The sequence below is a fragment of the Terrapene carolina genome, unplaced genomic scaffold (genome assembly GCF_002925995.2).
Source record: "Terrapene carolina triunguis isolate 2854851 unplaced genomic scaffold, T_m_triunguis-2.0 Scaffold67, whole genome shotgun sequence".
Classification (NCBI taxonomy): Eukaryota; Metazoa; Chordata; order Testudines; family Emydidae; genus Terrapene; species Terrapene triunguis.
The window spans coordinates 48,676,317-48,747,156 of record NW_020664418.1 but is presented as its reverse complement, the minus strand read 5'-3'; the positions used below and the strand labels follow the sequence as shown (position 1 = coordinate 48,747,156).

The 70,840-nt window shown below is 45.1% G+C and overlaps 4 protein-coding genes across 8 annotated transcripts in view; 2 read left to right on the top strand and 2 right to left on the bottom strand.

The window, feature by feature from the left end:
* The window catches only part of FEM1B (fem-1 homolog B), a 9,355-nt gene extending 1,010 nt beyond the window's left edge, over positions 1–8,345 (bottom strand). The window contains exons 1-2 of the mRNA XM_024199532.2: positions 7,423–8,345; positions 1–3,201 (exon numbers count right to left, since the gene is read on the bottom strand). The exon at positions 1–3,201 is cut by the window's left edge and continues 1,010 nt beyond it. Coding sequence (XP_024055300.1) covers positions 1,566–3,201; positions 7,423–7,670 — 1,884 coding nt within the window. The 5' untranslated portion in view covers positions 7,671–8,345 and the 3' untranslated portion in view covers positions 1–1,565. The remainder of the gene's footprint in view (positions 3,202–7,422) is intronic.
* Positions 8,346–17,731: 9,386 nt separating this feature from the next.
* On the top strand, positions 17,732–33,001 carry CLN6 (CLN6 transmembrane ER protein). The gene is made up of 7 exons (XM_024199533.2): positions 17,732–17,907; positions 20,939–21,053; positions 22,082–22,180; positions 25,203–25,391; positions 25,499–25,554; positions 27,655–27,777; positions 32,204–33,001. The coding sequence occupies exons 1-7, from the start codon at positions 17,825–17,827 to the stop codon at positions 32,490–32,492; spliced, it is 954 nt and encodes a 317-aa protein (XP_024055301.2). The 5' UTR covers positions 17,732–17,824; the 3' UTR covers positions 32,493–33,001.
* Positions 33,002–37,777: 4,776 nt separating this feature from the next.
* On the top strand, positions 37,778–52,755 carry CALML4 (calmodulin like 4). 5 transcript variants are annotated; one of them, XM_024199582.2, is made up of 5 exons: positions 38,007–38,119; positions 38,222–38,252; positions 45,353–45,493; positions 47,018–47,206; positions 52,369–52,755. In XM_024199582.2, exons 1-5 carry the CDS (start codon positions 38,117–38,119, stop codon positions 52,464–52,466), a joined length of 462 nt encoding a protein of 153 aa, XP_024055350.2. In that variant the 5' UTR covers positions 38,007–38,116; the 3' UTR covers positions 52,467–52,755. The 5 variants fall into 5 exon arrangements, with proteins under 5 accessions (XP_024055354.1, XP_024055352.1, XP_024055350.2 ...); XM_024199584.3 differs by lacking the exons at positions 38,007–38,119; positions 38,222–38,252 and adding an exon at positions 37,819–37,852; XM_024199585.2 differs by lacking the exon at positions 45,353–45,493.
* A 7,063-nt stretch (positions 52,756–59,818) lies between these two features.
* The window catches only part of PIAS1 (protein inhibitor of activated STAT 1), an 84,837-nt gene continuing 73,815 nt past the window's right edge, over positions 59,819–70,840 (bottom strand). The window contains exons 9-14 of the mRNA XM_024199530.2: positions 65,327–65,487; positions 63,788–63,918; positions 63,213–63,390; positions 61,624–61,766; positions 61,242–61,279; positions 59,819–60,227 (exon numbers count right to left, since the gene is read on the bottom strand). Of these exons, the coding sequence (XP_024055298.1) occupies positions 59,934–60,227; positions 61,242–61,279; positions 61,624–61,766; positions 63,213–63,390; positions 63,788–63,918; positions 65,327–65,487 (945 nt within the window). The 3' untranslated portion in view covers positions 59,819–59,933. The remainder of the gene's footprint in view (positions 60,228–61,241; positions 61,280–61,623; positions 61,767–63,212; positions 63,391–63,787; positions 63,919–65,326; positions 65,488–70,840) is intronic.

The following is a 70,840-nucleotide window of genomic DNA, read 5'->3' as shown; positions in this document are numbered from 1 at the left end:
TTGCAAGTTAAAGATGTAATGGTGCCAAAGATTTTTCCTTTGCAAGAGACACACAACAGTCTATATTTACAGCACTATACAATCTGAGCAGCATTGTTCTGGTTGGCACTAGCCAAAAATTAGAATTACAAACTAATTTCACATTCAGTGTTTATTTATTTGTAATACAAATGGAAATGTGTGCTCAGATCTTGCCTGAAGTTCTACTCAGATTGTTTAAAAAAATACAGAACATTATTTCATTGTCTGACAATTAAAAAGCCCTATTTAAAATAATAAACAGAATTTTCAGTAGCCCGTCAAAACAAGTGACATTTTACTGCTGCAACATCTGCCAAGGAGAAGTACCTTCTCAAGTAACAGCTATTATACAATCAGTTACTTCTCATCGTAAAAGAACATTTTAGTTATAGGATGATTTAAAAAAAAAAAAAAAACAATTTTACTGTAAGTTTTCATAATGAAAGGAATAAAAATCATGAAAAAATTTAAACTGAGTCAGGGAGACTAATTCCATGCTTATTGGAAGTTCTGATCATCATCACACTTAAAAGAAGACACTTGGGCAAAGGGGATCCTTCGATGAAAGACTGCTCCATTAGGAAGACACAGCATTAGGAATTCTGGAGTGCAGTTTTAAAAACTGAGTCAAAACGTTGCATGTTAAGCACTAAAATGACAAAAAATTTAAAAGCTATTTGAAATGTGAGGGGACATGAACATGCACACACACACACCCCCTATCCATTTTCTAGGTATCCAGGCAGGATATTTATAAATGAGTGGCTTGCTGCGTAAAAAGAAATTGATAGATTTAGATTCATTTGGACAGATGTGCTAGTATAAATGAAGAACAGGATTATTTAACTATTACTATATCAGCATATTCATACAGTTGAATTTAAACCTGTATTTCCTAATAGAGCGTCCCCATACTCCTACAGCTGTTGATAACTGCTGCTTACATTTCAAAAAAAAGAATAGGAATAGTTTAAAATGTTACTGATCGCTTCAGTGTTAACTGAATGGCATAAAAAGATGGTAAGAAATGAGAGCCCTGGATTGCTCTGTATATTGAGATTTATCACCAACTACAAGATACTTTCAAATTCTTTTTTTTCCTTCCTTGTCCCAAGAAGATTTTAAATCTACAAATTTGCTGCAGAGGTAATGTGGTGGCATGGGCTTTTTAACAGAAACATCTTTTTAAGTGGCTGTTTAAAGCATTCTCAGCTGTAACTCGTGAATGCACGTGCATATTTGAAACACTATTTTGTGCTTGTTACATTTGGTGTTTGTTTTCATTTTGTTTTTCTTTTTTTTAAAGATGAGAAAATGTATTTTTAATCAAAAAAGAGCGACCACCTTTTCAGACACCAGATTGTAGTTATATCCAAGCAACGTGGCTTTTTTTCCCCCAAGATCTGTTTGAGAACAGAGGCTGAAGACTGAATGCAAAGAAAAAAACCCCCCAAAGTGGAGAAAACTAATCTATGCACATGTTTTCTATCGGCTGTGATTTAAGTCTTCTCTGAGTAGCACCACCTTGAAAGATTTGATGTGGCCTAATGAAACTCCACAAATTCTTCCAGAGTTCTGGGGATCTGCTTTTGGTAGCTTATGTTATAGATCCGTACTGCACGGGCAGCCAGGCACTTGAGGCTCAGCTTCATTTGAGTTTTAAGGAGTATTTCAGACACCCCAGTTGTACTTTTGTCAAGCGGAGTCTTCTTCTGCTTATTCGTCATGTCTGTATGAGCACCAGCCTCCACCAGACTAATGATAATCGAATGCAAAGTCAAAAAATCACTGATAGGTCTGTTGTACTGGACAATGATGTGAAGTGCGCTGTTTCCTTCGTTGTCCACAGCATTCACTTCAGCACCACAGTCTAACAGGAGCTTGGTGACAAGTGCATTTGGAAAGCTGCAGACGTCATTTGTGTGGAAGTCATCTACTGGTGTACTGGAGTTGACAGCATGATGCAGCAAACTAGACCCATCCCGAGTTCTGGGATCAAGATTAATCAAGTTATAAATCTGCTTGTTGATTCGAGACTGCTCTTCTTCACCGCACTGAGTCTTGGTTGAGATGCACACCAAATACAAGAAGGTAAAAATATTGCATTCGTAGTTGTCCATGGCTGTGTGGATGTCAGTGTCTTGGTTGCTTTTAATCCTGGACATTCCTTGTTCTATTTCCAAGACACTACACCTCAAAACACTTTCTATGTCCTTGGCTTTAACAGGCTCATTCAAGTGTATCATCTGAGAGAAGACTTGAGCAAACCTCAAGAGATCCTTATGGGTATTCCTATTACCTTTCTGCCTCAAATGCAATGCATGAAGCCATAGTTTGATACACTGTTCAAACTCCATGTTATCTGCATAAACAGCCCCACGATAAATAATAGGATGCGAAACATCTATATTGTCCGAGCCCAAAATTCGTTCACGCACTATGAGGCCTTCCATGTGAAGGGCATCTCTGTCCTGCCTAATAGATTCTAATTCCTGAGGAGTTCTGCATTCAGTTCTGTTTCCATAAGCTTCGATTTGTGGAAGAACCTCTTTCTCAATGATGTTCTCACTGTCTCTATACCTCTCCAGCATTGCTAAATATAAATAGTGATAAGTCTTCATGATATCATAATTTTCTCTGTCATTTGCAAACGATGCACCCAGAAGTTCCAAAGCTTCAATTCTACTTTTTCTGTCGCAGTCCGCATGAGCAAGAAGAAGTTCAACTACATCTGCCTTACAGCTCTCAGCAGCTACTTTTAATGGAGTCATTCCATGGCCATTCACCATCATTGCAGATTTCCATTTGACCAGCTCTCTAACAATCTCTAAATGGCCAGCTTCAGCTGCGAAGTGTAACGCTGTAGCACCACAGTGTGCCTTGGCGTTGGGATCAGCATGTTGTTCTAAGAGATATCTCACCACATCTGTGTGCCCCTTGTAAGCTGCAATCATAAGGCAAGTGTTGTCATATTTGTTGGCAATACTGATGTTAGCATTATTTTCTACCAGGTATTTCACTATGTCCAGTCTGCCATCAAAGCATGCGGCCCGCAGCGGAGTTGAATTGGTCACAGTAGTGTGGTTCACATTGGCTCCATGACTAACTAGCAGTTTGACAACTTCAAAGTGTCCGGCTCCTGCTGCACACCAGAGAGCTGTGGCTCCATCAATGACATAACTACAAATGTAAAGACAAAAAACAGGCAGTTAAACTGCTGCACTTTGTAAGAGAGCGGAGTAGTCTGCAAGAAGCAGGTTACCAATATTCCAAGTTTATATTCAACACAGGCAGATATTTTATAGCCATCCCATTTTAGCCTTGAAGATATTTATCAGCAGAGCCAAGACAAAATAAGGCAATCAGCAAGTACACAGATGTCCAGAAGAAAAAAAAGTTAGAGATTGAGATTTTCAAAGCAGTGCCAGGGAGTTAGCCACATGACTCCATTAATATTAACAGAATCGCCTACAGACATTCAGTAAAGGAAGGTGAACCTACAGATCATAGAATTACATAAGGAGAATAAAATTCAGACTTAAAAAGATAAAGTCTGATGTTTTCTCCCGTTCACTAGGCCACTGGAATGTGGAAACAAGAGCGGTTTATATCGCAGCAATATGGATGAAAACAGTATCTCAGACTTCACTGGGAAACCAAACCATTGCAAAAGGACAAACCCATCTTTCAGGAAGACTCGATTTAATCATGGATTTCTACATAAAAGTGCATTCTTGTTGGTTGTTATAACCTTAATCATATTCTTCACAACTCAGAGATAGAGGAGACCCAAACCTGGGTTTCTTTGCAGCCTGCTGCCATTATAGGTTTTCCCTTCTAGTGAGAGAATGGTATGGTAGATCTCAAACCAATGAAGGCTACAGAAGGACCTCAAGACTTCTGGAATATGCTGCTCAAACAGTTTCACTTTTGTTTCTACTGCCTGACCCTCCCTTCTCACATTTATCTCTAGACTTCTCCTTGTCCAGATCTATTCCGCCCCCAGCAATCTTCTATTCATTGAACTTTTGAAACTTTGCACTTTTAGAGAGAGGTAAGGGATTGACTCTGTGTACACAAATTTGAAGAGGGACAATAGGGTTGAGGTCTGTTATTTCTCACCTCTCCATATTATTTGTTTATTTAAAAACATTTTTGCTGTTAACAAGCATGTTATCTTTGGAGACACAAATCCACAGTTTGAGAACTGCAAAACTAAGCATCTCTGATGGTATCTTCTAGACTGAGCACTGAGTCCCATTGGGTAGATAGAAAGATTAACCTAAATGATCTATACAGAAGTCCTGGAACCACATAAGACTGGGTCCCTAATCCATGAACTATTGGAACTCTTTTACAAAACTTTTCTTAAACATTACATGAATACATTGTCTCCTACTATAGAATTAGAATTTATAATCCCTCTTCCATGATGAGATAACTTTAGGCTATAATGTATCTTAATTAAAACTATCTTTAGATAAGTTTTTTTTTCCTCAAGAAGCATTTTATCGAAAACAACATTGATTTGTATCCACCCTTGGAAGGGCTCTTATCACCACTCTGCTGTTGGATGCTCTTCTTCTCTACATCACTGTGTGTTTATGGGATGGCTGGGCCCTTTCACTTCTTCCTGGCACAGATTCAGGGCTACGTCATTTTGATGCACCGCCTGTTTAAACTTCCTCTCATGCCCCCTGCATGAGGATATTCAGACTAGGGCGTGGGGGGTGTGCTGTGCATTCACTGTTTGTGCTCCTTGTATCTCCCATCATTCTTGTGAGCCTGATTGCCACAGTTGTGCTAGGGAGTCTGTGATGGTGCCTCTAGTCTCTGCCAAGGTGCAAACTAAGGAAGACTGGCTCATAACACCCAATTGTTTACTCCCCAAATTCTTGTTTTGTGTATGTGTATTGCCTCAGGCAATAGCTCTGTCCACACTACACAAAACAAATCCATTTACAAATATGATTTAACACACAGCTAAAACTGCAGAAACATGTTTAAATAATCCACTTTAACAAGGTATCAGAGCAACCACAATGCTCTTCTGATGAGCTTTGAAACCCATAGACTCTTGGGTCAGGTAAGGTAGTTTTCTACAAACCAGGCAGTTTAGCAGCCAAGAATTTTAGCTTACTTTTGAGAAAAGTTTCTTCTGTACCTTCAGTCTGTATGCACTTAGCTTGCTGGTGTGCTGATGTAAAGTCCACAACTATCCCAGTCTAAGGGCTGGTCCACACTACCCGCCTAATTCGGCGGGTAGAGATCGATCTTCTGGGATCGATTTATCGCGTCTCATCTGGACGCGATAGATCGATCCCAGAAGCGCTCCCCCGTCGACTGCGGAACTCCTGCTCGCCGAGAGGAGGAAGCGCTGTCGACGGGGGAGCCTGCCTGCGCCGCGTGGACCCGAAGTAGGTACTTTTAGTTCGATATAGGAAACGTTGACTTCAGCTACGCTATTCTCGTAGCTGAAGTTGCGTTTCCTATATCGATCCCCCGCCCCAGTGTGGACCAGCCCTAAGTCATAAGATTACTCTGTATTCCCAACTAAGGAAGAGTAAAATGGCTGACAAGATGCAGGAACTATAGCTCCTTATACAACCTTGTCCAGAATGCTCCATAGCTCAAGACTAAACTCTTGTGGCCCCAGCAATCAGAGCTAAAGTAACGTTTAAAAAAATAATTACCATTAAGTAAAATCTGAATGTCCAAATTAGAAATAAAACTTCATTAAAATGTAGATATCAATGAGGCCATAAAAACCATCTCCCATGCCTTTAAACAGCTAGAGTAAGCAAGGTAGAGGGGAATTTGTGCTCTCACTGGAGGTTTTCAAAGCACTTTAAAAACATTTAAGCCTCACAAAATCCCTGTATGCTACGTATACAACCAAAAGGGTCCTTTTTCTGATAACTAATTACTGTACATTTGGGCTGAGAAGGGACCTATAGCATATTACAAATGCAGCTGTAGCATCTCATGCTGTGATCCTGTCACATCTCAAAAGCTAAGCACCAATCGGTAGCTGACTGTGAGATCCAGCTGCTGCAGGAAGTGATGGTGGTGATTCAATATAGGCAGTTCTCTTTCCCATGACTCTGAATTGAACTGGTACCACAGCTTTTGTCAGAGGGTGCTGAGCTGCTGGGGACAGGTCTTGCAAGAGAAGGAAAACTGATCCTTTGTGACCAGAATGATCCCATAGCACATCTTCCAAGAACAAAATTATTACCCGCAGTGTCCTGGCTAAATCCCAGCTCAGGTGATTATGTTCTCTCTCCCAAAACTCCCCATGCAGTTTCAGTTGAATAGTGTACTTTTCTCCCCTTCCAGTCCTAAACTGTTATGTGCTGTTGAGCACCTCCTTCAAAGAATACTGCATTTAGTGTTGGAGGAAGTGATGTCTCCTGTATGGTTTATATAATACAGTAGTTTGTAAAAGGTTTTGGGATAACATGTACTATACAAAAGAGTAATACCATTTTGTGGAGTAATTTAGAGAGGAATCCCTGTCTACCTTATCTAGAACCAGAGGCATTATAAATTATATCTAGAGCAGCTGAAAAGGAGGGTGGCTACATACAAACACGGCATCCATGTGGCTCACACCTTCCCTCTCTGAGGACATGTCCTAAAGCTCCATGCGACCCATGGTAGCAGTGATGTCATAGAATAATACATTCTGGTACAGCCTGAAAAAAGGCCACTTGCCCAAGCCAAAGGCGAAGCTTTCCCTGGGGAGCTGAGGTGTGGGAGTTGTGGCTAGCCCCATTAGATTCTGTATAAGGTAAGATTTTTTTTAAACAAAAACAAAAAAAAATATATGTTTTGCCCATGTCGTTGGGAACTGAGGGAGTTATGACTCCCTGAGTCGACACAACTTCCGTAGCACTGCTACTGCTCATAGCTTTCCCAGCAGAGTGCGGGTGGGGGGAACCCTAGTTCATTTCACAGCTACTATTCCGACTCTGGTAGGAAAGTGCTGTGTGTTCCCCATAATCACACAGAGAGGGTATGTCTACACTGGGAACATTACAGTGGTACAGCTGCATCACTTGCAGCGTAGATGCTTACTACAATAATGGAAAGGGTTCTTCCGTTGCTGCAGTAACTCCATCTGTCTGGGAGGCAGTAGCTAGATCGACAGAATTCTTCTGTCGACCAGTGTCTGCAATGGGCATTAGAGCAACTTAATTACAGTGCACAGGACGTGAACATTTTCCCAGGACTCAGTGATGTAGGTAAGACAATCTAACTTTGTAGCGTACACCAGCCCAGGGTCTGGTTAGCAAGATCTTTCAGCATCTGTTTCTGAGATAGCTCAATTTTCATCCTGGCTTTGCAATTCCCCTTTGAAAGAGGTAGGGGTAAGAGACAGCAGCATTGTGTACGTACCCATCGAAGCGGACCGTGCCAGTCTGATGGGTCTGCACCCGGTAATGTTCTAGCAGCAAGCGCACCACCTTGGCGTGACCGTTACGGGCTGCGATGATAAGGGGCGTGGAGCGCTGACCACCTTGCTGGCTGATGTAGCTCAGCAAGTACCTGATGTCATTCTCGGAGCGGTTGAGCAGCAGGGCAGCCAGGGTCAGCACTCTCCCTTCACTGGCCGCCTTGTACACGTAGCCGGCCAGGCCTTCCATGGCCTTCTCCTCCTCCCAACTTCTCCTCCTGCTGCCACCGCCACCTTCAGGCCTGCCAGCTGCAGCTGGTGCCAAGGCCAGGGTAGTCTCTTCCTCCTCCGTCCTGAATCGGTCCACGGCGGGGGGCACATGCGGGCAGGCCCTGACCAGAGCCCAGCTGGCCCCCTCAGGGTCAGCAACAGCGCAGGGTGACCCGCGTCTCCACCACTACCCACAGCCCCCAGGATGCCCTGTCAGGGCCACATGCTCCAGCCCCTCGGAGGGCCACGTGCCATGGCGGGTGGGCAGCCGAGGGCAGCCACCACTCTGGGGCTCAGTGCCCACTACCCTACCCCCACCCCCCCCGACAGGGCCACAGGGCTGGGGGGCAGGGAGCCCCCCCAGGAAAGCTCCCAGGGGGGGCTGGTGGGGGAGGGACCCAAGAGGGGGACCAGAGGGCGGGAACCCCCCGTTCGCTACAGGCCCCCAGAGGAGGACTGGGGGAGGCAGGGACCCAGGAAGGGCGGGGGGGGTCTTGCACGCCCCTTTGCTACGGGTGCCCGGAGGGGCCTTGGTGGGGGGCAGGGACCAAGGAGACAGCAGAGGCGCGGACACCCCTACCTCCCTACGGGTGCCCGGAGGAACCGTGCATGGGGGACAGGGACTCTGAGAGCGCGAGTTCCCAGGAGTGACAGGGTCGAGCCCCGCCCCCCCAGCTAAGGGTCCCCGCAGGGGCCGGGCAGCCGCAGCTCCCTCAGGATGTCCTGGGCCGCTCCCCTCCCCCGCCCGCGCTCCTGCTAGGCCGCTGAGATTCCGGAAGCAAAAGCGGAAGTGTCCGAGTCCCCCGTGGAATCCTTCCCGGCCCGGAAACCGCGACCCGAGCAGAACCGTTCCGGGGTTGGCGGGGCCGCGGCAGGACCTGGGGGTGGCGGACGGTGCCAGGGACTGGCCCTGCTCGGAAGGAACCGGGCTGGGTCCCCCATTCGGCCCCTTCCAGCAGCCCTGCCCCTCCCCAGGACAGGGCCATGGCCGGGCTGGGCCATGGCTGCGGGGGCTTCCCCAAAGGTGGTTCGTGGGTCTCCAGCCGCCCCAGGTCTCACCGCACTTGACAACCCTCAGCCCCTCCTGCTGGGGCACTTGCCTGGCCCCCCCACCCCTCCACACGCACCCAGGCCCGATCTGGCTGCAGCCATCGAGGACCTTTCGGTGCCCCCCCCCCCCTTGCAGGCTGCTGAGGGCAACCAGCCAAACAGGGAATCAAAATTAATTCCCCCCACACACACACACACACCCACACACAAATCTCATCTGAGTCAGGGGTCCCTTCTCCTGCCTTATAATTCCACCGGCACCATTGCCAAGCCCTCCAAAATCATGAGTCCGGGCTCCAGGAACCATGAGCTTGGCTTTAAAAGGATGATTTCCATCATCCATTTGGGGTTGTTTTTAGTTACTTTCCGTTCTGGTGCCGTTCAGGGTGCAGCTCGGGTCGCATTTTCACAAGTTTTTTGTTTTAAATGAAAACTAAGATTTCCGGGTAATCCCCTGACTCCAGGAGGTGGGGCTTTCAGAGGGACACCAACCATCGCAGAAAATGGCAACACTGCTAGCGCTAGGGTTACCATATGTTGTGCCTCCAAATGGAGGACACTCCATGGGGCCCCGGCCACGCCCCCAGCCCCGCAGGCCCAGGCTCCCGGCTCCCCGCCCGGCCCCGCGCCCAGCCCGGCACTGCGACCCCGGCCGAGCCCTCCCTCCCGATTTTCCCGGACATGCCCGGCTTTTGGGGATTTCCCCCCGGACGGGGATTTGAGCTCCCAAAAGCCGGACATGTCCGGGAAAATCCGGACGTATGGTAACCCTAGCTAGCGCCCCAGTCATCCAGAGAGTCTTCCAAAAAAACCCAGAGTAGATTAGACCTACGTTTCGAATGAAAAAGTAATTGGGGAACAACTTTGTTTTGGTGAGGGGAAAGTTTTAGGCTGCTTAATAAATCATAAAAGGGCACAAGCTTAATTTTTAATTCTTGTGCGAGTCACTTTAAGGAGCTGTTAGGGATAAGGAATGCAACAATGCCCACCAGCATTATGAGGTCCCTGCTTCTTGGTTACCATCTGTTGTGGAGTTTTCTTTCTTTTGTTGTATGCTGCTTGCCATGTGTCACTGCCTGGACCATGTGGTGCATGAAAGGGGCTTCTCGGGTGAGTGAAATGCAGAACTAAACAATCAGCATTAATAATAAAAGGAGAATTACGTTTTTGAAAAAACTGTCACCTATACTAATTTTACATATACACTAATGTTACCAATAATGAAAGCAGATAATTATTAACCTGATAGCTCCACAAAGCAAACCCTAGTAAGTAAAGGTCCAAACAAAGGAGATTGTGTGGGGTGATGTTCTATAACAAGGCTGAACAGCAAGTACAATATTCCTGAGATACAGAACCACACTGGCTATGTTTGGGTGTGGTTTATTATTAATTATCTATATTGCAGTAGTATGTAGAGGTTCCAACCAAGATGGGGGCCCAGTGTGGTGGGCACACTGGAAACACAATAGGGCCCAATCTTGCAAACTCTTATGAACATGCTTAATTTTACTACCATGAGTAGTCCCACTGAAATCAATGGGCTACACATAGTAGTAAAGTAAAGCCCATGCATGTGTGCAGGACCAGGGCAAAATGACTTGCTAAGAGGGGGAGTAACAGGTAGAACTAGCACCCAGTCCAGCATCCACTCCACTCGACCAGAATGGCTTGTGTAGGCTTGCCTTGATTCTCTTCAACAAAAGCTGTAGGCGTCCAAATACAGAAATGGAATGATAAACTGGAGCTCCTTTTGAAACAAAAAAGTGTGCCGAGCAATGGTAACAGGGCAACCAAGGCCCCAGTCCTGTAGCCAGCGAGAGCCCCATTGACTTTAATAGGGATCTGCCCACACTCAGAACTCAGTAAGGGGTCTGGGCCATAATGTGTAAGCACGCTGGGATCTTGTGGGATGACAGACACTATATAGATTTAAGTTGTTATCAAGAACAGAGACGCGATGCCTCTTGATTTGGAAAGTCCCCCTAAGCCTCCTCTCTCATTTTCCAGGTGAGGAGGGCCCATCCCTCTGGTGTCAGGCCATCACTTTCCGTCTTTGCTCTAGTTCACCTCTATTCTCCCAGCTTCTCGTCATCTGCAGTCTGGCATCTTTGACTTTGCATTCCAAAGGCAAGCTCCTCCAGACAACTTCTACCTCCTCAAACAGCCTACTCTTGCAAACTCCCTTTTAAGTAGCTTGACTATGCCACAAACACAGGTGATAGCACTATTCAGTCATACAACTTCCACTGCTGAAAGTGTCACAATGGCTTATCCTCGGTAAGTATAACTGTTTGAAAGTGTACAGGAATCAGGATGTTTTCTCCTTCCCAACCTTTCACTGATAGTTGTGTGGGAACATGTTGTGTCTCTCCCTTTCTGTGCTACATGTGTTTGTAACTATGTGTCCATTTGTGTTATCCATGTCCTATAAGGCAAGGACTAGAACTCACTCTTCCTGCTTGTTGTGTAAAAAACAGAATTTTCCAATGATCTTTATGAAATTCTGCCCAGATGAGCCTTGGATTTTCCCAGCCTCAACTTGTACCTCTGTTCAAGGGCATAATTCAACTCCCATTAGTATCAGTGGGAATTTTGTCATTGACTTCAATAGGAGTGGGACTGAGACCTAAGTGTCTATAGGTGTATTTCTGCTCTCCATCACTCCTGATCCACCATTAGCAGCTTCACTAAGATTGCATCAGTTCAACTGGGGGGAAAATGTAGCCCCATCTGTTTACTTGTTTCTCCCTTTCATCTACCGTATTCCCCGTCTCCGGAAGCTTCTAAGGGATATGTCTTGTTGTGACCAGTTATTTGTTATAACTAGCTGACACTGTAAGTAAAGTGATCTACTAATTGTACTGAGGTCTGCTACGTGCCATTGTTTTAAGGTGGATACAGTAACAGCAAAATTAATAGTTAATTTAAAATCATGCAACTAGACCCGCTGCTTTCTGTGGAAACTTCGCTACAAGCTAGTCCATCCATTATGTATGGGAGCAATGGCCTAATTCTGCCAAAGGCAATTGCCAAAATAGGTACTGAAGATACAACAGCAAAGTGACACAGTACATAGTGTTAAGTTGTTGGGTCACCAAGGATCAGCTTTAACAGGCACATAAACACATAAGCTACAATACAATAATGCTGGCTTATGTTACTGTTGTAAATTGAAACCTGTCGTCTCCACTATCTCAAGAATTCCCCTCGTTTTGGATCTCTGGACTTTTTAGAGTTATACGTCCAAGGAGAAGGAAATGCTAAGTCACAAGCATAATCAGTTCTAAAGATCCCAATTAAGAGGTGATCCTGCAAGATGCTGAGGCCTTGCTATTCATTGATTTTAATGCGTGCTGTGGGCGTTCAGCACCTGTGTTAGACAACAGAAGGGTGGCATCAGGTAATCAAAGGATACATTTCAGTGCATCAGACCACATGGGTCATTGTATAGGCATGTCCCCTAAATAACAATACTTTTATATTCCTCCAAAGGTCTCAAAGCACTTTACAAAGGAAAGTAAGTCTCATTACCCACATTTGACAGCTTCAGTTCTGAGGCAGAAGGTCCAATTCACCATTGGCCTGCTCCCTGTGTCATCGTTAACACCAGTGGAGAGTGAGTATAACACGCTACCGGTCTGATCTGGGAGCATTTTACACTGGTGTAAGTGACTCCACAAAGTGCAGGACAACAGTGAATTGGCCCAGAATGAATAAGGGCCAGATTTTTAAAACTATTTAGGTGCCTAAAGATGCAGATAGGCCCCTAATGGGGTTTTGAACAGCACCTAACTCCTCTCGTAGCCTAAGCACTTTTAAAAATGCCTCTGGATGCCTCGTTGTCTCTTTCACCACCTAGGTAGCGTTAAACATCTGGCCCTAAGTGACTTTGCCTTGGCTACAGCAGGTCAGTGGCTGAGCTAGGAATAGAATCCATCTCCCCTGACTTCTAGTCACATGCCCCCTCCACTGAACTACTCCATTGCCTTCTATGACTGATGAGAGAGTCTCCTCCCCCTTACCATAGACTGAATCACCAACAATGTGTGGGGGGAAATATGTGAAATGGGGACAGTGGAAAAAATTCAGCGTGAGGATTCGAAGACCTCGTATGTGCTCTCAGCCTTGTCCTTCTTTAATCTCTTGCATTTCCATAGAGTCTTACTCCAGAGGCTCTCAGAGTGCTTTATGTTTCACTGCTGTCTTGTGAGAGAGTGAAGTATTAATAACCTTGTTCCATATGTAACACCGGCAGATCCCGGTCATCGGTGGGTGGAATCAAACCTGAGACTTCTGGAGCTAAATGCATGAGCCTCTTCTGCATGAGCTAAAAGCCACAGGGCCCTTAGGGAAGGCAGTAGAGCAGACTCATTCATCTCTATGTGGTCTTGGTGCCACGAGAGGGGACAGAGCACCACACCCAAGAGATGTGTAGGTTACATGTAGATTATGAAAATGAAGCACACAGAACTTGCCCATGGTCACACTGAGTCTGTGTCAGGAAAAGATCCCAGATCTCCTGACTCCCAATCCGGCGACTTATTTTAATTAAGGGCTGTGTTTGAAATAATAATTAAAAATATGATAAGCTGCTCGTTTGTGAAAATCCCTATTTCTCATGCCATTTTCATAGCTGAAAATCATTTTCCATCTTTGGATCTGACATAAAAAGAGATGAGGGCATACTGCATGGACAATTAGTGGTTGGTCCAAAAGGCAATTAAAGGGTTAAAAGATTGTGTGTGGGGGAGGGGTCCTATTTTAAAAATAGCAAAGATTATCTGACTGTACTGTGAAGAGGGTATGTGAATGAAATAAGCTGCCCAGATTTGCTGCCTGGAATACGGGGACAGCGCACTGAGTGGGCAGGACATGAACTCAGAGGATTTGCAATGATTTACCTTCTGCTCCGATAAGCCGAGATCACAGCTTCTCGCCTAAAACATTATTGTGGATCCTGAGTCAGTCTGTTCCTCTAAGGCCCCAGTCCTGCCATGAGCTCCATGTGGATGTGTCTGTGTGGCGCTCATTACAGGCCCAAGGACCTAGTGAGCATGGCCAGTTACTGAGATCCCAGACCTCAAGAGGTGCTGATAATAAGAGATTACACGAAGCTAGCTGATATACACAGCAAATTCATAGCACACGTGTTGTGGTTTGCTCCTTGGAAGGCCCAGTGTTTCTCACCCCTCCCCTCCTCATGTTCCAGTCTCAGCCTCAATCTTGGTATCAGGCTCCCCCGATGTGAGGGACAGGGTTAATTCCCTCTGGAGCCTTCGCACCCCCCTTGAATCAGCTATTCGAGGCACTACTGCTGCCAGATCAGCGCGAGAATTCCTGCTGAGCTGATTTCTCAGCACTCACCCTCCCGCCTGACCTGGGGGCTTTAGCCAACGTATAAGGTAAATATCTCCATGCATGCCAACTGCTGGTAAAGCAATTACAACCACAGAAGTAACACATTGTTTATTTTCAGACAGAGTTTTTTTAAGGCCTTTGTATTTGGCTGGTGAATTGCTTTTGGAATAAGCTCCTTTACGCCACAGCATTCACTCACTCTTACAATTCCCAGTGGCCATAATCCTGATTGACTCCCACTACAGTGTGTTCTCAGTTGACTTTGTCCTCTGGCCTTATGTTATTTCTTCCTGAAAATCTCCTCTCCGCAGCTTTGTTGGCATCTGCAAAGGCCTCTGTGGCACAAGCAATAAAGCAAACAGAGTGAACGCTTCACTTCCTAGCCAGCCATACTCCACTCCCACGGGGCCACCTCTCCTCTCCCCATTCACGTACAGCGCTCATTAATGGCCATGCGATACGCACACCCTAGCAGTCCAATGACCTGATGATGACTACAGCTGATTCAAGTTTAAGGCTGGAGTTGTGTTGCTGCCTTTTATGGAGCAGGTCCCACCAAGGCCCCATCAGGTATACGCAGGGACTACTCAGCAGTAGTGCTCATATTATGAAGCAAAGCAAGCTTGAAAAATTTAGCTCCATCTTAAGACCATAAGAACAGCCCCACTGGGTCAGACCAATGGGCCACTTAGTCAAGTATCCAGTCTCTGACAGTGGCCAATGCCAGATGCTTCTGACAGTTGGAGGTTTAGATTCAGAGATTCTAGGACTGGAAGGGACCTCAAGAGGTCATCGAGTCCAGTCCCCTGCCCTCATGGCAGGACCAAATACTGTCTAGAGACAAATACTGTCTAGGTGTTAGAGACACCTGGAGCATGGGGCTGCATCCCTGACCATCTTGGCTAATAGCCATTGATGGACCTATCCTCCAGGAACTTATCTAATTCTGTTTTGAACCCTGTTATAGTCTTGGCCTTCACAACATCCCCTGGCAATGAGTTTCACAAGTTGCGTTGTGTGAAGTATTTCCTTTTGTTTGTTTTAAACCCGCTGCCTATTAATTTCATCGGGTGACCCCTGGTTCTTGTGTTATGTGAAAGGATAAATAACACGTCCCTATTCACTTTCTCCACACCATGCATGATTTTATAGACCCGCCCGTCTCCCGGGGCGCACGGCCGGCTCCACCCGCCCGGACCACATGCCCCCTCCACTGAACTACTCCATTGCCTGCGTCTTTTCTAAACTGAGAAGTCCTAGTCTTTTTAATCTCTCCTCACATGGAAGCTGTTCTACCCCCTAATCATTTTTGTTGCCCTTCTCTGCACCTTTTTCAGTTCTAAGCTTGTTCAAGCAATCTACATGGACTGTTCATTAGAGGCCACCCTTCAGTGGTTTAGAAGCTAATATTAGCTAGTTTCAAAGCACTTTACAAACATTAAGTAAACCTTATGACTTCCCTTAGGGATAGTTAGGTATAATTCCCATTTTATCGGCACACAGGCTGGGGCTACACTAGCGCTTTAATCTCTAAAATTGTCCAGTTGTCAACACTGGTATAGCTACATCCCAATAGCAACAGTGGGAGCTGTAGCATAGACAGGGCTATATGGCTTATGCACTGCTATCATCTAACTCAGCTCGCAGAAGCACTATACAACTTGGCAGGAGAAACAGTGGGAAATTGTCGGGAAAAGGCCTAGTGTAGACAGAACCATAGAGAGATTACTGGATGTGCTCAAGCCCAATGCTGGGATCAGAACACAAGAAGTTCCTTGTTCCCAGACCACATTACTTAGCCCTGCATTCTGCATGTGCCTCTACCTTTGTGTTTCTAATTGAGCTTGTTTGTTCGTTTTCCTCTGATGTGTTATTATCTAACAGCCCACTGCTGAAAGCGGTTGACCAGACTAGATGGATCAATGACGTGTTGTGACATGGGAACACTTCTGTTTATTTACTACATGACAATTTCTTTTGTTCGTTTAAAAATATAAGCAAAAATAACTTCCCGCTTTCTCAATCTTTGTATTCCTAATCTTGAATTTCTGAATGAACGGAGCTTAATTTATGCAGCGTTGTTGTAGCCGCGTCAGTCCCAGGACATTCAAGAGACAAGGTGGGTGAGGGATCTTTTATTGAACCAACTATGTAGCTCGAAAGCATGTCTCTCTCACCAACAGAAGCTGGTCCAATAAAACAGTGTGACTTGTAGTTTTAATCTGAAAAGTGATTAAAATGACATCGTGGGGTTCCCTGTTTATTGGCTCTCAAAGACTCAGATCTGCTCGATTTACAGTTGAAAAAAAATCTCCTAATTGCCAGGCCTGTAAATTCCACGTGGGGTCTGAATTTCACGTTGCGCTCTAGCCGATGACATGAGTCAGAACAGGAGCCAGCTCGTTCCCCCACAGCTGTATTGTAGAGCTAATATTTCCGGGCTAACGGGAGTAAGTAGTCGTGAAAACAAAATGTTAGTCAGTACCACAAGCAGATACGACTGAAATGACACAAAGAGCAAATATAGTGAGCAGGAAGCTACCATTTTTACATAGACCCTCTTCAAACCAGACCTGGATTTCAAGATGAACATTTCAGCAGATTTCTGTACACCATAAAGGCAGAAAATATTACAGCCTTACTCTGCCCTTTTACAAATGTAGATTAATTAGTGAAGGTTTGTAAAGCCCTATGAGCATGAAAAGCACAGCGCTAGGTAAGTGTTAAGTATTATTATCTCACTCTGCACATCTGGATAGGGGCATGGCAGGCAGACCTACAACTGAGAAACACACAGCAGTGCTAAGCAGCCAGCCAACTCTGTATATGCTGGGGTGATGACAGATGATCATTTTAGTTAATTCAAGTTTTGTTTGTTTGTTTGGAACATCAAAGTAGCAGACTATAAACTCTCTAGAGCAGGGGCTGTCTTATTGTGGGTATTTACCTGCTAGGTTAGTGACAATGTAAAAGGCTCCCTACCATAGGGTGACCAGATGTCCCCATTTTATGGGGCAGTCCCGATATTTGTTTTTTTTTTTTCTTATATAGGCTCCTATTACCCCCCTCCCTCTGTCCCGATTTTTCACACTTGCTGTCTGGTCACCCTAGCAGTTTTCTTCTTTGGAAATATATTTCTGACCCACCCGAGCATGAAATGTCATTTTCAAACCAGAGTTACATTGGTGCTAGAAACCCGGGTCCCAAAGACTAGGCCAGAGTCACAGTTTTGCACTTTGTAAAACAGCCTCACAAAACCTGGGCCAGACGCACGTGCGGGAAAGGAGAAGTCAGCACCAGGGAACATTTACCCTGGGCTCCTTCCACCCCCAGGCTGCAAGGCGCTGTACCAAGCCAGGGCAGGACTGTCCCCCCACTTGACAGGGGAAGCAATAGGGCGCAGGAGAAGCCGACCCAAGCTCAGCCTGGCTCTGTGGTAGTGGTAGAGCCAGAGACAGGAGCCAGGAGTCCCGAGGGCCAATCCTAGAGCAGGCAGCTGCTGCATTTCACCCAGCAGCTCCCCCCTCCCAGCTTCCCGGCCAGCCAGCGTCATCCCCCCGCCTCTCTTTGTCCTTCCCCAGCGCCAGCCCTGCTCCCGCCCCGTCACCCGGCCTCTGGGGCGGGGCGCGGGGAGGCGGCTCCCGGGCGCACAGAGCCCCTGGCTGCCGCCGAGGCCGATGCGCGGGGAAGCGGAGCGGCCAGCGAGCCGGGCCGGACGGGCACATGCAGGGCTCGGCGCGGAGGCGGCAGTTCCCGCCGGCGGCCCCGGGCTCCCAGCAGCCGGGCGGGTCCTTCTACCAGGGCAGGTGAGCGCGTCCCCCGGGCGCCCCGAGTCCGGGCGGGTGGAGCCGGCCGTGCGCCCCGGGAGATGGGCGGGTGGAGCCGGCCGGGCGCCCCGGGAGATGGGCGAGTGGAGCCGGTCGTGCGCCCCGAGACCAGCCGGGTGGAGCCGGCCGTGCGCCCCGGGAGACGGGCGGGTGGAGCCGGTCGTGCGCCCCGGGAGACGGGCGGGTGGAGCCGGCCGGGCGCCCCGGGTAGGGCTGGGGCAGCCGCCGCCAGCGCTGCTACCTTCGCTGGTAGCCCCACGGCCGAGAAGTCGGTGCCGTTTTTGGAAATGGCTCTCTAGCCACCTCCTCCTCAATGCTTCACAGTAGCAATTTTTGCCCCATTACACGGCCCCCGTCCTCCCTGCAGGCGGTGTGACGAACCGGGAGGGTTCATGGGGCAATGGTCTAATAAAGCAGGGTCTTGTTCACTCTTGCTCTGGTTTGCAGAAGTGCAGGCCCTGCCTGCACTTTATTAGCGGTTATTGAATCAGAGGCACTCTCTTTAGTCCCCAAGGTCTGACTGATTCCTCCAGTTCTGCATGTCTCCCATCTTGCCTCATCCACCAGGAAAATACTCTCCTCCTGGGGGAGGAAACACCACTCCCTTCCTCACAAAGAACCCTAAATAATCTTTCCGGCATTGCCCCAACACACACTCAGACGCCATCACCCAGAGCAGCCTCGGTGTAGCCAGCCTGGGATTATACATGAAGCTAGACCAACCTTCCCCTAGCTTCTGCTATTAAAGTATCAAAAGTAAATCTAAAAGGGCCTTTTGCTTTCCCCTCCTCTGGTTCTGTCACCCTACTGACCTGTCCCCTCTTGCCTTTTTCTTCCCAAATAATAGCCACCGCTACTTGTCTGTATACATTAAATCCTACGTTCCTTGCACTAGAGATCTTAGCTAAAAGTTTGAAAAGCACCTATGTGAATTAGGAGCCTAAGTAGGCACTTGTGCTAATAAGATTTAAGTTCCTAAACTGCTCACTTGCTTTTGAAAATTTCACTCCTTGGCTCACTTTTTTACCTTCGAAGTGCCATGGAGGCCTCTGGTACTATGTGAATAATAAATCTCTTATACAGATACCTCCAGTCCGGGGAATGCTCTTGGCAGATAAATTTTGCAACAAAGAAAAGAATCAAGCCCAAGGATCCATACTCCTTCTGTACCCCAGATCTAGTGTCACAAAGGCAGTGTACATATTAATCTCAGCTAAGCACCTCCTATCCGGGCTGGAGAATGGGTCATTTTATGAACAAAGACCTGATCTACACTAGGAAATTAGATCAGGATAATTGTTTAAAAAAAGCCACACACCCCTGAGCAACACAGTCAAATTGACCAACCCCCTGGTATAGACAGCTCTAGGTCGACAAGAGAATTTGCCTCTCGGGGAGGTAGAGTACCTATGCCAATGGGATAACCCCTCCTGTCAGCATAGGTGGTGTCTTCACCGCAGCACCACTGCAGCCTTTTACATGTAGACAAGCCCAAAGTCTCACAAGACCATGGCTACCTTAGAGAAGAAAAAGCTATCTCCATTGTGAGCTGGACTGTTAAGAACTAAGCTTCAACATTAGATAATATTTTAACATTTGATCTCTCAAAACAGTCTCAAGGGCAATAGGTTTCACAACCGTGACATTAATGTAAAGCTGCTATTTACCTCTAGGGGTGCACAAAGGCCTGATCCCGCTGTCACATTCAAGGGGGAGACTCCCATGACTTCAGTGGGAGTTGGATCACAAGGCATGCGAACGGGAGTTTGCACAGGCAGACGGAGAGAACAATAACCCCTACATTAGAAAATTAAGGTGGACACATTTCCAGCGTCGCACCATTTCTTTTGCCATTCGAGTGTCATTGGGCTGCAAAGCTGCGTGAGCACCTCTGCAGGAGAGAAATTGCTGGGGTACATGCAAAGTTTAAAAATAGTTGTATTTAGTTCGACACTTAAAAGAAACATGTTCCCAAAAAATACTGCAGACATGCTTATTTTTAGCCAGTAACATATTTTTTTTACAAGGGTTTGTTGCTTTTGATGAATAATGCTTTGCATTTCTGTACTGCCTGTAATCCAAGGAGTTTAACCTTTGCTTGTTCCTCAGAGCGCAGTTCAGCTGTGTCACACAACAAAGCGTAAGAGAAGCAGTAGGGTCCAGGGGATAGGGCACTGAACTGGGTGTCCGTACACCTGGATTCCAGTCCCAGCTTCTCCAGTGATCTGTTGTGTGACCTGGGGTTAGGTGCTTAAGTCAGACATTGAGCACCAGCTGAGCAGTGGTGCCTAAAAGTCCCCTAGGCACCTAGGCTTCTGCTGGCAGGCACTGCAAAGCCAGCAAAGTCCTGATGCTGCCCCCATCCAACAAGCTGCTTGGAGCTCTCACTCACTCTCACACACACACACACCCCCACACACACCCCTCATCCCCCGCAGGAGTCTCAAAGCAGGTGTTCCCCTGCAGTGCCTGTGGTGCACACCAACCAGAGCCATACACAATAAAGACAGCCAGGGAGCTAACAGGCTGGGAATTTTGGGGCGTGTCCAGAGTACACAATGGTTATGGCTCCCAGCGGGGATGTGGGAGACCCAGATTCAAAATCTTGTCCTGCTGCTGTGGAGCAGGGACTTGAAGCCAGGTCTCCTACCTCCTAAGGGACTGCCCTACCCACCAGGTTATGGGGCATTCTGGGGTAGGTCTCTCCATCTCCTAGTTCCCTTTCCCACACTTTGTCTGTCTTGGCTAGTTAGACCGGAAACTTTTTGAGGCAGGGACGGTCACTCTCCTTTGGAGCCACGTGGTCCTGCTGTAATATAAACAACATAGAGGACACAGTTACAGCACGGCAAGATTTTTTTGCCAGCTCTTCCACAACCCGTTTGTATCTTATTAAAATGGAGCCTTCTTAAAGTGCAGGACTAAAGGGTATTTTCTTCCCATTACTGTCAAGAAAGTGACCTTCCGGAAACACAAAGGGCTGAGGTTGTCTCTCCTATCTCGTTAATAGGCATGGGTCAGCCAAGAATGAAGATACGTTTAAGACTTCTCAGTTTCATTTTGACCTGTGGTTCTACTTCACTCTACAGAACTGGGTGTTGGACTTCGGCCGTCCAATAGCTATGGTGAGTAGGACAACTTAGCTGGCAGTGCCGGTCAGCTGAGGGCAACGCAAAGGGGGGGGGGATGTAGAAGGAAGAGATTTTGAGCAGTCCAAGGAGCGGTGGGTAAAATTAGTGGAACTATGTTAGCTAAGCACAGAGAATTATCCCTGCACACTGGAACCCTAAGGTCTAAATCCTACTTCTGCCAGAACAACTTAACCTGCATCTTCTCTGTTCTCAAGGGAGGTACGCGATGGTCTCTGATTGCGTATCATTGTCATCATGGTGCTATTGCCGCAGTTTCAATGACTGGTGCTAGCTCTACTGCTCACTTGGCAAAGCAGAAACCTCAGAAGTTTGGTCTTCTCTCACTACCAGCTTCCCTGCATCAAAATGAAATGGAGAGGCTGGCAGCATCCGTCACTAATACACAGTACATTGTGCTCACCTCCAGGAACTGCCATGTCAGAGAGGAAAAAATCCCAACTATCTATTACGGCTGAAGGGTTTTCACTTTCAAGCTGTAATTTTTTGGTTGGGCTACATGATGGAAGATGACCCAAGTGTCGGATGCAGGAAGCCTGCAGAGTGTACTAAATAAACAATGGATTCTGAATGGGCTTCTTAACAACCGGCCACGCAAATTAACAGCATTAGCTTTTGGCATTGTCGCAGGAGTAAGTGGATGAGGAGGAGAAAGAGCAGTGTGTTCTCATCTTATTTCAAAGCTCCAATTTTAGGGAGGCTTAATATAAATCAGAAAATGTCTCTGGAAAATTGACAGTCAACTGGCTTTACTTCATTAACAGCTAGGCAAAGCCAGGACAGCCCGCTGGCTAACAAATCAAGCCACAACTGGGATGTGACTGCAGACCAACACTCATTCTCTTTCTCGCAATCACTAACCAGTCAGCCAGTCACCGTGGGCTGCAGATGTTTTGATAAGTTTTAAATGTCATGCAACACTTGTATTTAAATCCGTTGCCTGCTCTACTTACAGGCGAGGTATTCGAAGGCTTACTGACATTTTGTTTTTCTTCTCTCCTCAGATTATTCTACCTTTAGAGTGGTTTCCATTAAACAAACCTAGTGCAGGAGATTATTTCCATATGGCTTACAATGTTATTACACCATTTCTTCTTCTAAAGGTAAACCTCAAAGCATGGACGTTACATTTTTGAAACAAACACTGGGTATGGGCAAAACTTGCAAAGACAAGAGGTTTTGCTGCAGGAATTCTTGAGGGAGGGTATGCAAATTCAGAAATCGCTTGCCAGGGGCCAGTTCCACCCAGGGTAGAACTACTCTGAAATGCTTATGGGGGGGGGGAAATGGTGGCTTTTAAAGAACAAGACATTAACCAGCCTGAGATAACTGTGAAGTTCATTTGTCTTCTGACCTGCTGAGGCTAGAAACGTTTTTAGCGGATGGGTAGAAATGGTTTCATTGTCAGTAACTTGTCCAAGTCCCGGGCCAATGATCAGGGACAGATTTGATCCTTTCATCACTGTGCGGGGGTAGCACTTCTCATTCTTACTCATTTCCCCGCCTATCATGAACTGTATCTCCAGGTTGGTTTCTTCTCTGCCTGTTCATAGGAACATACAAAGTGCCACACTATATCACATCCATGGTCCCATGAGTTTAGTAGCCTGTCTCTGACAGTGGGCAAAATCAGAAGTTTCAGTGGAAGGTTTCATAGATTTAAGGCCAGAATGGACCATTAGGATTAGCTCTAGTCTGACTTCCTGTAGAACACAAACCAGAGAGAGTCAGCCAGTAATGTCTGCATCAGGCCAATAACTTCTAGGTGAACTCAAGGCATCCCGTCTTGAGATGAGACTTCAGGTGTTGGAGAATCCACCATATCCAGAGGTTAATTGTTCCAGGGGTTAATTACCCAAATGGGAAAAAGTTTGCATCTTATCTCAAGCCTGAATTTTTCTAGCTTTAGCTTCCAGCCATTGGATCATATGTAGGGTTACCAGACAGCAACTGTGAAAAAACGGGACGGGGGTGGGGGGTAATAGGTGCCTATATAAGAAAAAGTCCCAAAAAACAGGACATCTGGTTACCCTAATCATATGTCTTTGTCAGCTACAGTAAAGAGCCCTCTACTCTCAGAAAGCTTCTCCTAGTCAGAACACGCAAGTAGGCAGCTATGAACATTTCTTGCTCACCCTTATTAGTTAGAAATTGAATTATGCCCTGGAGTGAAGGGTTTATCCCTTCCAAAAAATTTTTTTGTAAATCCTTTCCTTGGATATGTGTGTTATTCACACCAATGTCCAATCCCTTTCTGAATCCTGTTACGCTCTTGGCTGCAATGGTAGCTTGTGGCAGAGAGTACCACAGGGTCGCAAAGCATTCGGTGAGAAAGTATTTCTTTCCATCAGTTTTCACTTTCTGGCCTTTCCGTGTAATTGGATTTCCTCTTGGAATTTTATGAAAGGATGGATAGGAATGCCCAACCCAGAGTCTCTAGGTCATTCATTATTTAGTATACCTTTATCTCTCATTTGTCTTCTACATTACAGCCCCTATCTTTTCCATCTCTCTTTGGATGGAAGATTTTTGCTCGGCTCTTACTTGTGTTGCTCACCTCTGAACCCCTCTTTCTGATAGCCATAAAGTCATTATAAAAATCAATTGAAAGCTAAGCTTTGAAAATAGATTGTCTTGATTATTACTCTCAAAACACTTCTGCTAAGAAGCTTATTATTGGCAGCAGAGAAAAGGGCAGGCAGAAGACCATTGTAGCTGATTTTCCAAGCTAGGAAGGAGGACACAGCCAGAGCTATGGAGCTGATCAGCTGTGTTTCCATGTGAAGCACCTTTATCAAGACTAGTCTTGAGAACTGACCTGTGCTGGAGTTTAGCTCTTCAACCAGCACTCGAGAGAAGCCGAGAATGCTTTCAGTCAGGAAGAGAAATTGTTCCAAAAGTCAGTCGGATTTGCAGTCACACCAGTGTTTTCATTTAGACCCTTGACCTCAGTGTCCCAAAGCATTGCAGGTCAAATTAATACAGTCTGTCTAGAAGCCTCCCTGCTGTAGAAGCCACGGATAATCCAATTTGGGGTGTTCGTGCTGCTTTGAAGTCTCTGTTACTGAATTGTCCTTTCTGGGGTGAAATTCACCCTGGGCAGAGGACCTGCACAAGATGCTAGTGATTGCCCCACCCCAGGGATTGGGCCATAAGAGCTTGAGTAGAATACACACATGGTCGTGGACAGGTTCCCACACAGAGGAGAATTTCACCCATAAAGTTCAGCTTGGCTACTGGTGGCAAAGGGTTATTGAATTCACCAAGCAATTTGACATGGTGCTTTGATTTTACCCTTACATTAGTGCAGAGTAAAGGAAGCTTCGCTTTTAGAAACAACTAATAACCTGAAGTACAGAGAAAAATGAGTCAAACTCCTTAGAACACAGTCCAGCAGAGGGTATAGTCCAGCAGACGTCTGCATTAATTGAAGGAGGAGTTAGAGCATCATACAGTAACTTGGAGCATTGCTGGAGGTGCCACTCACCACTGGAGGGCACAAAGAGGCTTTCAGACAGAATCATTATGCTACTCGGAGCAGGAACGACAGAAAGCCACAGCCGTTTTTCTTCTAAGGAATCAGGCTTCTGCTCATGGCTGATGAATAAATCAATTGCGTTGAGTACTATTTTGGATCGTTGACTTTGGTCGCGGTGCTGGTGCAGTTAAGGACGGGCAGTCAGGTTTGAGGCTAAAAATAAGGTGATTTATTTACAATTTTTATAGGAAGCAAAAATCAGTAAAACCTGTTTCTTGGTCCCCTGAGCTATCTGCATCCCTGCTACGGCAATGGGGGAAGTTAGGAAACAGCTTCTCCTCTGGGTAGGGGATTCTATAATTGTCCAGTAGAAGATGCAAGGAATGTCTCAGGGGAGCATCTGACAGGATATGGGGCTGGATGGACCCTGGCTCGGATCTGCTCAGGCGACATACAGTTTGCAACGTTGTATAGAATGACTTGCTTGTTGGGGATGATTTTGGGGGGGGGGGGGGCGAGCAGGGGATGGGACAAAGACTTAAAGTTGGCATTTTACAGTGGCTAGAATCGATCATGTTTTATTTCCCCTCTGTTTCTACCTTCTGCTTCCTGGTTCAGACACCCTTAACCAGCCCCTTGAATTGCAGCTCATTGAAAGGTCCCCTAAGACCCTGCCCAGATCGGTGGTCTACGTCAGCATCATCGTGTTCGTCATGGGAGCGAGCATCCATTTGGTGGGCGACTCCGTCAACCACCGTTTGATTTTCAGCGGGTACCAGCACCATCTGTCCGTAAGAGAGAACCCAATCATCAAAAACCTCAAGCCGGAGACGCTGGTAAGGACGCTTGGGTGTGCAGCAGCACTTGTTTTAAACTACCTGGTTTTTGTATACTATGGTGCCGCCCCCACACGCCTTTCTAACCCGGCTTCGTTCCCTTGCAGATTGATTCTTTTGAGCTGCTGTACTACTACGATGAATACTTAGGGCATTCAATGTGGTAAGTGATTTACAGCCTGTCTGATAGCCGCAGAACGGAGCAGGAAGTAAACCTGGTCAATAAAGCGCACAGTCTAGGAGACCTGGTTAGAGTACATTCCTATAGCAGGTGCCAGTAGCACAAGTCATCCCCTTGGAAAACTGCCCCAGCCATTTTCGCTCTGTCCCTGTCACTTCCCCGTCCACAATTCCAGACCTCGGTGCTATTGACAGCAGGAGGACTCTGTTCAGAGCCAGGCTATTATCTATGTAGGATGAGCACTTGGAGCCCTTGAAATGGGCCACTGTGTAGGGCTCTCAGGACGAGGAACATCCTTGCAGGCACAAGTCAGCATTCTGCAGGCTCGCGGTCTCTCATCTTTTTCCCCTTTCAAGGTTCTTCCACTCAAGGAGTGTCCTACTGGGGCATGTCTACACTGAAGTTAGACTCCCGCGGCTGGCCTGTGCCAGCTGGCTCGGGCTTCCGGGGCTCGGGCTGCAGGGCTGTTTAATAGCAGTGTAGACATCCAGTGGAGTCCAGCCTCTAGGACCTGCGAGATGGGAGGGGTCCCAGAGCTCAGGCTGCAGCCTGAGCCTGGAAGTTTGCCCAGCAATGAAACTGTCCCACAGCCTGAGGCGGCCGGCACAGGCCTACTGTGGTTTATAATTGCCGTACCCCTTAGTGAATAAGGCTGGACTTTGCTCCTTCAGCTGGGTCTCCCCAACCCGGCTCTGGCCAGGGGGTGGCTAGGAACCACAGTCCGACCACGATAAGAGCCGGGCGGGCAGCCGTGGGGAGCCGTGGCGGACCCTCCATCTGCCCTGGTCGTGGGGCCCAAGCAGCCCCCGGGCCCTGTCTCTGCCCCCCAGGCCCTCCCCCCAAGGCAGGTGGAGGATCCGCCGCGGCTCCTCACAGCTGTCCACCTGCTCTTACCGTCAGAGCCCTGCGCGGATACAAAGTGTGTATCTGCATCTGCGCTGGTATCTGCAGTAATGGTCCACGGATATCAAACGGATCCCTGCGGATTTGCAGGGCTCTAGATATGAGTGAGGGAAACGGTCACTGCTCTGTGTGCATTTCGTCCCGGCAGTGGATTTTAGCATGGATCCCATAGCGTCTCTACTACAAAATGGCATGAGGTCTCCTTGGACATTGCAAATATAAATACTTTCACCCACAAGCTATTGTCACGTCCCTGCAGTGCTAGTTAGGGCTGGATCTGTGAAGCAAACTCAGTTTGTCTTAATAGGGAACACAAGTCAGCTGGCCCTTAACCGAGGCTCATTCAGTGCGTTTAAACCCCAGACTGGCGATGCCCAGCTTTTGAAATGCTGTCTTTCCAAATGGCTCAATTTTTTAATAAAGTCCCTAGGCATCCTATCAAGCCAGACAGTGCAAACAATGCAAGTGTTAGATAGGGAACTTGGATCCCTTACTAATCAGCAAATTCTTGCTTGTCCTTTGAGAGGCAAGGAAGTCTGTTTTCCTTTGAAAGCACTTTGCACCCCCCCACATACAATAGCTCAGTGCTAGGCGTTCCCAGCACTTTGCATCTCTTATCCGCACAGCTGTAATCTTGTGGCTACAGCTGTGACCATAACAGCCAGGGCTGTAGCATTACAATCAGCACAGTAGCATGACCCTGAATGCAGACCGCGCCTTCCCATTGGTGCAGAGTTTCCAGTGAGCCACTTCAGCACAGGCCTTGGCCAGTTCATGGGTTCACCAGAAATGGTCCCCGTTAGCCTCCCTCCTTAATTTGGTTTGCCAAAAGGATTCCTAGGTTTGATCGAGGGAATTGGCAGAAGCTAGCCAGATCTGAGGCAAACCTGTAGCTGCAGAGTAAAGGGTTTCAGCCCTCGTGAAAAGCCTCAGAACTAGGTTCAGGCTCCGACATGGAGAACGGCTCATCAGACTTGTTTACGCAGCAGTTTTTAGCCCCCGAGCGCGAGCCCCACCAGCCCATGTCTGTAGCTTCTGGCTCTGAGTTGCTGCGTGGGTGGGTTTGCAGTCTAGACGTACCCTGTGAAAGGAGGAGTCCCAAGTCGGTCTCCAGCTGGTATGCTAGAATGGGGTTTTCATTACTAAGGACCTGACCACCGCTTTCTTCTCCTGGCACAGGTATATTCCTTTCTTTCTCATACTCTTTATATATTTTACCGGCTGCTTCACACCCATTCAAGAAGAGAGCAGAATGCCATTAGCCGCCTTGCTCCTTACGGGGCCAAGCAGCCTTTATTACTGGTAAGTTAGCTAAGCTCCAGGTACAGGTAAGGGACATAGAAAACTAGTGGCTGTTTGAATAATGATACAAGTGACTACATGGCTCGGAGACTAGGTAATGGGAACCTAGCTGGTCCAGAAGTAAAACCGCCTCTCGATGAGATTGTGGAACTTTTCCCATAAAATCTACTGCCCACCTGCTCCGAAATCTAAACCTTTTTTGAAGTTGGCAGCCCTTATGGCTGCACAGAAAACCTCTCAGCTCTGATCCAGATGGGAATAGATGCAGTTCCTCTGCCCGAGTTATCAAACCCCTGGATGGTGTGAACCAGAGCCCTGCACGGGACTGGTTTTTTAATCCCACTCCTACGCACGCTCTCATTGTTTCTTGCATTTTTATCCCACTCCCACCTGCAAAAACCTTTGATCCTGCAAGAGAGAGACAGATTCCACCCTGCTACTTTCAAAAATAAAAATAAAATAAAGGTGGGTTAATGTATTATACACACCAACGGAATGCAGACACAATTTTTGCCACTAAAAGAATAAAACAAACCTTGCTTAAGCCATGTAAAAAAATACTTGAACTCGTTATGATAGATATCAAATCTCTTTCTCTCCCTCAGTTTAAGTATTAAAACCTTTATTTCAAAAAGAAAATCTTGCTTGACACTGCTGAAATTTTATTTATGCCCTTTTCTTCTCAGTGACGGTCGTCTCTGAAACCTAAGGATGGCCTTTGCTGATCATTTTAGCAAAAGCCGTCCAGTTAATGTGCTTATCCACAATTCCAAACCCTCCATAGCTGCCCAGTCCCCAGCTGCCAAAACCACCAGCTCCTCCCTGTCACCTTCTGTGGTGCCATTGTGTGTTTTCAGGCCAATCTTCATTACTCTATGGGAAAGGTAGGGGGCAGCCTATATTAACTCGGCAGCAGTGGCTGTTCTCATAAATGTAATTCATCTATATGTTAGTTCACTATGAGCCAGCATTTTCATGCAATTCATCTCCATGCAATTCATCGGAGCCACTGGACCCACAAGGATACACTTCTACAGAACCTCTTGCCCCATGTCGCAATCTTGAGTCATGCTCATGAGCAAAAGCCATCCCCACGTGTCTCCCTCCAATTCATTGAGGGAACCGGCATCGATACCACTCAGAAAACCACCATCAGTTGGTACCTACATTAGTCACCTTAGCAAGGAGGCCAAGGGATGAATAGATGTGGAGCCTAAACTATCCACTCGGCCTGAGACGTGCCCCCCAGAGCGGGGTTGGAGGCACGCTAGTGGGCCTCATATCACCTATTCTGGGGACAGAGGCACTGGGGCAGGCACTGTTCAGCGCTCTGGTGGGAAAAGCAAATTGGTGGATGCGGTGGGGGAAATGAAAATTCCTTTACCATGAGATGCCACGGAGAAGTCGGCATTCCTGGCAGACAGAGCTGGCCAGGAGGAGCTTAACAAATGACTCAGCATCCGGGGCCTGCTTTCTGCATCAGAACCTTTGCTTTTGAGCTAGTGGGCGGTCAGTCACCTCTCCTTCCTAAGGGGCAGCTTGCATCACCACTTGGGATCCGAAATACACTCTCTCTCCCCCCGGAGGGTCTGGCTGCCCTGCCACTGGGTGTGAGCCTCGCAGCCCAGCTAGACAGACTCAAACCGGCACACGAACAATAGCTTGGCCGTGCCAGCTCAGGCTGGCAGGCCTTTGGGGCGTTAGGGGGGCTTGAGAGCCCGAGCACCAGCCTAAGTTGCAGTGTCCACACTGCTCTTTTTAGCACGCTAGCATGAGTCTGTCTAGCCAGGCTGGGAGACCTCCTCCCACTGCTGTACACCGTTACCCTGAGACGTTGCCCATGTACTATACCAGACTTTCGGGTCAGCAGCTGATTCCAGCCTACACCATAAATTTGCCTGGTTAGCATGAAAAACACTGAATGCTAATTCACCATCCCCTAGGAGTATTCACGTGAGATATTATGATCTCTCGACTTCGGATGTTCTGCCTTGATTTTATTTGCCGTATGCACAATCTGTAGAGCCTGGAGCGCACTGTATTCCATGCAACTTCTAGGAATATTCACCTTTCCTGTGCAAGTCAAGCAACCTTATTTTAAGTTATTTATAATAATGGAAATCCCCTGTTATCAGTCCTCTAGGCTTTTTAATATATAAATCAAGCCCCCTTCATCTGCATGCTGCTTTCCTGCTGTGTGTGATGCTCTCCAGCTCTGCCTCCTTAGCCGGAATAGCCTTTGGAGAGAGGGCTTATTTATTTCCCATTTTCATTATTCTCCTCTTTCCAAATGCTTTCCCTGATGGCCGCCAAGCAGCTTGTCATTTGTCTTCAGAGATTATGTTCTCTTATCCAGATCTCTGCCCCCTGCCAAGATTGTATTTCATACACTAAATTAATTTTTTATAGTCAAATCAGCTTAATGATTTAGCCAACTCTCAGTTACCCCATTCTAATTTCCTTTAACTACATCAGCTTGGAGTTCTGCAATTCATGTTCTTATGTGTATTTAGGAAAGGAAAAGATTTAAAGCCAGGGGGAGCTTAATTCCTTCGCTTCTCCCTCCTCCCAGTTCCCTTTTTGGTTCAGTTCTCAGTAAGCAGTAACCCATTTTATCATTCTGGTTTGGCTCTGTCCTGCCTGTCCCACTGTGATCTGTTAATAAATAGCTGCTCTATAAAGCCTCCAGTTAGTTTCCAATTTTCCTGATTCACTTTCCTGGCATCACTAAGTCTCTCCTGGACCGTAGTACATAGCATCATATTGATTCACACCAAGAAACAGGGCATGACTAGATAGGAGAGATATGGAGCACTATAAATGCCAAAAAAAAAAGTTGGATTTATGGCATTCATGAAAAATGCCAGCCACCCATTTTAAAAAATAAACTTCTATCTCTAGTGGCCCAGCCCTCTACAATTGCTAATGCCTTGTCTATCCTGGGGTCTTTGCACTGATGAGACCACAGCAGTGCAAATCCTCAGTGTATACGTGATGCACCAGTGTAAGTCTGGTGCACTGGTATGATCTGCTCTGCTAAATCACACTGGGGCAAGATCTGTCTGCAGAGGTGCAGCACATCTGCATCAGGGGTTTGCATTGGAGTGACTACCTCATGATGTAAACACTGGGGCCTAGTGGATTGAGAGTAAAACTGGGACTCAGGATCAGGACCGGCTCTGGCTTTTTTGCCGCCCCCCGCCCCCGGCGGGGAGCGCGGCAGGAGAGGGCGCCGAGCCCGGCCGCAGCTCCGCTCTCCCCGGTGGCCGGAGTGCCGGGGGGAGGGCGGCGAGCCCGGCCGGGGCTCCGCTCTCCCCAGCGGTCAGAGCGCCGGGAGGAGGGCGGCGAGCCCAGTCGCGGCCCCGCTCTCGGACCGCCGCGCCGCACCGCCCCCCTCCAGGTGCCGCCCCAAGCACATGCTTGGTGGGCTGGTGCCTGGAGCCGGCCCTGCTCAGGATTCCCAGCTCAGCTACTGGCTTCCTTGGGCAAGCCACCTCCCATTCTCTGTGCCTCAGTTTCCCCATCTGTAAATAGGGTGAACGGTATCTCCTTTGTAAAGCTATATAAGGGGAGATATTTTTATTGTAATATAGTTACAGTGGTGCCAATTTCCTTAGTCTAGACAAGTCCCAAGTATAAAGTGTCCTATTGAACCTCCCAGCCAATCAGCTTCTGCCCTGCGCGTTTCACCCTCACTCATCCGTCATGTTGAAGCTAGAATCTAGTCAGGTGGAAAGAGAGATGGCCAGTTTTAAAACCACACTCTGAACAAGGTGGGCAAACACACTGAGTTACTTATAGTACCGGTTACAACTTTGGGTTATTAAAACAGATTTAAAATATAGAGTTTTCTAATTTCCACATTGAGAATTACCCTGACAAATGTAAAGACGCAGCCCTGCAGCTAAGTTTCATTTTGGCTGAACAAACCCTCTAGGTGCGTAAGGTGGAAAGAGTTTTAAAATTTACCTTTGAGAATTTATGCGGCTCGGACTCTCCCTCACCTTGGCCAATGAAAGTCAGTTACTGTCAAGTTCCCGGCGTTGCAATGGCTGCATGAGGGAATGTTTATTTAAAAACATCTGTTCATGTATGAAATATAGGGAAGAGGCATGAGGCAGTGGTCTGAGCATGAGACTAGGAGCCAGAAATACTCCACTCTGATACAGACTTCCTCTGGGGAAATCCCTTAATCCCCTGCCTCAGTTTCCCCAGGAGTACATAATACCAGTTACTCACCATGAGGATTAATGTTGGTAAAGGGGAAGATTTTCCAAAGGTACAAGACACAGGTAGCTGCTCAGCTCCCACTGAAAGTCCCAAGTCTCCCCCCAAAATGCTTTTCATCCATCAATAGCTATAGATGGGCTAAGGATTATTATTGCTACGTGGTCACAGGGCACTAATGAGATTTTTTGCATTGTAGGTATCTTGTGACAGAAGGTCAGATTTTCATTCTCTACATTTTTACGTTCTTTGCCATGATGGCTTTAGTCATGCACCAGAAACGGAAAGGCCTGGCCTTGGACAGCAATGGACTCTTCCTCTTCTACTCCTTCATTATTACATTGGTCTTAATTGGCGCTTGGGTGGTTTGGCTGTGGAATGACAAAATCCTCAGGAAGAAGTATCCTGGCGTCATTTACATTCCAGAGCCCTGGGCCTTTTATACCTTACACTTGAGCAATCTCCATTCGGCAAAGGAAGGTTTTTAAGCGGCGATATCTTTGGAGTGGTTTGCAAACAGATCTCTCGCTTTTCCTAATATGGGTGTGTTTCAAATCAGTTACTGACCATGGCAGCTGGAGCGCATGCTGTTCGCTAACCCGACCCGGGGCAAAGGTTTGTTTGAATTGGAGGGGAGGCGTTAAGTCTGCTGGGAAATACTTGCACTACTGCGTTGTAAATTACTTTCCCAAGCTGCCGTTTGATGTGTTCTAGTTTGCGTTGAGTGCAGGTACGTAACTGACCTTGGCGGGAACACTGAGATTCCAGTCGGTACCCGAATGGCATAGTCCTGTTGTACCGTAAAACTTCGTCCTAATGTAGCACACGATGGGGCATTTCCCCCCAGCCTTCCCTTTCTGAGCTGAACGGGGGAACGGCTCTCATTCCTGGACCTCTGGAAACATGCCATGCAATGACTTCAGAGCAGCGGTTCTCAAACTGTGGGTTGGGACCCCATTTTAATAGTGTCGTTGGGGCTGGCGTTAGACTTGCTGGGGTCCAGGGCCAAAGCCCGAGCCCCATCATCTGGGGCCAAAGCTGAAGCCCTGGGTGGCAGGGGCTCAGGTTACAGGCCCCCTGCCTGGGGCTGAAGCCCCAGGTTTTGGCTCCCCCCAGCACAGGGCAGCAGGGCTCAGGCTTTGGCTTTGGCCCTCCCGCCCAGGGCAGCGGGGGCTTGGGGGGGCTCAGGCTTTGGTCCCCCCTCCTAGGGTCGTGTAGTCATTTTTGTTGACAGAAGGGGGTCGCAGTGCAGTGAAGGTTGAGAATCCCTGCTTTAGAGAACTCGTCCTCTGAGCCTGGCACAGCCGAGCGATCCAACATCTTGGCACGGATCATTGTGGGCAAAATTCATCCCCACCTCCCACACTACGTACACAAAGGCATCGAGTAAGGGGCCGCATGGGGCTTGGAGCGGGCAGGGCAGTTCAGCCTACACTTGGTAGCTGCTATTCCAGCCTGGAATAGGGGCTGCAACTGTGAGTGCCACTTACACCGGGGGTCATGGGCACTCGGGTGTATTTTGGCCACATTCTCCCCACGCCCACCCGTGCACTAGGGTCTGGTATTGTGCACCGTTAATGTTAACTGAGAAAGTGAAACTAAGCATCTTTGCATGAGTAAGTTACACATTCCCCAGCTGCTTTAAAGCAGAGACCACCCCCCTCCCCTCCCCAGCGTGAACCAGGAACCAAAGAGCAAACGCGTTTGGCGGCTCACGGCGTTTCTGCTCACGGATGGCCAGCAGGTTAGGAGTTAAGGGATAGCGCCCCCTGGACCCCGCCGCCATGCACGGGGACTCGCGCGGGCTGGCTTTAGTTCCTCCTGCCCGTTGTGGGTTTGGACTTTGCGACTGTGCTAAACACTCTCAGGGCGGGAGACCTGCTAACACCACAACAACAGGGGGCAGGGCGGACTGATCAGACCACCCCGAGCTAGGCAGGACTGGGGGCTAGGGGGGCCTGCACAAAGGGTTAAAACTCCTCCCTGCACTAATGACCTGGCTCACAAACCCTTCGCTCACCCAGCTATTTCCACCCCCTCACCCCAGCCCAGCTGCTCCCCACACGTTTGTTCTCCTGGGTCTTTCCTTTCCTCTCACTCCTCTTCCTTCATCCTCTTCCCAGGCAGGAGGCAGCTGGTATCTGGCATGGTTTCTTTCTCAGCTCCCTCCTGGACCATGGCATCCCCCAGAGGGGAATAGAGGGGGCTGAAGGTCCTACCTACTATGGGGACTGGTGCCGCAGCAGGATTCTGTCTGCACCCCTCCCCTCTCCCACTGCTGCCGGCTTACTCTGCTTGTGTTGACTGGCAGGTGCCCTTCAGCTGTTCCCCACGGACAACACGTCACTATAGGCTTAAAAACAGTACTGGGTTTGAGGAAACGCCTGCCCCGTAGCCCTCTGTAACTTGTCAGGATAGTCACAACTACATTAGCTGGCCAAGTGCGTCGCTTCGACTCAGTGAGAATTTCACCAATAGGTTTTACTAGATTTCTGTCTCTGGACAGGACTGGAGTAGCCAGGGCTAGGCCAGGGATCCTTTTAATCTCCCCTCCCACCCAAATTCCTACCTTCGTTTCCTCACTCTCAGGATATACTGTATTAATGCAGACTTTGATTTCCCTTCCTGGAAGCCTTTAACTAAATAAAGCAGGAATGACCCAGCCCTGCTCCGGTTTTAACCTACCTGCAGCCGAGACGGACTTCGATGCATAGCTGCCAATTCTTCAGCATATTCCCCTGCCTCTCAGCACAGCACGGGGCTCGCCAATCCTGCCAGGTTCTGAGCGCCATCCACATCCACTGGTAGCGGCGAGACTTGGTGATCTTCAGCGCCGCGCAGGATTAAGACCAAAGGGTCGGTCTCTGCAGCCTCCTTGCTCCGCAGAGCTGAAGGAAGACTCACTTTGCTGGCGGGGCAGCTTGCAGATAACGCTGTGATTTTAAGTGGGCAAGCCTGCAAGAATCAGAGACGCAGAAGTCAGTTCTTGTACCTGGCAGCTCCCAGGTTCTGCATTTCTTTTCAGGCGACCTGAAACGAGACCTGTTCAGCGACTGCCAGACTTTCAGTTGAATTTGGCAGCTTGTCAAGCACAATCTAATGACCCCTTGAGTGGAAAGTGTCTATGTAAGTGTAGAATATACTTGACTTTGGTGAATCACCCACGTTCCTCCATTATTTTTGCATGCTACATCCAGTCTGGTGTCGGTAGCTCCTTATGTCCTTTGTAACACAACTCACTAACTCTCTTCTAATACTCAGGTAGTGAACACTTAATGCAATATGTGTGCAGAATCTTTTTGAACTAAAAGCTGGTTTTTACCTCCTGGAATTCTTTAGCTATTATCCTTGTTATTTATATCCGTCACATCGTATTACACCCTAGTGTGGCACAACCCAAGTGTAAAATGAAGTGTTCTCCACAAAACGAACCCCAAAATAAAAGCATTTGCGTATGGCTGGAAGTAGTTATTGAACTAATTCTGTTCTTTATGGGAGGTGGGTGCCCAACTGGTTGGAAAAAGCACACACAGTGGTGGTTCACAGTCAAGCGGGGAGGGCATATTAAGTGGGATCCCCCAGGGATCGGTCCTAGGTCTGGTTCTATCCAATATCTTCGTAAATGATTTGGATAGTGGCATAGAGATACACTTATAAAGTTGGCAGACGATACCAAACTGGGAGGACTTACAAGCACTTTGGAGGACAGGATTAGAATTCAAAATGATCTCAAACAAACTGGAGAAATGGTCTGAAATAAATCGGATGAAATTCAATAAGGACAAAGGCAAAGAGGAATAATCAATTGCACAAATACACAGACAAAATTGAAATGACTGCCAAGGAAGGAGTACTGCAGAAAAGGAACTGGGGGGTCGTAGTGGATCACAAACTAAATATGAGTCCACAGGGTAACATTGTTGCAAAAAAAAGCGAACCTCACTGTATTAGCAGGAGTGTTGTAAGCAATACATGAGAAGTAATTCTTCCACTCTACTCAGTACTGATAAGGCCTCAACTGGAGTACTGTGTCCAGTTCTAGGCACCACACTTTGGGAAAGATGTGAACAGATTGGAGAAAGTCCAGAGGAAGGCCACAAAAATTATTAAAGGTCTAGAAAACATGACACAGGAGGAAAGATTGAAAAAATTGGCCTTGTTTAGTCTGGAGAAGAGAAGACAGGGGGGACACGATAATGGATTTCAAGCACATAAAAGGTTGTTACAAGGATGAGGAAGAAAAATTGTTCTCGTCAACCTCAGGATAGGACAAGACGCAATGGGGGAGCAGCAGCAGTCAACTCACTGCGGTAAGTCGAGACACCGCGGTAAGTCGATCTAAGTACGTCGACTTCAGCTACGTTATTTACATAGCTGAAGTTGCGTAACTTAGATCGATCCTCCCCCCCCAGTGTAGACCAGGCCTGAGAGTCTTACAATGTAAGTGGGTAACATAGGCAAAGGGAGAGGCAGCTGCTCAGATTCACTCTTTTGCAGGTGAAACACCAAACCATTTAGTATATTCAGATCCTGCACACAATGCTGGATGTAGCCTGACATGCTAGAAACATCAGGCTTCTGAGGGTTCCTTTAGACTGGCTTGAAAATCTTAGCTGGATGGATAAAGACGAGCCACATTCGAGGTCTTAAATTCCTTATCACTTAAGTGTGGGGGGGGGGGGGAGGTGTAGCCAAGAGCCAGTTGAAAATGTTGCTTAAGTTTTTTCAACAAAAAACTGCTTTTTGAACAATACAAAACAGCGTCTCAGGCGATTTCTGTATCCTTCAAACTCCCATTTTTCCACAGATCAATTAAAAACTAGTCATTTTAAATGTGGGGGTTTTGCCCTTCTCTGGTGCTGGAGGGGGTCAAAACATGGAAAAACTTGCATTTTGATTCCATCCGGTTTGAACAGAAATACATGTTTGGTTTCAAGTTTTCATCAAAAAGTTGGGAAAAAACAAAAAATTGAACTTTTTTGTTCAAAGTAATTCCTGTTTTTCAACCAATCCTGAGACTGTAGCTTTGTGTGTTTCTTTACAATGTATAGTAAAGGCCTGGACATAGATTCCCCCCCCCCTTCAATATTTTTTCTGACCCCTCCCCTCATATTATAAATATATATTTCTCTCTGAGGAATATATCTATGGGTTTTCCTAAGCAGAGAGCTGGGAAAAGGACTTTCAATCCTGAAGGATGTTTGCTCCAAGTGGTTTAATTAAATAAATATTAAAACTCTTGTCTGTTTTAAACAGTCTCAAAATCACTTCCCCTTTCTCTGATGTCAAATCTACTAACTCTCCAGACTTCCACAGGCAGATAAGACCTGCCGCCTTTGCAAGGTTTAACAAAACAAAACCAAGCACATCTTTCAATCCTCCTTTATACACCATAAAAGCAGACAAGACTAATTCTAGTCACCTTTTGAACAACTGGCCAGTCGGGATATAAACATCAACATCTTTTACAGAGCAAAACCTGTTGCAATTTGCTCATAGAGCGCACAATTCAAAAAATTAACTTCCTCGCTTGCCCAGCAGCAAAACCCTATCAAGAGTGAATTATTATAAATAAATACCCCCTTCTGTCCCTTCTAAACAACCTCCTTAGATATTAGTGATTCTGGGGGCTTGTCTCTAAGTGTTGGTATTTAAGCACAGCATGAGGTCCATTGCAATCTATTGGGGATTACCAAGCCTTTTATACTCAACCTGGAGTGGTTTCATTATTGAGTCTGAACTAAGGCTGAAGGCGACCTCAAATTAGACAGAGGAAGAGTCTGCCCCCGGTTTCCTGCTCCTTTATAAACCCTTCTTGTGCAACCGCTCCTTCGAGAATTCTGAAACGGTAAGCTTGTTGCAGGAGAAATCTTTTTATTAGAACTAGTGTGTGTGCCTATCTGATTAACAGCTGTTGCTGGTAGTTGGAATCCAACCCACAGCATGGATCAGGTCTTGTATCCATGGCAGCAGGGTATTTATTACAGTTCCTACCACTCTCCACCCAGGATTGGCGGACTTTAGCCCTTAATTAAATAGAAAAGTAGGAGAACACAGGGACTGACTCTCTGACCACCAGATATAAAACAAAGGGGGGCAGATTCCTTAGCAAATGGTGAGTGACAAACGTTTTTGATCTATTTGAAACGGGCCCTATTGTGCTACATTCAGAAATTGAACATTTTTTCCCCTCCCCTCCTTCCTTTTTCCGCTACAGGCAAAATTTCTGTCCCAGGATCAAATTAATGGTATGTACAGTTGCTTTTTAATTAGCAGGATCAGTTTAACAAGTTTACCGCTAACGGCGTTTCTCATTAAAGGGTCTCATTCTGGGGAGTTTACTTCGTTGTTTAACATTCTCGTAATTCTTGAGGTGAACTGTCTCTGCTAGCTAATGTTTTTTAAAAGAGAGCATTAGATGCAGTCAGCCGGAGCCGTCCTCTCTGCAGTCGGCTGCTGAGATGGGGTGCGGTTTGGGCTAGCAAAGGAAAGGGAGCAAGAAACTAGAATATCGTACAAAACATTTGTATGTATTGTTCTTAAAACCTAAGAACGCTGGATTTCACGGGGAAAGAGGTTTAACTCCCCGCCCCCAACCCTTTAACATTACATCTCTGGACAAATAAGGGAGAGAGGATATTTAAAGCAGTCATTTGAGATACCGATGCAGTACTGTAAAGCTTTGGCCCTCAAGCAAACCCCTAGAAAGGCAGAGGAAGGCTGGTTTTGTGAGCAAAGCCCAGGATGGCGTCAGGAGAGCCGAGTTCTAATTCCCACTTCTTCCTGCGTGACCCTGGGCAAGTCACTTACCACCTCTCTGTGTTTCCCTCTCTCAAAATGGCCCCGGCAGCGATCTGCCTTATTAACCGCTTGGAAAGAGCAGCGGGATTCTTGAAGGGGAGGCAAAATAGAACCATTGGTTTGATATTAACCCAGAGGGGAAGCAGGCCCAGGGAATGGAGGGTGCTGGTTTGGAGAGGTAGGCAGACAGCTAAGACAGGGGATACCTGGGGGAGCGAATGGCATGCAGCAAGCAGCTGCCGCTGGCCCTGCACAATGCTGGCAAGCGAGGGGGATAGGAAAGGGACCCATAAGGGTGGGAGAAAGTCAGGTTATGCAGGAGCTGCAGAGCCAGCCCTGAGAAGTGCTGGAAATCTTTCATCTCTGAGCAAGTCCCCCTGCGCCACTTAATTCTTCATCCTGACACACCAGGAAAGCCCTGGGGGCGGGGCACGCCAAACTTTGGCCTTTGAGCCGAGTCAGTTGATCCAGAGCTGTTTACCGGAAGCGTCTTTTGAAAGGAGAATCAGCTACAACTAGGACAGGCTTCTTTACACCCCGGGTACAGTCTCCTGCCCTTTGGAGCGTGTCTCTTAGCTGGAGCTGGTAGGAACATGTCTCAGGGAAGGTACCGCCGCGGCATTGTCTGCTCAACCCCTCACAAAACTCTGCCCTTTAACTCCAGGAAAGGGCTCGTGACAATACAACCCCCAGCACCAGCAGTCGTGGGATAGAAAGAGGTTGGGTTCCACATAGCCCCTTGGGCCCCCAAGGCACTGTACAAATTAATAAGTCTAATGCTGGTGTGTGTCAGGACCAAGTAGCATGGCAAAACAGGACAGCCCACAAGCTCCCATTGCCCGGGACAGCGGGATCTGCTGCTAAGGTTATTTTAATGAAAACATCTGTAGTTCAGAATGCAATTCACAAAACAGAGCAGAACTAACGCGCACACGCGACAGCAGGTCGGTCAGAGGTGTCCTCTAGGGCCGGCAGCAGCCACTGGTTCTGTCTGCAGACTGGCCTAGGTCAGTAGAGCGCCGGTTCTTATCGCTTAGTCTCAGGACAAGGCCTCCAAATGCTTGTGAGTGCAGTAAGAAGCACTAAAGAGGACGCGTTTCCACCAGGTCCCCATTGTGTGACGCACCTGGCGTTTCTCAGAACAATGGCCCAGCACCAAGCGCATTGCTGGCATTGTCTCTCGGGGTGAAATCCTCGCCCCATGAAGTCAAAGGCAGGTTAGCCATTCGCTCGAAGAGGATTTCACCTCTAGAGACCAGGCGGGGTCTGAGCTCACCTTTGGCCTGGGATTGGGTGGGCTAAACCCCCCATGTGGGATGGGCTAGACCATTGCTGGGGCCTGACTAGCATAGCCCAAGTGTAAAACCTACCTCCGCTCTTCCTTCTCCTGGGGAAAAACGGCATCCGCGCCAATGTTCAAATTCAGAAGGCACATTGGGAAGAGCAGCATGGCCCATCGGCCACTGCAAAGCGCACACACAGCGAGCAAGTTTCACAGTCCCCACGAGGCACGAGACACCTCATCTCATCCAAAGGACGGGCGTTGAACACGGCGCATATCCTCCCCGTCCCCACAGGACGGCCTGGCCACATGGGCGCGAGCTCTGATCCTGGTGAGAGACTCGAACTAAGGACGCTCCAGCCCAGAGGCTAGAGTGCTACCAATCGAGCCCCACAGACACTAATTATTGCTGCTGTGAAATTCAGCAGGGGAGATTTTTGACAGGGAGTCTCACACTCGCACCCCGTCAGCCCATATTTAAAAGCCCAATTGCACAAACTAAAACTATTCCCTCAAAGCAGCACTTGGGTCCAGGGTGCCCCCCCCCCAAGTTGCTCTCTCTGACTGCAGCTTCAGCAGAGACAGCTCCCCTCACTTGACCCTAAACAAACCATTCAGTGGGTGCCGAGGAGGTCTATACGCGGTAGGCAAACGCAATGGGTCCAGTGGTTGGGCGGAGGTCTGGGAGTTGAAAGCTGGCTTCTATCCCCAATCTCTGCAATGGACCTTGCTGAGGAACAGCTGTTAAGGGAGCCGGATCTCTGTGTGTTTCCATTCCCCTCCGCCTCCCACACCCCGGTGAAGGGGGACAATACCCTCCATTGTGAAGTGCGAGAAGTGTTCTAGCCGCACCTCATGCATTGTACACACTGCACCATGACTGAGCCATTCACTGCTGGCTCTAGTCCCTTAGCTTCCCCCGCGACACTGCTTTTGTGGAATGAACTCTTAATGGTGGGTGCAACAGACCCACTGGTACCAAGACAGTTAATTTCCTTTTGCTCAGTCTTTGCACTTGGCTCAAAATCTGTCCAGCTGCACTCTATAGCCCCAATTCACATGATCCTAATTAACAGCAGAGAGTAACCGGCCTGCAAAAACCCACATACGGGCTCACCTAATTGCGCAACAGAAAGCACCGAGATCAGGCTGCTGGAAAACAATAAGGAAGCTCACTTATTGCTAAAACACTGGCCTGCTCCATCAGCCCAACTAGTTAAAATCCAGACTTACTTTATTAAATAAAGGAGTCGACCTTTAGAAATTCAGGATCCATCTTCACCGACAAATTGACTGTTCTTTAGCCTAATCTGCGGAGACAGGTCCATACTGTCTCAGTCATCTTAATGAAATCTGCTACTAGCCAGATCCTCAGAGAGCTGTGGCAAGGTTTTAACCATCTTCTCAAACCATCCATCTGTTTCCTACGATTCCGTGGCTGTGAAGTTTCCACCTTTACTCCAGCCCCTGCCACGGAATCTAAACTCTTATTTCTAGCCCTTAAAGCTGTCAGGGTAACCTTCGAATGCAAGCCGACGCAGTGAATGTCTGCCAGTCTCCATACACAGCAAAGCTGAGGAGAACTGCTCCCATTCATCTCAGGGCAGCGTTAATCTTGAATTCCGTTTCCATCATGAGAAGATTGGGAAGAGGGCTGGGAAAAGGTTAGTGAGACTAGCGCATATATTTGTTTTGCCATAGCCCTGGGTCATGGACCAGAATCTCATTATGGTAGATGCTCTACGAACAAAAAACACGGACGTTACCACAGAGATCACCCCTATCCCACAGTATTGTATTTTGGCTTGGGAGTAGATCGCAGCGTCACGACTGATTTATTTCAGTACAGTTTAAAATGACGACATCACAGCCCTATGTGTCTAGTTCCCTATTTTCCCTTTGTTCATTTCCTTAGGCTTGTCATCCAGCCATGGGTCCTTTGGGAATCCGAGGGAAAAGGAGTCAGGGAAGTGAGCCGTTTGTCTCTGTAGGTTTCTCTTAGTTGTTCAGAGAATGTCGGTCAATTGTTTCAACACCACAGTCCTCTTTTCATTAGTATTCCACCCAGTAGATCTAGACAGTTAAGTGTTTAAAAAGCTATTTCCCAAGCAGAGATCCTTTGCCGCTCTGATGAATGTTTAGGAGCTCAAGAACTCCATAGCTCATTAGTCTGAATATATTAAAGGAGGCTTGAGTTGCTAGGGCTCATGGAATTCACTGTTCTGTACTCCTACTCCAAACGGGTTTGTTCCCAGCGCCATCTAGAGACTCCCTAACATCTCAACACTGGTTACAGGATCATAGAATCATAGGACTGGAAGGGACCTCGAGAGGTCATCTAGTCCAATCCGCTGCACTCATGGCAGGACTACGTATTCTAGACCATCCCTGACAGGTGTTTATCTAACCTGCTCTTAAAAATCTCCAATGATGGAGATTCCACAACCTCCCTAGGCAATTTATTCCAGTGCTTAACCACCCTGACAGTTAGGAAGTTTTTCCTAATGTCCAACCTAAACCTCCTTTGCTGCAATTTAAGCCCATTGCTTCTTGTCCTATCCTCAGAGGTTAAGAACAATTCTTCTCCCTCCTCCTTGTAACAATCTTTTATGTACTTGAAAACTGTTATGTCCCCACTCAGTCTTCTCTTTTCCAGACTAAACAAACCCAATTTTTTCCATCTTCCCTCATAGGTCATGTTTTCTAGACCTTTAATCATCTTGTTGCTCTCCTCTGGACTTTCTCCAATTTGTCCACATCCTTCCTGAAATGTGGTGCCCAGAACTGGACACAATACTCCAGTTGAGGCCTAATCAGCGTGGAGTAGAGCAGAAGAATCACTTCTCATGTCTTGCTTACAAGTACTTTGCATTTGTCCTTATTGAGTTTCATCCTATTTACTTCAGACCATTTCTCCAGTTTGTGCAGATCATTTTGAATTTTAATCCTATCCTCCAAAGCACTTGTAACCCCTCCCAGCTTGGTATTGTACACAAACTTTATAAGTGTACTCTCTATGCCATTATCTAAATCATTAATGAAGATATTGAACAGAACCAGACCCAGAACCGATCCCTGCGGGACCCCACTCGTTATGCCCTTCCAGCATGACTGAGAACCACTGACTGGTCTGTAATTCCCCAGGGTATCCTTATTTCCCTTTCTATAGATGGGCACTATATTTACCCTTTTCCAGTCTTCTGGAATCTCTCCCGTCTTCCATGACTTCTCAAAGATAATCACTAATGACTCAGATATCTTCTCAGTCTGCTCCTTGAGTATTCTAGGATGCATTTCATCAGCCCTGGTGACTTGAAGACATCTAATTTGTCCAAGTAATTTTTAACTTGTTCTTTTCCTATTTTAGCCTTTGATCCTACCTCATTTTCACTGGCATTCATTATGTTAGATGTCCAATCACCACCAACCTTCTTGGTGAAAACCGAAACAAAGAAGTCATTGCGCACCTCTGCCATTTCCACATTTTCTGTTATTATTTTTTCCCCCTCATTGAGTAACGGGCCTACCCTGTCCTTGGTCTTCCTCTTGCTTCTAATGTATTGTAGAATGTTTTCTTGTTACCCTTTTGTCTCTAGCTAGTTTCATTTCATTTTGTGCCTCAGCCTTTCTAATTTTGTCCCTACATACTTGTGTTACCATGCTGTAAGATGGTCCCTGTTGCAAGGGAGAAGCAGCTCCATGGGTGACTTGGCACATTGGTAATTTAGGACAGTCACTTCCCTACACAGCCAACCTTGGGATGGATTGGCACCGCCTACTCTGCTCAAGAATCAACTCACATCATACCCCGGCACTTCTATCTTCTCCATTCCCTGGCTGACGTGCTGCTCTGTCCTCCATCTGTTCTCTCCTCCGCCATCTTATTTTCTTGCATTCTCTCCTATTCTTTATTCCTTCTACTCTATTCCTTTTTTGCTCCCTCCCCCATAGCGATCCTCTTCCCATTCCCCGGAAGGCAACAATGCTGCATAGGGGCACATGGCACCCTTGGGGCCACTCCACAAGCTACTGCCTCCTCCGAGTTGAGTGCCCTGGGAGCAGAGCGGAGAAGATTGGCCAACAGGCTGATATCTGACGCTCTGCATGACGAGCTGGAGAACTGGTCTGAAGACAACAAGATGAAATTTGGTGAAGCCAAGTACAAAGTATTTCACATAGGAAGGAAAAATCAAATGCACAACTACGCAGTGGGGAGTAACTAGCTAGGTAGTAATACTGCTGAAAAGGACCTGGGGGTTACAGTGGATCACAAATTGAATATGAGTCAACACTGCGATGCAGTTTCAAAAAAGGCTAATAGCAGTCTGGGGTGTATTAACAGGAGCGTCACATGGAAGACACGGGAGATAACTGTCCCATTCTACTAGCACTGGTGAGGCCTCGGCTAGAGTACTGTGTGTCATGGGTGCCACACTATAGGAAAGCTGTGGACAAACGGGAGAGTCCCAAGGAGAGCAACAAAAATGATACAAGGTTTAGAAAACCTGACCTATGAGGAAAGGTTAAAAAACTGGGTCATGTTTAGTCTTGAGAAAAGAAGACTGAGGGGGGACCTGAGAACAGTCTTCAAATACGGTGAGGGTTGTTATAAAAAGAGGACAGTGATCAATTGTTCTCCCATGTCTACTGAAGGTGGGGCAAGAAGTAACAGACTTAGTCCGCAGCAAGGGAGATTTAAGTTCGATATTAGGCAAATCTTTCTAACTCTCAGGGTCCTTAAGCTCTGGACTAGGCTTCCCATGGAAGTTGTGGGATCCTCCTCACTGGAGGTTGGACAAATTCCTGTCAGGGATGGTCTAGGGTTACTTGGTCCTGGCTCAGCGCAGGAGATTGGACTTGATGGCTTCTCGAGGTCCCTTCCAGCCCCACATTTCTACTAGAAGGAAAAGGCCATCCACCACTTTGACCACAAGTTCAGGAGCTGTATTTAAGGACAAGCCCCAACTGCTCCTTTTCTCTATTCTTCTCCCCTTTGGAGAGGTCTAGTATGTATGTGTACACACGCACGCACACACACACACGCGCGCCCCAACACAGAGTTCAGGTAGTCATTTGATGCTTTAGCTACAAGGGTTGATGAAATGCTGGAAGAGCTTAAAACTTGGACCAAGTCAGTCAGTCATTTTGCAGGTTTAAATAGTCTAGCTGCTTTTTCCTCCTGACTAGTAGACTGCGGGGAAATTTCACTTTCAAACGAAGACAATATTGGATGGCAACACACATCGGTTTTTCTTTTTAAACTAGAATTCAAGGAATGCTTTTCTCTATATGATAAGAAACAAAAAGGCAAGATAAATGCCAGCGACCTGATCACAGTGATGCGGTGCCTGGGAACCAGCCCAACTCCGGGAGAGGTAGAGAGACATCTTCAAGTGCATAAAATTGGTAAGTAAACTAGATCCGGACCACAAGGATTATTAAAAGAAGACAGATGACATGTAGAGCTCTCAATCTGACAATAACCAAGTGGAAAGTAGGTCTAAAATGTTCAACAAGGAGGACTCCATGCAAACTAGCAGAAGAGGAAGAAGTTGGACGGGATGGTATTTGTTAAGATTCAACTTTTCTGATGTCGAGACACAATAGTAATAAAAATGAGCAAGGCAGGAATCTAGGTAGATTTGGGTCTAAGATGAGACAGCCCAGACAATACAGGATAACCAGAAATTGGTCATAAGAGTGGTCAGATGTGCCGGATGATGGATTTGAAGGGCACATTTAGAAGACTTCACAGACAAGTCCAGCACAGGTATCAAAATGGTGCCATAAGGACATCAAGAGGAGTGGGGAAAGGAGACACACACTTAAGAAAATTGTGCGGTCACAGTTGTGTTGAGCTGCAGCCCTCCTGAGATCAGAGTCTCCTATCAAACCAGGCTAGGAAGGGAACAAAAAAGGTCATTTTCAGCTCCAGATGTCTCTAAAAAACACAGAATGGGGGTCAAAGAAGAGTCATGAACTGAGGTGGTCTGCACCAAACCATTGTGAGATAGGGGCTTTGAGTGTCTGACAAGGCTACAGAATTGTTATAGCTAAAGACTGGGCTCCTCCAACGACCGGGGGAAGCATCCATACACGGATGAGCTGAAATTTGGTTCAGACCCTTGTCCTGGGACAAAGGTTACTCCCCAGAAGTGCCCTACAAGGTGGCAGTTGGCAGTGTACTCAGGCAGAGTAACGTACTCAGCATTGCCACCAGTTTTAATTATTCTTTCAATTCATACTGTGCACAAGGGGGGCGCCCGCCCCGAACTCTGGGTGCCCTTAACACTTGTTTTAAACACCCAACAGTAGGTGACCAAACAGCAAGTGTGAAAAATCGGGACAAGGGGTGGGGGGGTAATAGGAGCCTATATAAGAAAAAGACCCAAAAATCAGAAGTGTCCCTATAAAATCAGGACATCTGGTCACCCTACCCAACAGACCCGTGAAGAACCAGACTCTCAATTAACCCTACACAGCCCTGATCCTTATCACCACATGGTGGGACCCAAAGGCGTTGCCATTAGCTAGGACGCTGAGAAGTCTCCTAGCTTGGTAGAATGCAGGCAAGCCCTGGCTAACAGCCTGAAGGTAGGCATCTCACCTCCCAGACCTGGCAAAGGCCTAGCACAGCGTGAGGATCTCACAAGGGAAGCAAGGCAATTCCTATTTAGTAAGATGAGGCTTGCCAAGGGGTGAGAGTGCATCAGTCTGTGGAACAGCCCTGCAAGGCAGGGCCTCAGTGAGAGACAAACTGCCTGGATCTGGTGCATACAAACAAGGAGAGACAGCTAATCTAGTTCAGGGAAGTAGGCCGAGCTCTCCGAGGAAAGGGGAAGAGCGAAGGCCGGAGGAGGCTGGGCTGATGGGGCACAGATATGCCAGTAGCTAAACAAGAACATGTGTTGTTTTGTGTCATGTTTCCAGACAGAAAGGCAGAACTGGATTTTTCCACTTTCCTGACCATAATGTACAGGCAAATGCAGCAGGAAGACCCTGAGAAGGAAATCCTGACAGCCCTGGCAATGACAGACAAGCAGAAGAAGGGTTTCATCACCGCTTCCGAGCTGAGAGCCAAACTCACCAGGCTGGGAGAAAAGCTCTCCGAGGATGAAGGTACAGCATCAAATGGCAGCATAAGTTCAACACCTTTCTAACCCCCTTCCTCTCCCTCCACCCAACCCCCACTGGAGTCAGATATAAGATCACAAACACCTGTGGGTGGGTACCATGTCCCCTGCCTCCGCCAGTGATCTTCAACCTAGAAGGGCTGGGGCACACAGTTCATGGTAGAGCAAAGTCACGGGGTCACGATCCAATCACGGCGCAGTGTGCGGACATTGCGTCATGAGGCTTGCATTATGACATGGTGTTGTCACAACTCTCGGTCATCACACTAATGCCACATATTGTTGCAACATTAGGGTATCACTGAGTTGCTCTTTGGAGCTTCACACAGTATTCTTTTGCTTCTCTTCTTACTGCTTTCTGATCCAGCTAGTCATCCGTACCTTTCCTACATGAGGCAGAAGAGGAGAGCCAACCCAAATCACAAGGGCCACATACCACTTCATAGACCCAAGCTAAAGCTTTGATCTAAATCATAAACAAGCCGCTGCCTTATTCTCCATAAATATTTTATTCATCTCAAGTTAAAGTTGAGGCAAGGAAGAAGTAGAGAAGAGTTACTTACCTGGCAGCAGATAGTCAGAACAGATCCACACTCTTGGGATACACCTGCAGAAAAGATAAACCCTTTAATTAGGCACATTAATGCTCTTTGAGAAAAAGGAAGGATATTTTATGCCATCGTCTGGGCTTTAAATTAACACTAGTGCAAATCGGAAGTAATTCTAGGTGAGTTATTCTCCATTCACACCAGCGTAACTGGGGGCCCAAATGGGCAGAGGTTGGCACTTTGTAGCAGTAATCAGAAGGTGTGGGTTCAGAGTCACGCTGAAGGAAGAAGAGATCATTTATCATTCTTTTCCTTCAGAGGTGCCCATCGTCTCCTGAAAGTAACGACTATTCTTTGTAAGATAAACTGTCCTTGTCCCCACAGGGGTCCTGGGAAAGCTTCATCCAGAGATCCTCCAAGGCGCACCCAAGGGCGTCTGGATGCTCTCAGGGAATTCTGTTTGCTCTGAGGAAGGGTCAGACCAGCTTAGAAAGAGGCAAAGAGAGGGCTCATTTTGACTTATTGCTCTCAAAAGATTTTTTTTTTTTTTTTAAACATCCTGTGACGAAGTCAGGCTGGAAGGCTGCATGAGGGTGCTCTTATTGGGTGCTGGGAAGCGGGCGGGCATAAGCCCCAGAATGTTAAAGGCCCTCTTCCCTACTAGCTGAGACGGGGTTACCTCAGGTCAATGAGGAACACCTGATTCCAACTAAGGCCTGCCTGAGGCCTTTAAAACCCCTCCTCTGGTGAGAGAAAAGGGGGAAGAGAGAGACAAGCTGCTGCGAGGTTAGTGGCAGTAGGAAAATAACCTTCTCCAGGGTGGGAGGCTGGGCTCCCTCCCATAGGGGAAGCTGCCAAACCTGAGGCTTGCTGGGGGAAGGACTGACACCCCAGGGCAACCAACAGGGCGACATCCTGCACCAGGGCGGAGGCAGCGAAAGGTACGCCCCTGGGTTTTCTTTGTTTATGAGACCGTTTCCTTTTTGTTTGGTGGAGGATCAACCCTTAGGCCAACCTTCAGGCCTACCCTTAAAGTACAACCAAGGGAGCACAGAAGGGGGAAGGCAAACTCTGCCGTGAGTGGGGCTGATTATCCCAGGCCCGCCATCACCAGATGAAGGAGGTGCCTTGCCACAATCCTTAGTCAAAAATCTGCCTCCAGCAATTACAAGAGCTCTCAGGGGGCATCAAAAATGATCTGAAGAATTTTGCCTCAGCCTTTCACAATCCTCTGAAAAGCTTTTTCTGCTTCAAATGTCATATGCATTGTCTGTGGACAGAAGCTTTTGGGAGAGGGAGGTCTACGTTTGAGAGAAATCAGACAAGCCGAAATTTGCCAAATACCATCACCACCAGATAGTTCAAATGTTCATGATACTTTATCACTCAAAAATGGATCTGCTGCACACTTCACATCTGGCTGCTGTTCTCTCAAAACTCCAGCGCATTTTGCCATATTCCTGGAAAGAGGCTCTCTAGCTTTGAAGTTATTCAATCCCTCTCTGTAGTGGTCCCTCACTCTCCAGTGGCGAGGGAGGCCCCACTGCCTCATTGTCGGGGCAGTAGTCTTCGGGCTCGGGCCGCACCGGTGGGGCCGAGGCCTACGCAGTCTGTGGTTCTGGGCCCATCTAGCAGAGGCAAGCACACCACAGTAGTCTGGGGCTCCTGTCTCTGCCCATGGGCGGGACAGCGCCCGACGTCGTCTCTAGCGATACCAATTAACCGTGTGGGCCCTGGCCCTCGGGGCGGGGCCGGGCTGATAGCAGGCTGTAGCCTAAGCCTCCGGCAGGCAGCAAACACAATCAATAGCTCTAGCCCTTTGGGACGGGGCAGAGCAGAGAGCTTGGGGCTCAGGCAGCCAGCAAACGCACATCGCCTCGGGGTTCAGGTAAGGGTGAGCGCCCACACAGTCTAGGGGGCTCCAACAAGGGTTGAGCACCCAGCAGGCAGGCTAGGGTGCTGGCAGGGGTGTTGACGGAGCACAAGCCTCCTGGCCTAAGGTGGGGAGTCGGCCACCCCGGGGTTGGGGTGCCAGGGGGACGCAGGCCCACCCTACTCCACCACGTCCCCACCCAGAGCCCTAACAGTGGCAGAGGGGTCTGGCATGGGTCGGCGGGGATCCAGCTGCAACAGGCCGACCCAGACGCGGTCAGCCCTGTAGCCGGCCAGTCGGCGGCTGCCCCTTAACAAAAATAGTGAAAAAAAGTCTGGAGGCATTAGCCAGAATTAAAAACATCCTAGGTAGTACTGCGGCTATCTATAGTAAGGGGCACTTCACATTCATTTGAGTAGAGACACAGTTTGCCAGTTAAATTACAATGCACTATAGATTTTAAAGAAAGCAGCGGAATAAGAAATCCACTCAAGACCTTGTCTTGACACAATGAACTCCAGCTTGTTAAGCTGCAATAAATATTTCATGCTGCAACAGACTCGATTTCAAAAGCATCCGCTATGTTCAGTAACTACTGGCATGTGGCTTCATTTGTGGTGTCGCTTAAAGTGGGCTTTTAAAGCCTTCATCTCTCCAGTAAAATATTGTTTTCCATTTTCCAGACAGGAATGAACAAAAGTTACCCTGGTGCAGTATTTAAAATGCTGCGCTGCTTAGACTGGGGTGGGTTTGAAGTTTATCCCTTTTTAAAGGTGTATAGTTACCATGAGGATAGTCTCTTGGTGGAAAGTAGAAGTATTAGATCTCTTGATCACACAGAACAGTTACTTACCTTACAGTAACTATGGTTCTGCAAGATGTGTTGTCCAGATGGATTCCACTCTTGCAGTCCTGGGAGGTAAGAAGGGACAGTTGGACCCACTCTGCTCTTGGGTTGGGGGGTGCAGGTGTGGCCCCAGCACACACTGCTGGCCCGAGGAATCTGATCCTAGGCACATGGGGCACATGCACACCAACAGTATGTCTGACCAGCAACTAGACACCCGCGGCTGGCCCGTGCTAGCTGACTCGGGCTCTTAGGGCTGTTTCACTGCCGGATCCCAGGTTCTAGGACCCTGTGGGGTGGGAGGGTCCCAGAGCTCAGGCTCCAGTCTGAGCCTGGACATCTACACTGCAGTGAAATAGCCCCAAAGCCAGAGGGTTTTTCTTTGCTGTGTAGATGTCCCCCACGAGTGGAATCCAGGTGGACAATCCCTCCATAATAATAATAATATATGGAGATATACCTATCTCATAGAGCTGGAAGGGACCTTGAAAAGTCATTGAGTCCAGCCCCCTGCCTTCACTAGCAGGACCAAGTATTGATTTTGCCCCAGATCCCTAAGTGGCCCCCTCAAGGATTGAACTCACAACCCTGGATTTAGCAGGCCAATGCTCAAACCACTGAGCTATCCCTCCCCCTCCATCACAGGGCACAGCTCCTTTCCTGCCTTCTTCCCCCAGAAACGACATGGACGCCAGCGGTGGTGCCTTCTCCATACCCTTGTTGTTATTTCCACAACAATCCCTGTGCAGTCTATTTATAGCACCAACAGTGCTTTCTGGCCCTCTCCCCAGGACCTGAGGGGAACAGAGGTCTCCCTGCCTCGAGGCCTCTATGTAACTGGGCTTGCCTCCCTCTCCTTGGCACTTCCTTCCATCAGCATTGTCACTGTCCCCCGAAGACATTGGCTTGGCAATTTATCCCTAGCACCCAGTTCATTATTGCATTGCTAGAGTTATATTATAACCAGAATGCTAAAGCCATAATGAAATTCCTCTTGGTTTCAAACACTGAGGGCCTGTCCATAGGACAAAACAGCACTGGCATTTCTAAAGTGTGAATTTAAACCAATTTTGTTAAACCAGTGCAATCCTCGGCATGGACACTTATTTTGGTTTAAGTGTGGTTTAGTTTAAGTCAATAGGGAATAAGTTTAAATTAAACCCAAATAAGCCACTCACGCTGAAATGGTGAGTCTTGCTCACATGCTCAGGGTTTAGCTGATTGCCATATTTGGGGTCGGGAAGGAATTTTCCTCCAGGCCAGATTGGCAGAAGCCCTGGGTTTTTTTTGCCTTCCTCTGCACCGTGGGGCACAGGTCACTTGCTGGAAGATTCTCTGCACCTTGAAGTCTTTAAACCATGATTTGAGGACTTCAATGGCTCAGACACAGGTTTGATACAGGAGTGGGAGAGTGAGATTCTGTAGCCTGCACTGTGCAGGAGGTCAGACTAGATGATCATAATGGTCCCTTCTGACCTTAAAGTCTATGATTCTATAGGAGTGTGTCCACACAGGAATTGCACCAATTTAAAAATTGGTTGAAGTTAAACTGGTGAAAGTTTCCTATGTAGGTAAGGCCTGCGGGTCAGAACCTGACTTGGGGCAAGTCGGCTGAACCCACGGGCTTTAATAGAACTACAATTTACGTCAACTGAGGAATGACCCTCTGTGCTTGTGTTTCCCAGTTAGCGTCCACCTGTCTATTCCAAACTCTGAACTCAGTATAGATCAGCCACTAATACTTGAAGTAACTAATTCAAATTTTGATTTAACAACAAAAGCCAGATTTTTAACAGTCATATTTAAATAAAGGAAATTGAAGGAAGATGACAATACCTAAAGTAAGTTGAACTGAGATTGTTACATTTTGTTATTTACAGTGGATGACCTTCTAAGAGAAGCTAAAATTGCACCAAATGGGATGGTGAAATATGAAGAATTCATCCACGCCATCACCCTTCCTGTTGCAGACTACTGAATTTCAGAATGACAAGACCGCCTTGGGTAGGGAAACAGGCAAGCTTTTCCAGCTTACGTTTTCCTGGGTCACTTTTGGGCTCACTGGAATCAGCACTGCTTGGCTTTAAGGATCAATATTTTGCCTTCTTAGAGTGAAATATTTTGTTTGAACAGGTTTTTCCCATTGCAAGGCCTGGCCACACCTTCCTTGTCAGTTGGAATGGAGTGTTCATGTCAAACACTGGATGTATTATTTTAAATGAATTGAATTCCATGTTACATTGCATAAAGCTTATCGTACTTACAAACCCACTCCTTAGTCATTAGCATTTTTAAAACACGTTATACTTTAAAGGGGACAGTTTTTGCAGAGCAAAATCAGCTACCTACCTTAATGTCACAGGGAGATGGTTCTTCTTGAGAGTAAAAGAAAGAACGAACAGCTATTTGGTCTGACTCTGAGCCAGTGGTATCCAACTATTCCCTGTGTATAAGGTATCCTAGGGTGCTTGACTATGCTACCCATAAATTTTGACAAGTTTGGAATGACTATGCATATCGCTCACACCAGTGCCTGGATACACACAACCCACTGATCAATCTTGCTGTTATGGAGAAGCCGAGCCAACACGCCAGTGGGAAGGGGAGCTCAGAACCCTGTTGGCTATCTGGATGAGGACAGTGGTCAGGCAGATAGATGTGAGTTCTTCCAAACAGAATCACAGCAACAGTAGTTACCGGGCTTACAGTGAACTGCGAGAAACATGAGCCCTCCTATTACTGTTCAAGCATGATAAGGGGTTCCCTATGCAGCATAACTTTACTCATCCAGATTCTTGGGGAGTGGAGGACAAAGAGAAGCAAGATCTCCATACTACCATGCTTATGACCTTTTACTAATCAGGAAGCTACTTCAACATGCAATGCCATAGGAAATCTCCATGAAGTTGAAAACTTGTCTCTCTCCATGAAGTTGGTCCAATAAACGATATGTCACCCACGTTGTCTCTCCGTGAAGTTAGATATCCACAGCGACTCCTGAGGTAGGAGAGTATGGGCTTTGCATAAGAAATCTCAATCCTATGCAGAAACGAGAGCCATAGTCCTTGGCTGAGACGCTGTGGGATAGCTGCCCAGAACATACTCCTAAAAACACTTTGGCAGTGTGGACACAACAATACAGTTGTGATGGCAGAAATGTGCAGCCTGGTCAGGGTTGTAAACTAGGGTGATTAAACTTTCAGTGGAGTGGGCTGAATTTCAGCCTTAAGTATGGTCCCTTGACCCGGGTATAAATTTAGGACTACATAAACGCCTTGGTGCCCAGCAGATCTGCTGTCAATGGGAGGTTGGCACAGACTATGGTCTTTATCTAGTAACTGAACTTGTAGTTGTTCTCTCTTCAGTACATTAGCAAGATAATATACTCCCTGCTAGGATCACTGCTATTTCTGTCCATTGGTGCTCTTCCTCCCCACTCCTCCTTTCTTCCCTGCAGCAACTCTGCAATTCCCATCCTCCTCTCATTCCCTTTGTCAGATGATCAGCAACGAAGTAGTTAATGTAGACATCCGCGTTAGGCTTTAGAGTTAATTCCCTAATGTGTCTAAGATGGGATGGGGGAGATGTCATTGTTTCAGACTGCCTGCAGACTCAGGAAAACTCAGTTTATTGATTTATACTGTTCACATCTGAGAAGTTCTTTCTTCAGCTATTAAAGCCAGAAACTTTCATTTTTAAAAAGATTCCACAGAACGTGAATATTCCATGCAGGCCATCTAAACATATCAAATGGGCTGGATCCATGTTTGACTTGGCTGGAACATTTCAGTTCATGAAAAATTAAAGAGCGCCCACAATGTTTAGGCCTTCTACATACAACTTTTACCCCGGGTTTTGTTAATCAGTCACAGAAACCTTGTTTGTGAATCCCCTCCCCACCTGCCGTGCGAACCACATTTGTATCAATGCGTTCTAGTAGCTCTCTCATAAAGATTCCCCATGACACAGAATGTCCAGAGGACATGGACAATAGCATCAGGGGCCATGCACACTGGGTTATATTACTGCAGAGCTGGGATGAAGGAGGATTACCAATTACGTGAACATCATTACTGGGTCCTGCTCATGTTGCAAAACAGTGTTGAAGTGGTTATTGGGTGACAACTATGTGAGAATCTAGGCCTCAAGCAGGGGCAAGACACAGAGCCAACCAACCATGGTTACTAATCATGACCACAAGGTGACAACTGATGCCAAGCAAGCACATCCTTAAGTCTGCACATAGCCCCATTAAAGGTAGTAGGGATCCACTCACACAGCCAGCTGTGGATTCAGGACTCTAGTTTTGGTCATATTTCATGCGTGGCCACAGTGTTTAGAGCCAACCCTGTCAGTAACTGACCACAAAAACTTGGTTAAAATTTTACTGTGGACAGGCCTGTTGGGTCTTTCAAACAGTAAGTTGAGCCCCAACACTCTTGGAGGTAGGCATTTTCCCCCTATTTTAGATATGGAAAACTGAGACACAAAAGGGTTAAATGACTTGCCCAAAGTCTTGCAAGAGATGGGAGTGGATCCAAAGATCTGTCATTCACCCCACTGCCATTTCTTGTCCATTTCCTGATTCACTTACTCATGAAGACTTGAGTTTTTGCCGTTCCCAGGCCATAATCAGCCATCATGAGGTAACCATGATGAACTCAAATCCTTGCCTACAAAATACTTGAGAGGTGTTTTTATTTTTTTTAAGTCTTTTAAACGGCAAAGGGCTGTGTGTTGAGGGGACACTATCCCTTGCCAGGCATAAATCTGATCTACCTACCCTGTCACATATCTGTCTACAATGTCCACTCAATTTATCATCTTTGAGCTTTCCACCATCCAACAAAAATACTCCATGGACTTCTAAAAATTAGACAAAAATCTTACCAGCAGCTTAACATTTAAGCACCCCTCCAATAACGAAGAGGGAGGTCCTGAAGATAGAGGGCGGAGAACTCCAATAAGGAAATAGTTCTTGCTTTTAAATGTCCAAATTATGCCTTTTCTCCCCTACCATTAAGTTCTACAAATATCTTGACATTACAAGTGAGGACAGTCTACTTATTACGTTCACTGGTCCCTTTTGAGGAGTGTGCCAGTAGCTTGTTCAGAGCAGTGAAATAGGTTCTCTCATTTGTATTAGCTGCCAACTACCAATGGCCCAAGATAGCCATTTGACAATCTCTCTCATTGTTCAGCACATTTGACTACTGGAAACAAATGCTTTCGGACAGAATTGATATAAAAGGCGTTGATGAAGCATGGACATTGCTCAGATCAAACACTTTGTATTAATCTAGAATGTGTTGTAACAGCCTGTTTCTACCAGCCAGGTATAAACACTTCCCAAGTGAAATCTAGACAAGAATGGGGACAGTGCATTTTATACACTCTCACACAAACATGGCGCCACTGATAGAACAGGAGGAGACTGGTGCGCTGAATGCTCTACTTAAATTCAGATACAAAATGACACATCCCATGCTACGAAACATCATTTATCAAGGAAGCATGCCTGTGCAAATTACATTCCTGTGAGTTTCCCACTCCACAGGGAGCATCCAGTATTACTTAATTTAGAGAAGACAAGATAACTGATTTTTTTTTATTACATCTAAAGATTTCTACATAAACAGGTAACATTCAATAGGTAAACAATTTTTTCCAATGCATGTAATAAATATTTTCACTTGGTACTTTTATACAAACTGACATTGGTCTACTATACATTTTTAAAAGCCATTTTACTGGTTTGGCATGCCGTATGGAAACTAAGAGAAATTTTAAGGCAATGAATCACAGATTTAAATTCATGGAATTAATGGTAACTTGTTAATATTCTGCTTATATACATTTCCCCTTTGTTAATTAAAACAATTAACAGCAGCACTTTCTGGGACCACCAGCTATTCTCCCTTGTTAGAAATCTAAGCTCTGTTTAAAAAGAAAAAAAGAAAAATGAACACTTACATTGATAAAACAAAATCCTTTCTGAATACATGTTAAAATGTGCTTTAAAACCCTGAAATGACAATGCAATGAAGGATTCTCTGTGATATGCTCTCCCCACAGTTCTTAGCTTTAAATTAGAAGGCAGCTCCAAGCCAGTTCAATAAAAATCTACAAGCCACCCCACCCCGAGAGGCTTTTTGAATCCTTGCCGTGAAGGGTAACGAACAGGCATAGAATTGCTACAATGCCTATATTAATGAAAGCACTACGAAGTATTTTAAACGCTCAGTATGTTAGATTTTAGCATAGTTCAGATTTTGTTTTGCGTTGTTTTGTTTTTTAAAAGAATGCATTCAATAATGCCCACAAGTGATTCAAAACCACTTCAGCCCTGCTATTGAAATAACAGCTATTTACTCAGATCTGTGTGTACAGACACATACACACATGCAGTAATATACAGAACAGACAGACACGCACTCTAGTGGAAGAATTTGAGGACAAAGGAAAAAATTGGTACCCCACAGCCTAAGGGTTACACAGATTCAGTAATCTACAGTCAGGTTAGCAGTACTGCAAACCAGCCAAAAGCAGGAGTTACTTTACTGCATCGTTAATAAATATGCAAAGAGTGATTTTTTTTTTTAAACTAAATCGTAAGGAATTCCTGGAGAATTCAGACTTCTGCTAAATAATGTTAACTGTAGGCAGATACAAAGTTCCAGCAAGTTATCAATCTTACAAAAGCTCAGAGAATGAAACAAATAGCCACAAAACATACAGAATGAATACCACATAGGAGAATCAAAGGTTAGCTGACCTATGTGGAACAATGGGATTAAAACATGAAGCTGAACTGAAAAGCCTTTTGCTCTTATTTAGCTGGTTTGGGGGATCACCGGCTGACCTTGGCTTTTGGAAGGTAAGCTAAGGATGAAAGATTCCCAACTCTTTTACAATATATTCGTCACATTCAGCTCTCCAGGGTTGCCGAGGTTTAATTAAATTTTTAATTTTCTTTTTAAAAGCAGATTTTCAGCTCACCTTTAACACAGCTGAATCGGTATGAACACTGCCACCACTCAGATGTAAAATAGCCATGAACTCCCCAGAATTTCATTCTTTAATTTTCATTTTCTTACCAGTTTTAGAAGGCGGGGCCACTTTTGCTCTCAGTTACACTGGTGCGAGTCTGGAAGAATCAGTCACTTCAGATTTATACTAGGTATTACAGTGAAGCATCTGCTCTCTAATTACCAATTTAATAACCCAATGGATTTGCTAGACTAAAATTTATAAACTAGTTAAATTCCTAATGAAGGTTTAAATACCTCAATCTCAGACTGAATTTAAAAATGAAATATTTCCTGTTTTCTCCTTTTATTTATTTTTTAAACTGACATTTAATAAATTATAAAACGGGTGTATGGTGAAATATATAGCTATATCAGCCAGATATGTATGGAATACACATGCATGGGAAAAACTATTTAACTCACTCTTGACTCACATACTGATCTATAAATACATATATACACACACATTTACATATAAACACAAACATTTTGTTTTCAAAATTCAAGTCAACTATTCAGTGGCGGAGGGATGCTGTAAAAACTCTAAAAACAATTTTGATGCCACATATTCATGTGAACCTGTCAATTTACCATTCAACTGATCTTACAGCAATGCCTAATTCTACTTGGATTAAAGTCTTTTTTTTTTTTTTTTTTTAAACTTTCAATCCAAAGTTTAAAGAGAGAACTTTATAAGCGAAAGGTGGCCCTTGTCAATGCTCAAACTAGCTGATATCAACTGTTCGGGACATAAAAATTTGGACAGGAATCTGCTAATTGTGGTATTTCTTCCTATCCTTCCTGATAAGCTTGTTACCTGCACTTTCAACTAGCTAAAAAAATATTTTTCACACCAGAGGACATATTCACTCTCTCTGGTGAGGACTTTGGGACACAATAGAATCACCTCCCTCTCCCACCCATCCCCAACTCTTATTTTAAAGAATCTTCTGAAAAACTGCTTTCTATCTATTTACAGGTTTCTCTATTTAATAAGAAAGGATCAGTCCAAATGATCCATCAGTTCTAAAAAAGACTTTCCTATGTCATGCATGTCTTAAAAAAAAAAAAAAAAAAAGTAACAGGGATTGGAGAGCAGATATGGCTCTCAGAATTCAATATAAGCATACTTAAAAACAGGGAATCACTCAAAATAACTAGGAGGCCAAAAAGAGAAAAATCCAATTTGTGACCACTAATAGATTTCTACAGACAGACGCTCCGGCCCAGTTAAGTGAGTGGGCTATGGTTCGGGTGGTGTTTTTGTTTGGTTTGTTTTTTAAGCTTAATGTCTAACATTCAATAGTAACTAAATTTTGATGCCTGTGGAGTCAGAAGATGATGGATCACTACCACTGACAGCAGCACAAACCAGGCAATAGTGCATTTTAAACCCTATTTCCTTCTCTTTGTTTGACAGGTTTGTTTTTAGCAGAAATTTAATCTATTGTGGCCAAAAGTAGGTATTCACTGACAGAGCCATTTTGGCCCCAATTCAGTAAGCTACTTAAGCACACTGCTAACTTTAAAGCACATGAGTAGTTCCACACCTTAAAATTTAACACACATTTCAGTACCTTGTTGATTGGGACCGTAATTATTTCAAGGATTAATACTGGAGGTTAGAAATAAAAATCTAGAGTGAAGGTGTGTCAGGGCTTTTATATGGGGCTAGATTCTATAAAACTGTCCTGTCTCAAAGCAATACTTCAGCTTGAGACTGTATGGAGTCTAACCCATAAGAGTAACTGACACACTAATGAGCCTGCAACACGTTTGATGAAAGAGCTGGTACTCCACATGCCAACTGAATATACAGCCATACAGAATCAGAAATGACATTTAAAACACAGTCCCATATCCTGCACTATAGAAGGAATGCGGTGGAACAGTACAAGTAGGGTTTATATCACTTTAAGCATAATAAATCTGTGCTGAAAAGAGGTTAAGAGGAATTCAGTTCTGCCATCAATTGTAAATGGTGTTTCCAAAAGAAAAAACTTCCTGCAACGTAAAACTTCAGAAATTCCTTTCCTTTTTCATTAACATTACTGTGAAGAAAATAATGCCATTTGTGTCCAAACTAAAATAAGTAACTCACAGGACAAATGCATAAGTGTAAAATCTTCAGCGTCCAGAAAAATGAACTGAAGTTTCTTTCTTTTTTTTTTTTTTTTTTTCTCTCTTTTTTGTACTTTTTTTCTTTTCGTTTTGTTTTGTTTTACCAGTCAGGCCATCTTAGGTTTATATACAAAAGTAAAACTGAAAATATAGTTTTGTTCTCTGTACACGTCTTAAGTTTTTTTTTTTTTTTCCTAAAAAAGGAAAAAACACCTTGTCTACGTTTCTAAATAGAGTAAGATAAAACCAAGCACAAAGATCTCTTTTTCTGACAAGTTCATTTAGTCCAAGAATTAGTCCAATGAAATGATGTCCGGGATGCCAAAGATAGATGCCGTGTCTGTGCTGCTTCGATTTGCAACTGGATGGCCGTGATTCTCTCGCAAGCTGTTGGAGGACACAAGGCTGCTGTTACTACCACTGTTGCTACCGTTAGTGGCTGGGAGAGTACTGCTGCCTCCTGCGTTCAACTGATCAAGAAACATCTGGGATGAAGCGTATGGGAAAAAACGAGGGTGCAAGAGTTCGGAATCATCTGACGCAGAAACTGCCGCCGCTGCAGCGGCGAGAAGGGAAGTGTTGTAATGCTGTGGGGAAAAGACAACATTGTAAAGTTACACTTCTGATTCCACAGGTTTTCTTCACAGAGGCACAAAGGAAGTAGAAAGTATCTGTGTATTCTAAGCTTCGTGAATTCTAGAAACTGACAACCATTTGTCTACTCTGTGTTGTCCAAGTGTTACTTTGTCAGACAATTTGTACAAGCGAGTGGACTGAAGACCTTGGTTTCTAAAGCCAGAAGAAAACTGGAAACAAAATGAGTGCTGTTTGCTCCTACTGGATAGTAAGCAATCTCTCTCAATTCCAAACTATAATGAGGTACTATTGGGATGGTGAGAAGCAGTGTAATTTCCCTTTCTTACCCCTCCCCCACAAAAAAACCCCCATCTATTGGAAAGAAACTACTCATACTTCAGTGGACTCTTTTGGCCAAAATTAAGAGACACAACCACCCACTACCATGACATTAAAGTGAGATACTTATTTTTACAGTAGGAAGACCTCTTGTACTGCACTCAAGAAACAGATATAGGAATAGTGTGCTTAAAATCAGTAGGTGGCTATCACGGTTCCCAGCAGTACCGTTCTTGGTTTTTTGGTTTTTTTTAAATGTACAGGTAAGCCCCGAAAGACGTGAGCTTTCAGCTTTAAAATGACATTAACGAGAAATACTAGTTGCCAATGATCCTTTTTAAATAATTTAAAAGTAATTTGCATTTTGCTCTTTCTGACAGTGGTTTCCATTTTGCATTTCTCCTCACAATGAAAGCAGACTGCTCAGGTTCACTTCCTGCCACACATACACAGATGCAATGATGCAATATTTGCCATGCAAACTACAGGGCAATGATTATTTCAGAAGAATTTCCATTCCTGTTTATTTTATTATTCCAGAAAAATTTCTCTTAGCATTCAAGTTTTGTAAAGCCTTCTTTACAAAAACCTACACACTGGCTCAATTTCTGACTCTCTGGAATCCCTTTAGAAGGGATTTACTTAAAATTAACTTATGCTGCATTACTCATTTTTCTACCACTTACCTGATTGTCTCCTGATAGGAAAGGGAAGAAATCTAATCCTGTGGAAAGTGAAAATAAAAAGGTTTTCAGTTTCTCAAGAGAACCTTGCCCTCTTCCTTTCCCCTCCTCCCCCCAAAATCAAATAATTTAACCAAAGTGTGATGTGGATGATCATGAAATTTAACTCTTAATTATACCTTGACAGTGAAGTACAGTTCGTAGGAGAGATTCAGTGTTTTTATCCCTTCAAATAAGAGTTAACCTGAGTTATGCATACAATTAATCTTCTATGATCCCCCAAATAATATTGTGTATGACTGGACCACTAATCAATTGTATGTTTACACTCCTTCACAACAGCGTGAACTTTTTATGTGCAATTCAAAGCAGTGAGAAGCCGAACCTTGTAAATCATAAGGCATAGGTGTCATGTGGAATGGATGCCTGTAGTCCTGAATAAGTGATGTATTCATGTAACTTGTGTCAACAGCAGGAAGGCTTGGAGTTCTTGAAACGGGAGATGCTTGATGGGGTAGGTTTAAAATGCTGCAAAGGAAAGAATGTTTTTCACACTTTGTAAACATGTTTGGTTTAAATGTTAGAACAGTTTGAAGACTGCAGATTTCTGCTTGCGGAAAAAAACCAAAACCCAAAATACCAACACATGCATCATACAGACCTTTAAAAAGCAAAGTTAGTCTTGAAGACATAATTCAAAATGTGGCATGCATTACAGTAAAAGCACATGTTACTCAGGCAAAAGACATATCCCTGACACCAGAGGGGACAGCCCCCGCCAAATTTCAAAGTCTTGATCCAAAGCGTAACGGTCTAGAACTTCAACAAATAACAGTTGTAAGAAGTTTTTTTACAACCGGGGGGGGGGGGGGGGGGGAGGAGGGGAGGGGGGAGAAAACCCACATTTTTCTGTAATCTTGCTCTCAGAAATGGCTGAATCATTTGCACAGACACATAAAATAACAGTCTGAGGCAGACATCTGCATGGAAACTTTCAGCCCCCATGCTGTTACATTTTGTCAAAGTTATAAAGATATGAAAACAGGTCTTATAATGGAAAGTGTTAAGCAACTTTAACTTTAGTCAGAGGTAGCACTGCCTATCTTAATAAAAGTATGAATAGCCAGCACGAGTCAGGACAAAAAGACTGAGGATTTAAGAGTTATATATATATATATATATATAGTTAAAAGTCCACATAAACATCCCTACAAATATTTCTATATGCCACACGAGGCATTTCCTATGGAGCAACAGCCAAGGAGATCTTGACAAGACTCACATGATCACTGAGTGGCTTTTATTACTGGGATAATAATCGGTACAATGGCACAATCCCTTTGTATAGACCCAATGTTTTCATCCATGCATGTTTCGCCAGTGCTGCTCTATTAACACCATCGCTCTTTATTTATATCTGGTTATTCTGCTATTCTATATAGCTACTTTGTTGGTGGTAGTCTGGCAAAAACAGACAACACACCCACACCACACTCTGTAAGTTTCTCATACCGCTGCTGTTCTGAGTTGTGTACTTTGTTTCCACAATTCTCTACTAGCACAGCTTAATTTCCAAGCCTCTCAAAATATTTGTTTCTTAAACTACACACTAGCTCAAGGCCTTTTTCAATGTTTTCCTTTTTTATCACAGGTCAGTTAAAAAAAATGCTTCATCATTGTACTATGTTTTGTAGTAAAACCCATAAAGTTCAGCCTGTGAAGTTGCAGCAAGACAAATATTCACTTCTGCTAGCATACCACCATGTTTTTAACTCCCAGTCTTTCTGTGAGTTATGAGCTACTGAGATCAAACCATAGTTTGTCATATCAAGTTCTGTTGTAATAAACTCAGGACATACTTTGAATAGTGAACTTCCCAGGTGCAATTAAATTTCACTTGAAATTTGTTTTCACCATTGCTTGTCGTGAACATATTTTCATCTTAACTAAAAATAGTGTCCACTTTATTCTTACCCCTTATTATTTAGTGGGGATGCAGGAGAAATGGAAGGACAGTTCCTCTTGGCAGACGGTTCCTCCTCCTCTTCATCTGAGGAGCTGTCTATGGTTAGATCAATCACTTCTACTTTCTTATTTTTATTTGATTGATGGTGAGAAGACACCTGATGATCCAAAGAACTACTTATGCATCCTACAAAGATTTAAGAAATAAGGGAGTAATTCAAGTCATAATTTATATTGTATATGCATTACAATGAAGACAAGCATCACTTGGTTAAATTAAAATTATACATGCTTGCCATAAATAAAGCTTAGAAGCCAAAACAAAAGTGAAAAGAAAACTATTTTAAAAAAGCATTAACAAAGCTTCAGAAATACAGACCGGCTGACATGGACGTTAATGTTACTCAAACATCTTACTTCAGATTAATCAATAAAAAGCTACCGCTACACAGAGAGAACTTTCATGTTCCGTTGCTCATAGAATTATAGTACTCTTTTAGAAACAAACCCACATTGTAATATTTTAAACAATGTGGGTTAACAATAAGGGATTTAGTTTGTACCTTTAAAAATTTAAGACTTACCATCAACTCCATTATAAGACGCAGTTACTTCTTGAACTTCCTTTTTTGATCTCATGGGAGCCCATGACCCATCCTCCTTAAACTGAATTTCATCGCAGTCTGTGCAGTACTTCAAGATTTCCATAAACAACCTGTGAAACAAAAATCTTAATATCCATCTTCAAAAAATAAAGCGGAACTGGAGAAGCACTTTAAATTAGATTAAATTAAAGTAAATTAGAACCACTCTTTTGAAAGGATTAGTCCTATTTGAGAATTTTGGGCATTTTTCTCTCCTTAGTATAAGTTCTCAACAAGGAAACTGAAATTTTAAAATATTACTTAAAATAATAACCTGCACATTCACTTAACGATACAGTAGAATCTCGATTGTCCAGACCTCAATATGTTGAACTCCTTGCTGGCCAAAACAGGTTCGTGCCCCGCTATGCATATTATGACGAAAATTCCCCTATTTATCCAGATTTAGTCAATGACTTCCCTGACATTTAGATAATCAAGGGTATAATGTATTTTCTAGGAATCCAAACATTTGGGTAACTCAAATGGACTCTAGTACATTGCATCAAGAAATGATGCACAAATTGATAAGTAAGCACATTTATTTCAAGGCAAAACAGTGAGGAACAATCACTGCTCATAACTGCACACCTCAATTTGTCTGGGTAACCATCAGTTGTTGCTTGTTTCCCTTAAGATCCCTTCCACTATGGATGCAGTAATGTTAACAAATAAATTAAACACAAAGCTTCCTTAAACTGGCTGTGAATATAGCTGGCCTAACCATGTACCAAGCTGTCTGAGGGGCAGCCATTTCTGAAGCAGGCTCTCAGAAATTATTTCATGTGTTAAGTGGACAGGGCCACTGCGTAAAATACAAAATCCCTCAAAAGACGTGGCCAAACAATACTACTTTAAGGAATGAATTTTCTATTGACTGTACAATTAGCTCTTATTTCTGTAAAATAATATTCTATGTTGATCCCTACTGCTGAGAGATAAAATCTAGAGGAAGGATTAGGAGAGAGGATAGTTAAAATAGCATAATCACCTTGATATATCTTCTTTACCAACAGAACTATGGATATTAGCTGTTTGGTGACTCAAGTGTAGCAATCCATAGAGATTTACCATTGGGAAATACGTTTCAACTTGGGAAAGAGTGATCCTTCCCAGTAAAATTAAGCTTTTTCTCCTGAACAGAACCACATGATAATTTCCCCATTCCCCCCAGGACACACACACTGCTTTTGGAGAGGCAAATTCCTGCCCAGGTGGACTGGGATCTGCAGAACGAATGCTGAGCACTGAATCCAAATGTTGCATGTGTGCACAGAACCTGGTGCTTGCTTTCAGTGGGGTTTTTAGGTTTTGGGGTTTTTTTAATAAGTAGCATCAGGGAAATAAATACATGTAACAACTCCAAATGTGGAATGTGCATAAAATTTAAGATAGGAATGTCTGCTTATAAACTATTCCCAGACACGGTACACCGCAATTACAAAGTATGCACTGTATTTTGCTCCAAATGTTACTTACCCATCAATAATGAGATGTTCATAGGGAGCCTTCTTGTCACAAACAGGACAAACCCAAGTAGGTTTCTTCTCATTCATTTGAATGTACAGAGTGGCATCAAAACACTGCAGATGTGAACAAGTCAGGGCCCTACATGGGATAGTTAGCCGCATTTTCCCAAGCTTTAGAAGGAGAAAAAAAAATAAACTGTTGCCTCTTTTGAAAAACAACTGTTCACCTGTTTTAATCAGGAAGATGCAACCGTGCTAGAGTTCAGTTTCTAAGCATTAAGTATTTCGAGAAATACGAGTTTTGATTACTATATTCAAGTCATACACCTTTGCTCTGGCTTTTCTGCATACCTGATAATATCAATAACAAGTCCTACTACAAATAGATTTTTGTTAAACAAAGTTCAGACATAGGAAAGACCACATCATTTTTACACTGCTGGCCCAAAATGCAAAGTCAATTTACCTTTTATCACTTACCATAGTGTTTTAGACTAATAAATATGAAAAATAATTATTCTCCCTCATTGGCGTACTGGAAGCTACAGCTAATTTGCCATCCACTACCACACCGAGTCTCTTTCAGCACTGCCGAGTATCTACAGACATACTGTGGAAGACTATATAAGAGATGACGACGTTCACTCCCAGCCTTTGAGGCAGGAAGTGTCTTTTTGTTCTGTGTTTGTTCAGCACCTACCACAATGTGGCTCTGCTCCATCACTGGGGATCCTGGCCAACACCACCCTCCAAAACAACAACTGCCCACCTGAAGTATGTCCAAAATGGAAAAATCTACTCCAAAAGAACAGTGTCTAAGCAATGTAGATGATCACACTCACGGCATACTACAGATAGAGAGAGGGCTCAGCCTAAGATTTAGACAAGAAAAATCTTGACGAAGAAAACACAGTCCAAAACCAATCCAGAGCCTAAAAATATTACAGCTCTCTCATTTAAGTAAAATACCGACTGGAACTGTTTGCAGGATGTTTCAGAAGCTACATGGTCATGTACACTCCTAACAGGCAATACAGGACTAGTGCCACAGGGTGGCACTCGCTCTTAAAACATCAAAGAAGCTAAAAACACCAACAAAAGAGAACAAAGGCTCTGCTTGCAGTGAACTACTTCCTTCCCAAAGCTTCTCTGCAGCAACCTTTAATAGGGTGAGCAGAGAGCAAATGTGAAAAATTGGGACAGGGGGTGGGATGGGGGGGGGGAAAAAGGTGCCTATATAAGAAAAACACCTCAAAATCAGGACTGTCCCTATAAAATCAGGACATCTGGTCACCCTAACCTTTAAGCAGCCTGAAATACCTGCTTCCATTCTCAGCAACATTCATCCCTACAGTAGTTTCTAACCCTTATCTTTATTTTGTTTATTCTTCTTCCCTCTGGCTTTCAATCACTAACACAAGTCAGCTACAGATGGGAGGGGAGTCTCACATCTCCCAGAGGAATATGCAGTGATGCTGGTATAGAGATCAGCCAGCAGGAGGTGCTATGCATGCCATGTGTTTGGCAACCCTTCCCCCAATACCCATGACCAAGCATATGATTTCTTTCACACAGTACTAGTCCCCCTGATCCATGTCTGTTCTAAAGTCATATCTCCCAGATGGTAGGTCAATGGCTCATGTGTCTTTTGGGCACAATACAAGTTCACCAACTACAATCAGTATCATGATTAAGCATGTTGGAAACAGAAGACCTTTTGTTTTCCAGAACCTGGATGCTTAAATATGATGCAAAATAAAAACCAATAGCAGCAGCAGAACAGTGACACAAAAGTCCCCAGGAAAAAACAGGTTAATGAGAATTGTAACAAGATTTGCGGTATAAGACGTTGAACTCATTCTTAAATACACGACTCCAAATAATGCAATGCCACACCCATCAAGAAATAGAAGTTTTCGTCTCATAATACCATTACCACATTGCACATATAATTTCTGAGTACTAGTTAAGACTTAATAGGATACCTAAATACAGTGTGTGCAATGTGGACAAGTAATGATGGTCTCACATTTCCCAGCTTTGGCATGAAAACTTATTGGGTTAGATCCTTCAGTTTGGCCAAGCTGTGTTCATGTTACTAAGGTAAAAGATGCTGAGGGGATGGAAAACTTACAGATCCTCTTTACACACTACATAAAGGAACAATAAAAGGTTCAAATCCAATATTTTTGGCTGCAGTCTCACATCATTTAGCCTAATACATTTAATTAATCAATTAAATTAATTAATGGAGATATCCTACCTCCTAGAACTGGAAGGGACCTTGAAAGGTCATCGAGTCCAGCCCCCTGCCTTCACTAGCAGGACCAAGTACTGATTTTGCCCCAGATCCCTAAGTGGCCCCCTCAAGGATTGAACTCACAACCCTGGGTTTAGCAGGCCAATGCTCAAACCACTGAGCTATCCCTCCCCCCTATCAAAATATATATACATATATATAAAGATATACCTATCTCATAGAGCTGGAAGGGACCTTGAAAGGTCATCAAGTACAGTCCCCTGCCTTCACTATCAGGACCAATTTTTTTTGCCCCAGATCCCTAAATGGCCCCCTCAAGGATTGAACTCACAACCCTGGGTTTAGCGGACCAATGCTCAAACCACTGAGCTATCCCTCCCCCAATACATTGTCAATGTATATAATAGAGTTATCGTCACAATAAAAAGAGAAAAACTAAAAAAAGGAAGTTAACGTGCAGAAAATTGCAGAACCACAATAGTTGCCAGATTTGGGGGGGTGGGGGGAGGGGAATTCATGTCAATTATTCACTCCTGTCCTCAAGGCTGAGGTTATTTTTGGAAACACACACAGTCTTTCAAACTTCCTCATGCAGCCCCTTTGCTTGCTGAATCCTGGGTCAGCTCCTTCCAGGTGCCGGCTTGAATTTCACAAAGTTGGGGTAGGGCTTATTTGCAAAAGCAGCTTACAAGGCAATTCAGAACATATTCAGAGGTGATTTTTCAGCCTCTTAGAACCTTTATATTTTTCTCCTCTCAAATTTAGGGCCCAGTCTTGCAACTACTTTTATAAGCAAGAATTACTCCTGCAAGTAAGGGCTGCAGGATGGGGCTTTTAGCAGCCATTTTTCATCATGTAGGGCTGAATACATGCCATGCTTTACATTCTTTGGTTCTGGTACTCGAATTACTGGAGATTAAGAACACTTAAGAAAAAAAGATGAGACTTTACTCTCAAAAAACGGAAGAGATTTTCTTCAAACTTTCCCAAGGAAAATTTACCTTGCGTCTGAGAGCAAGCATTGACAGTTTCTGAAAGTTATGTATTAGCAAATGAAAACAAGGGTTGTGTCATAGAATTGTGTTCACGACCATGAACAGTACGTGATTAGTCACCATCCTAGTTTGTTTATTTTGCAAAAGCCACTTTACAGGACACACAGGAAGATATGATATCTGTCCTTAAAAACTTCTGCAATGACAGAATAGTGAAAGAGGAACAGTGAAGCACTTTTAAACTAGACTGCACTAAACAATGGGCACACTGAAGGATGACTCCCAAAGTGTGGGCATGTTACATACACATCACCAGGATGATACAGAAAAACATGCCTAAAATATTCTGTTCTAAACCTTTCCGTTTACTGGAAGAGACTAGGCTTAAAGAGAAAGAGGAAGCATAGACTGCCATCAACACTATTCCACAGAGCTACTTCTCAATGCTAGCTTGGGGATTTCATTTATATTTCACATCACTAAAAACTTAATTTTTCATTTCTGCATTAACTTTAATTCAGCTATCTTTAAGCTTGCAGCCATGGAGACTGCCTTGCAGAAGTCCTTCCTGCTCTAATATTAATTCATCTGAACCAAAAAGCAAACATTTAAAAAGCTCTAGCTAAAAGGACAGATTATGAGACCCCAAGTTGCATTAAAAAACTCTTCCTATTTCTATACATAAAAGAAAATACCTGTAAGCTTGTTTATTCCTAGATCAATTTCTAGGTATGTTTAAGAGTAAAACGGATGGACTGTTCTTTCCCTCTATAAACAGGGACGAGTAGGACGACAAACAGATGTATTGTTTAAGAAAACTGGTCAGCAGGAAACCAAACCCAAAAGGTTGCAAAAACTATTAATTGCCAAAGGTACCAATGAAAGGCAATCAGCTGCTACTGAAGTAAACATCTGTAACTCCAAAAGATGCACAAGGATTTAAGTGACTGAGCTACTATATTAGCACTGTTAACGCCTAAAAATTAAACCGTTCCTGGATTTAGTAAATGAATTCCCATTATTGCTTTTCATTGGAACCTAAATAGTCTTTAACTTTAGGAAATAAGAGCATTGTACTTAAAGAATTAAACCATGACAGCACCGTACTAGTACTTCTAAGGTAATGAGGTTCCAACAGTACGTAACAAAAATTTAACTATGCAAAGATTCAACAAAATCAAGTTGTTAATATTATGTATACAAGAGTGTTCTTGACCTTTAAATTAATGCATTATTTGTATTACTCTCTCAAACCTCTTAAGAACAGGATTTCACTTTTTATAAAACCAGTACTCCTGCACTTAATAAAAAGGGTACTTTTATCTGGTGACATAAGTGTTAAATACTATTATAGCTAATATGTGCCATACCAAAAAGCCTTATGAATGAAGATTAAATATTAAAATATCCAGCACAGTTATAAACATATAATAATCTGCCTAACAAATATCTTTATGAAAAAGAGTCAGCAAAGTGAATTGTGCTCTTTGCAAGGTGGAGCTTTTGTATCCAAAAATATCTTTCCATTGTCAGAATCTAAGAGGCCATTTAATAACCTTACAAATAAGCCCCAATTTTGCTAGGCAACAGAGTAAGTAGCTAAGTCAGCTTTATTCTTGAGAGTCGCGTTTCAAAACTGAAAACTTTCAGCGTCAGGCCTGAGTGGATCTAGACAAATCAGGAAACAGATGCATCCTTATTCTTGACACAGTTTAAGTTTTAGCTGCAATTAAGACACTCTGTTGACCAATGACAAAGCACACAGTAATGAAGAAGTATGTTACATTTCATGGGAAAACTAAGGGTATACAGGATGCAAAATAAAGTTTATAACAATTATTCATATTGTGTAATTCAGCTGGTGATAAGAACTGTAATATGTACAAACTATTGTTTAATTCCTCTTATTCTCCAGCTCCTTTTACCTCAGTTAACAGTTCAATAAATCTGTTTTGATTAACGTATCTGATCTCATTTCCAAATTCCATGGGACTAACAATTAAAGGCATTTGTGAGTTGCACAGATTGGTATGGGAAGCAAACAATCCTGTCTATTTCAAATTTTGCAGCAACCTTTATTTGCTTAAATGTCCTTTGGACTATTGACTCTTTTTTTAAATTGAAAACAATAAAAGCCTATCATTGAAGTGTACATATATACCTATCAACTTCAGTTACAGAATTTAACTCTGGCTCCAGGAGCCAGTTGTTGGTGTGCATGTATACACGGATACATTCATCCTATTGCTAATAATGGTCGTACCATGGC

Bases quoted from the DNA above. Each gene is read 5' to 3' on its own strand.
- CALML4 (XM_024199582.2), top strand. The intron at 45,494-47,017 runs GTAAGTAAACTA...TCATGTTTCCAG, and splicing joins TCTTCAAGTGCATAAAATTG to ACAGAAAGGCAGAACTGGAT. The intron at 47,207-52,368 runs GTACAGCATCAA...TGTTATTTACAG, and splicing joins AAAGCTCTCCGAGGATGAAG to TGGATGACCTTCTAAGAGAA.
- CLN6 (XM_024199533.2), top strand. From the start codon at position 17,825: ATGCAGGGCTCGGCGCGGAGGCGGCAGTTCCCGCCGGCGGCCCCGGGC. The intron at 25,392-25,498 runs GTAAGGACGCTT...GTTCCCTTGCAG, and splicing joins ACCTCAAGCCGGAGACGCTG to ATTGATTCTTTTGAGCTGCT. The intron at 27,778-32,203 runs GTAAGTTAGCTA...TTTGCATTGTAG, and splicing joins CCAAGCAGCCTTTATTACTG to GTATCTTGTGACAGAAGGTC.